At 43.3% G+C, this 72,089-nt stretch overlaps 4 protein-coding genes and 2 pseudogenes across 4 annotated transcripts; all 6 read left to right on the forward strand.

The window, feature by feature from the left end:
• Nucleotides 1–384, forward strand: part of LOC120383560 — a 4,058-nt pseudogene extending 3,674 nt beyond the window's left edge.
• A 10,580-nt stretch (nt 385–10,964) lies between these two features.
• Nucleotides 10,965–11,891, forward strand: LOC120383746 (olfactory receptor 6F1-like). Its single transcript, XM_039501966.1, has one exon. The coding sequence runs from the start codon at nt 10,965–10,967 to the stop codon at nt 11,889–11,891; it is 927 nt and encodes a 308-aa protein (XP_039357900.1).
• Nucleotides 11,892–13,159: 1,268 nt separating this feature from the next.
• Nucleotides 13,160–13,922, forward strand: LOC120383562 (annotated as a pseudogene).
• A 28,213-nt stretch (nt 13,923–42,135) lies between these two features.
• Nucleotides 42,136–43,092, forward strand: LOC120383563 (olfactory receptor 14A16-like). The gene has a single exon (XM_039501717.1). It carries the CDS (start codon nt 42,136–42,138, stop codon nt 43,090–43,092), a length of 957 nt encoding a protein of 318 aa, XP_039357651.1.
• A 10,180-nt stretch (nt 43,093–53,272) lies between these two features.
• LOC120383564 (olfactory receptor 14A16-like) lies at nt 53,273–54,810 on the forward strand (the record flags this gene model as incomplete). The annotated part of the gene is made up of 2 exons (XM_039501718.1): nt 53,273–53,977; nt 54,778–54,810. Coding segments are annotated over 2 exons (738 nt in total), but the record flags the coding sequence as incomplete, so codon positions are not given.
• Nucleotides 54,811–69,325: 14,515 nt separating this feature from the next.
• Nucleotides 69,326–70,261, forward strand: LOC120383565 (olfactory receptor 14A16-like). The gene has a single exon (XM_039501720.1). The coding sequence runs from the start codon at nt 69,326–69,328 to the stop codon at nt 70,259–70,261; it is 936 nt and encodes a 311-aa protein (XP_039357654.1).
• Nucleotides 70,262–72,089: the final 1,828 nt, after the last annotated feature.

Consider the following 72,089-nt stretch of genomic DNA (forward strand, 5'->3'; position numbering starts at 1 on the left):
GATTGTTGTATAGAACTGTCCTGCACAGACACGTGCCTTTTTGAGATGGTGTACATTTCTATGTGCTTTATTGTCATCCTGGGCTCCTGTGCAGTCACCCTGGTCTCCTACATTTACATCATCTCCACCATCCTGAGAATCCCATCTGCCCAAGGACAGAAAAAGTCCTTTTCCACTTGCTCTGCCCATCTCACCGTTGTGGTTATATTGTATGGCTGCTCCATCTTCCTGTACGTCAAGACTTCTAAACAGAACTCACTGGACATGAACAAAATTGTCACTGTCTTCATTACTATTGTGACACCATTGCTTAACCCTTTCATTTATACTCTAAGGAACAAAGACGTCAAGGAAACATTGATAAAGGCTTTTTGTAGGACATGACGTTATTGTCCAATGGCCTGGATATCATTGATTTAGGTAGGCAGCGAGGGGAAATCAAGTGAACCATTAAAACATATGAATATTAAATAAATCAATTCTGATATCTAAATAAAATCAAATAATAATAATAATGCAGAATTTGGCCCAGAATTTGGAAACTATATTACCGGGACTGAGTCTCATTCAAAATAAGGCAACTTTGAATTCTTTTGGCAGTCTAAATGGGCCTTACAATGGGTGTGACTCTAATTTACAAGGTCTGAAAGACCCCTTTACACTGCTGAAATGATGGAAAGTGGGTCTTATTTTCAGTGAGGATCAGGCCCTCGTTGTTTGTGTATATAAACTAGCTTGATATGATATATTTCTCCATTTTACCCAGATACTTGCTTCTGACATTTAGCACTCTAGTACTTTTGATGTAGCTCCACAAGCATTGACATCACTTTTTTTACAATTCTGAAAAAGTTGATAAGACTCTCTGAAAACTTGGAGAAGTCTTGGACGTGACTGGAAAGCTGTGATAATACTTTGTCACATCTGTCAACACAATGATGCAAATTACACAACATCTTATTATCTTTCACATGATTTGACATCTTTCTAGCTCTATTACAAAATTTTGACAAGGCTGTATGGTCCAGAAGCCAAAGGAATTTAGATACTAAAATCAGGCTTGGCTTTTCCAGGGAGTCTAAAGGAATTAGGCACCAAAACCTGATTCAATGTTGATAGGATTTCTGGGCCTATCTCTTAGACACCTTTAACAATTGCAACCTAAACAACAAAAATAAAATATAATCATGGGTCTAGATGTGGGTCTTGTGACATTTGACAATTTGCGTTATAACAGCTTATAAAGCTTAACTTTTTTAATCTGAATGTCTATTGCCAATAAATAATTGCCTGGCCACTCCTCCTCTCACCCCCACCCCCTATAATTTCCCACAACTGCGAAAATTTAAATGGATCTAAATAAAAAGAAAAACTTAAAAGTAAACAGTGATATTACCCATCGAATTTTGCCAATCCAATGTATATAATTTTATCCACATGGGGTAACATTTAAGTCAGTAGTGCTACTCATGTGAGTAAGATCATTACAGTCTGCCCTAGTGAACTCCAGAGATTTTCTGCTTTCTCCTATAATGTTTTTATACTGTGGATTTCATGTTGTCTTAATTAGTCTGTAAACTGTTTGGCGTAAGGACCATTGCTTAATTAATCACCTAGCACAATGGGGTCCTGGTCCATGAATGCATGACTGGGGCTCCCCGGCAAAGTTGGGTTTGTCACTGGGAAATAGTTGCTTGAATTTTCAAAGGGGCATCCAATTCCCATTGAAAATCACCATCCAGTTAGTCAGCCCCTTTGGAAATCCTTTTTGAGAAGTTGAATAAACCTTTTCCCATCTGAAGGATGATCCTTCACTGGTGTGACTCGTTACTGACACACCAGGTTCAAAAATTATTGGGTCCTGCCTTAATTTCATCCCATGCCAAACTGGTGAACAGGTGTGAATAGGGAACAAGGGGTCAGGCGGTAGGCCAAGAGTGGGTGTGCCCATGGTGGGACTCCTGCCATCCAACCCTCAGTCCACAAATTGAGTAGCTTGTAGCAGTGATGGAGTAAACTGCAGGTTTAAATCAACTCTCTGGAGAACATCCCCTGCTGGAATGGGTCCTCAGTCCTTTGTTCAGAGCTTCAGTTTGTAGCAAAGTCCCTCCAGAGGTAAGAAGCAGGATTGAAGACAAGATGGAGATGAGGCATTAGCCTTATATCGGCTTTTCCAGGTGTAAGAACCATTTTGTTCTTACTGTGGAAAATTACTGCAAAATGGAGTCTGGAGTCACATGGGCAAGTCCCTGCATACTTTGCTGAGTTACAAGGCATATCTGCCTCCTCTCAATGGCTCAATTGTGTAGCTGTTGGTCCTTAATGGGCCATCAAGCAGGCTAGGCAGAGCTAACACCAACTTGTCTGGGGTGTCTCCCAGAAGCACAGCACAAAGTTGAAATACAGACAGTATAGAGCTAATACTCATAACTTCAACTACAAAATGATACATACATATAGACTGCATAATCATAACCAGCAACCCATAACCTTGTCTTAGACACCTTATATGACCCCCTTTACATAAGATTTGGTGCCACTACAGGACCTTGGTTGCAACCATGTTCTATATGGTCCCAGATTATATCAATAACATCACAAAAACATCTTTAAGAAGGAAATGCAATGTCTACTAGATTTCAGCCCAGGGCAAGAAAATGAAAAACTGGCATCTACAGTCCCTGATTTCCCAGGTCAGACTGGGCCAGATCCCCAGTAGGTGTAAACTAGCATTGCTCAATTGAAATCAGTGCTGATTTACACAAGGTGAGGATCCGATCCATATGGTTTGACCACGGTTGTGATTCTCTCAGCTCCTCTGAAAATCAGACACATACTGTGTACACATGGGGCAAGATTCTGATCAGTGGAGCTATACCTGTGGATGATCTGGCTCAGATGCTCTGTTTTGTGTTAGATCCACTGATATTTAGAGAGAATTTTCCACTGAATAACAGCAGGGAAAGAAGACTATAAAATGGCTCCAATAATGCCAGCATGAGTCTGAGGGAGAGAGGGTGGGGGTGATAGATTTTTACCTGGAGTCACACAAACCGAAAACATAGAAGTGAATCAGAAATGCAGGCCCAGAGCCTCAAAGGTATTTAGGTACCTCATTCCCACTGATTTCAATGTGAGTTAAATGCCTAAATACCTTGAGGATCTGGGCCACAGTTCTTAAATAGTTATTTTGGGTAAGCTACATCCGGTTTCACTCTGACTGGGAACATGTCACCTTGGGACAAAATGCAGAGACAAAATTTCTCGATATTTTAAATGACTGCTTCTTGGAGCAGCTGGTACGGGAACCCCCCGAGGGGAGAGGAACATCAAGATTTATTCCTGAGTGGAGCAGAGGAGCTGGACCACGAGGTAACTATAACAGGACTGCTTGGGAATAGTGACCATAGTATAATAACATTTAACATCCCTGTGGTCGGAAGAACATCTCAATGGCCCAACTCTGTGGCATTTAATTTCAAAAAGGGGAATCACGCAAAAATGAGGGGGTTAGTTAAACAGAAATTAAAAGGTACAGTGACTAAAATGAAATCCCTGCAAGCTGCATGGACGCTTTTTAAAGACACCATAATAGAGGCCCAACTTCAATGTATACCCCAAATTAAGAAACACAGTAAAAGAACTAAAAAAGAGCCACCGTGGCTTAATAACCATGTAAAAGAAGCAGTGAGAGATAAAAAGACTTCCTTGAAAAAGTGGAAGTGAAATCATAGTGAGGTAAATAGAAAAAAGCATATACACTGCCACATTAAGTGTAAAAATATAGTAAGAAAAGCCAAAGAGGAATTTGAAGAATGGCTAGCCAAAAACTCAAAAGGTAATAACAAAATTTTTAAGTACATCAGAAGCAGGAAGCCTGCTGAACAACCAGTGGGGCCCCTGGATGATGGAGTTACAAAAGAAGTGCTTAAAGACGATAGTCATTGCAGAGAAACTAAATGGATTCTTTGCTTCAAGTCTTCACGGCTGAGGATGGTAGGGAGATTCTCAAACCTGAGCCAGCTTTTGTAGGTGACAAATCTGAGGAAGTGTCACAGATTGAAGTGTCACTAGAGGAGGTTTTGGAATTAATTGATAAACTTAACATTAACAAGTCACCGGGACCAGATGGCATTCACCCAAGAGTTCTGAAAGAACTCAAATGTGAAGTTGCTGAACTATTAACTAGGGTCCTTTAAATCGGCTTCTGTACCCAATGACTGGAAGATAGCTAATGTAATGCCAATATTTAAAAAGGTCTCTAGAGGTGATCCCGGCAATTACAGACAAGTAAGTCTAATGTCAGTGCCGGGCCAATTAGTCAAAACAATAGTAAAGAATAAAATTGTCAGACACCTAGAAGAACATAAATTGTTGGGCAAAAGTCAACATGGTTTTTGTAAAGGGAAATCATGTCTTACTAATCTATTAGAGTTCTTTGAAGGGGTCAACAAACATGCGGACAAAGGGGATCCAGTGGACATAGTGTACTTAGATTTCCAGAAAGCCTTTGACAAGGTCCCTCACCAAAGGCTCTTACATAAATTAAGTTGCCATGGGATAAGAGGGAAGGTTCTTTCATGGATTGAGAACTGGTTAAAAGACAGGGAATAAAGAGTAGGAATAAATGGCAAATTCTCCAAATGCAGAGGGGTAACTAGTGGTGTTCCCCAAGGGTCAGTTCTAGGACCAATCCTATTCAACTTATTCATAAATGATCTGGAGAAAGGGGTAAAAACTGAGGTGGCAAAGTTTGCAGACGATACTAAACTGCTCAAGATAGTTAATACTAAATCAGACTGTGAAGATCTTCGAAAAGATCTCACAAAACTAAGTGATTGGGCAACAAAATGGGAAATGAAATTTAATATGGATAAATGTAAAGTAATGCACATTGGAAAAAATAACCCCAATTATACATACAATATGATGAGGGGTAATTTAGCTACAATGAATCAGGAAAAAGATCTTGGCGTCATCGTGGATAGTTCTCTAAAGATGTCCACGCAGTGTACAGAGGCGGTCAAAAAAGCAAACAGGATGTTACGAATCATTAAAAAGGGAATAGAGAATAAGGCTGAGAATATATTATTGCCCTTATATAAATCGATGGTATGTCCACATCTTGAATACTGCATACAGATGTGGTCTCCTCATATCAAAAAAAGATATACAGGCATTAGAAAAGATTCAGAGAAGGGCAACTAAAATGATCAGGGTTCTGGAACGGGTCCCATATGAGGAGAGATTAAAAAGGCTAGGACTTTTCAGTTTGGAAAAGAGGAGACTAAGGGGTGATATTATAGAGGTATATAAAATCATGAGTGATGTGGAGAAACTAGAGACGGAAAAGTTATTTACTTATTCCCATAATACAAGAACTAGAGGTCACCAAATGAAATTAATGGGCAGCAGGTTTAAAACAAATAAAAGGAAGTTCTTCTTCAAGCAGCGCACAGTCAACTTGTGGAACGCCTTGCCTTAGGAGGTTGCGAAGGCTAGGACTGTAACAGTGTTTAAAAGAGAACTGGATTAATTCATGGAGGTTAAGTCCACTAATGGATATTAGTCAGGATGGAAAGGAATGGTGTCCCTAGATTGTTTGTCAGAGGGTGGAGATGGATGGCAGGATAGAGATCACTTGATCATTACCTGTTAGGTTCACTCCCTCTGGGGCACTTGGCATTGGCCACTGTTGACAGACAGTATACTGGGCTAGATGGACCTTTGGTCTGACCCAGTACAGCCGTTCTTATGTTCTTATGGTCTGCTGTGTCAGATATCTGTGCAGAGCCAGGGCAGCACACAGAGGGAACACACGCACTCAGTCGACTGTTATCAACATTGAACAAAGCAGAGCACCACACTGGTAGCAGCCCCGCCCCATTACCACGTGGCTCTGAGCGGGGAGGAGCTCAGGGGCCCCGCCAGAGCCATGCTGCATCTGTCCAAGGGAGCTCCTGGACGCGCTAAGGCTCCGGGAGAGGAGCGGAGACGGGGTCGGGTCAGGCTGGGGCCGGGAAGGGAGCTTCAGCCATTGTCGTGGGAGCCCCTGCGGAGCTGGGGCCTGGGACAAATTGCCCCACTTGCCCCTCCTGGGTGGCCCTGGTATGATCTGTCATTTTCCCTAGTACATTAGGTCTCATTCTCATCCCATTGTCACTGGCCAAAATCACAAGGTACTGTGCTGAAATCAATAGGCATGATTCTATTTTCCATGTAGATGAGGGGTGGCTCTTCTGAAGGGAATGCAGTTATGTTGGTTTAAATTGGGAAGAATTCCACTGGAGTTTCAACAGCCTAATTAGGAGTAATCTACTTACTTATTTGGTTCTATGTGAGAGGAGAACCCAACCCACTATAAAGAAATCAAATGCAATTTAATTTTGATTATTTTTTTTTAGGTTGTGACTTTAAATGAGTCAAAGGGAGATAAGTGCCCAACTCCCATTGGCTTAGTCTCATTTGAAACTCCCAGCCTCAGTTTATATAGCACTGCAATCACTAAACTAGATGGGCTTCCTAGAAGAGCTGCCCAAATGCTAAATCAGGTGGGTAGATTGATTTATTGGGCAAGCAGTGGGAGTCCTCTGTATTGACAATGGTGTGAATCATAGCCAAATCTTGCTCCACTGTACATCCGAGGTAAAAAATTCTCATTCAAAAATATAATATAGAGTCCTCAGCTGGTTTATACATCATAGCACCACTGAGAATGCTGGACCAATTTCTCTTTAGGCACAAATTGGCACCAATCCAAGAAGCTGTCCACCTATTTACCCCAGTTGAGGATCTAGTCTATCATGGTAGAATCTGGTAAAATAACAATAACTTTTTAGTTTCCCTAAATAGTCAAGATCTGAAGATGGAGGATCCTTTATTCATTGGAGATGACTTCTTTTTCCAAGACCTAAGCATGAGGCAGCAAAGAATGCCCATCAGTGTAGGTGGGATAATATTAAAATTGCTGGTCTGCCATATCTTGGGACTGGATGACAGACAATGGATCATTTGATAACTGCCCTGTTCTGTTCATTCCCTCTTTAGTATCCTGCATTGTCCACTGGATACTGAGCTAGATGGACCATTGGTCTGACCAAGTATGGCTGTTCTTATGTTGTTCCAGTCTTAGTGTAAAACAAGAGTTATTCCTTGAAGTTCAATCTATTAAGTTACCAAAGAGCTTAAGAGGTGGCTTGAACATGGCCTATAAAGATCCGATTTTTATAGGGATTTAGGTTCCTAAAGATGCAGATAGACATGTAGTGTAGCTTTAAAAATCACCTCAGTGCCATTGACTTAAATGGGAGATAAGCACCCAATTTGTCTAGACACTTTTGAGAATCCCACTAGGTGCCTAACTGCATTTTTAGATGCCCAAATACCTTTAACAATCTGGCCCTAAGTACCTGCAAAAGGAGAAGATTCCTGACAGTTGAGGTGTCCTTAATCTAGCAGATGAAAGCAGAATGAGATCCAATTCAGCCTGGAAATAAGAAGCAACATTTTCACCATGGGGGTAACTAACCATTAGAACAATTTGTCAAGGGTGTGGTGAGTTCTCCATCACCTGAAGTCTTTAAATAAAGACTGAATGTTTCCTTCAAAAGAGATGCTGTAGCTCAGACACAAATTATGGGTTTGCTGAGGGAATCATTGGGTGAAATTCCCTGGTTGGGGTTATACAGGAGGTCAGAAGAGATGATCATAATGGTGCCTTCTGGTTTAAAATCTATGAATCACTGAAGTCAGTGAGCCTGATTCTCCCCTCACTCACCCCAGTGTAAACCAGGAGTAACTCCACTGGAGTGAGTGGAGCTGATTCCTCTCTCAAACACCTGGTGTAAATCTTCCCCTTTCTGTGCTTCAGTTTCCCATCTGTAAAAGGGGGATAATGATCCTGGCCTCCTTGGTAATGTGCTTTGAGATCTACTGATTTAAAGCGCACAGTCAACCTGGGGAACTCCTTGCCTGAGGAGGTTATGAAGGCTAGCACTATAACAGGGTTTAAAAGGGAACTAGATAAATTCATGGAGGTTAAGTCCATTAATGGCTATTAGCCAGGATGGGTAAGGAATGGTGGCCCTAGCCTCTGTTTGTCAGAGGGTGGAGATGGATGGCAGGAGACAGATTACTTGATCATTATCTGTTCAGTTCACTCCCTCTGGGGCACCAGGCATTGGCCACTGTCAGCAGACAGGATACTGGGCAGGATGGAGCTTTGGCCTGACCCAGTATGGCCATTCTTATGTTCTTAAAGTACCGCATAAGAGCTAAGTATTGTTATTCTTTGGCTAGCAGAAGAATATGTCTCATTGTGCTCTGTTGTTCAGCCAACTCTTTTTGAGACAAGATCCAAGAATAATGGATGGAGATTTGACACAAGGCATGAGCATGTGAAAGTTTTTCAGAATTCAGTGCAGAGCAACTCTATGAAGGTAGGTGTACGACTTTACAAAACCCACATGGGGTTGTAGGAATTTGAGGACTGGTCCTTGAGTTATTTATTTAATGACCCCACAAGCAATGCAATCAAAGTTCCTGAGAAAGTTTGTGGATTTCTCTGAAGATCATGTCCCAGGGCTGCCCCTGAACAGATGAAATAAGCCTCCCTGAGGCAAACACCTTTATTTTGCCCGATCAGAGCAATTAAGAAGACAGTAGCATACAAGATATAGATCATTTATTTTCAATTATAAGTATATAAGGAGATATGTAAACAGTCTCTTAAGGATAGTTGATGGTTGACTCCATTAGGGCAGGCTGAGAGCTAGAACCTTTTGACAAGTTTCCAAGAGTGTGTGTTAGAGAAACAGCATTATTGTCTGCTTTTTTAAAAGAAAAATAATAACTGTATTGGTTTTCTCTCCATGTTCAGAGATCAGTTTCTTCTACATCTGATGTGATATCATTTTTTTTTCCAATTCAGGATACATTCACAGATCCAACACAGTGAGTATGTTTTGAAAATTATTTGAATATCTTACCAGTATACGTAGGATTTTCACACGTTGAATTGAAATCAGAAAGTATTCTTCTATTTTTATTCCTAACATTCAAATTAATACTGGTTTAGATTCCTTAAACAGAACAAATTTTGCATTCTGATTTTCTTTTCATTGTTTGTGCCAGGTTTTTTTAAGCTAGGATTTTCTTTGGAGTCTAAAGGAGTTAGATGAACAAATCCCACTGAAATGTAATGTATGTGGATGCCTAATTCCCTCAAGCGTCTTTGAGAATGCCAGCCTGTGCTTCTGCATTGTGCTCACACTACAGTATAAAAGCAGGTTAGACAATTTCTCTTGTGTTTCTAGTCAGTTTCGGATCAGTTTCACCTTCTTGCTGTCTTGCAGAATAATTGTAGCTTTGCAAATAATGCAGATTCTACACTTTCCAAAATAAATCAATCTTCCCCTCTATTTAGTCCTAATCAGATCTGATATTTTGAGAGAGAAAAAATAAGTTTTTGACAAGAAGATATAAAAGAGAGAATGAAAAAAACTCTGTAATCAGCACGTTTCAGAAAGAAGGACACAGATTCCATTCCATCTTGTGTACCATCAACATAATTATTTACTAACTTCACCTCAGTTACACTTGTGAAAACATACTAAAGACAGTGCAGTTTGCAGAGGGGCCCATTAAACTGAATAAAATGGGGTCACGCTTTGCATTGCTTTGCAATGCTTTCTAAATAGGGTTTGATGGCTTAGACTTTTATTGGGAAATGTCAATAAATCCTATTTCACCATACACACACAAACCTATGAAAAAATATTTTCATTGATAATAATTGAAATTGATAGGTAGGCAAAGTAAGGCAAATGCTGCTTGAGAACTTATTAGGGTTTGATTAAAAGCTATTTACTTTGTGTATTTTGACACATGATGTTGACTGTTTGTGTTTTAACAGTTATAAAGCTTTAAATGTTTGAATCTCAGAATGTATGGTCATTGAATATATATTGCCTGACAGTCCCCCATTGCCTGTCGTAATTTCCCACACTGTGGAAATTTAATTGAAAAAATTAAAATAAAAATGTTTAAAACCCATACTTTTGCACAACTGTGCAAAAATACAAAAACAAGGCTTAAAAATAAACATTGATATTATCTGTTGAAATTATTTAAAAAAATGAATTTTTCCTAGCCTTCTTATAAGCAGTTAAAAATTACAAGTATGTTAGAAACATGAGCAATATATGTTCCAGATGGTTATATGTGCATCAAGAGAAAGTTTTACAAATGATTATGTCAGGGTTATAAGCAACATATTTTGATGGGTGGAAACAATACAAATTGCTCAAGCATTTGTTAAAGCATCAATTATTTATTAATTGAACCTTATTATAAAGTATGACCAAAATGAGAGGTGAGTGGAGTCTGGAAGTCTGTGGTACCATCACGATTACCAATGGTGCAGAGGAGGTATAAGTCAAATAGGAGGGTATCACCATCATCATCAACAGCAACAACATTGGACTGTCCTTTTGTTGCTAGAGTCAGGGGCCCAAGTTGCCCACTAGAGGTCAGGCCCTTCCTTTAAAATGTCTCGAAGCAGACATCTAAAAACAGAGGCACCCCCAAATCAATAGTCTCTTTTGAAAATATAGGCCAGGACTCTTGGGTGCTGTTTCAGGCTCAGGGTGAGGAGTGTGTTCTAGTAGCTCAGAAAAAAGAATTGGGAATCTGGATGCACGAGTTCTGTTTCCAGCTCTGGTAGGTAAATGGGTGCCCATCTCTGTCTAATGTCCTGAGCCGACAACATGCTGTGGGTTCCCAGCTCTCACTGAGAGTTAAATGTTCACTACACCATACAAATTGTGTTCAGAAACCTGATATCTATGTGACTGCTCAGTTTGTTGTCTGTCAACAATGACTTGCATCTAACAAAATCATCTGTGTATTATTTGGTCTTCCCTTTATGGTTTCATGTGTTTTGGCAGGTACACCACCTGGCAACAATGGTAAAGGGAAATCAAACCAATGTGAAGGAATTTATTCTGCTTGGGTTCCCTGGCTCTCGTTATTTTCAGAACTCACTCTTCATGCTATTCTTGTTCATGTACCTCCTGACACTCACAGGAAACATCACCATCATATGCTTAGTGGGGACCCACCGTCGCCTCCGCACCCCTATGTACTACTTCCTCTGCAATCTCTCCTTCCTGGAGATCTGGTACACCACAGCTACCATCCCCAAGACTCTTACCAATCTCGTGTCCCAAAGCAAAACCATCTCCTTCCACAGCTGCCTCCTGCAGATGTACTTTGTTTTCTCCTTAGGCTGCACTGAATTTCTACTCCTAGCTGTCATGGCCTATGATCGCTATTTGGCCATATGCCACCCATTGCGCTATAGCTCCATCATGAACAACACCTTGTTCACTCAGTTGGCCATTGGCTCATGGGTAGGTGGCTTCCTGACATTTTCTGTGCCAGCATTTCTGATCACTAGGTTGTCCTTCTGTGGCCCTATGGTCATCAACCATTTCTTCTGTGACATTGATTCTTGGATAGAGCTCTCCTGCACAGACACGTGCCTTTTTGAGATGGTGTACGTTACTATCTGCTTTATTGTCGTCCTCGGCTCCTGTTCAGTCACCCTGGTCTCCTACATTTACATCATCACCACCATCCTGAGGATCCCATCTGCCCAAGGCCAGAAAAAGGCCTTTTCCACTTGCTCTGCCCATCTCACCGTTGTGGTTATATTGTACGGCTGCTCCATCTTCCTGTACGTCAAGACTTCTAAACAGAACTCACTGGACATGAACAAAACTGTCACTGTCTTCGTTACTATTGTGACACCATTGCTTAACCCTTTCATTTACACTCTAAGGAACAAAGACGTCAAGGAAATGTTGAGAAAGTCTTTTCGTAGGACATGACGTTATTGTCCAATGGCATGGATATCATTGATTTAGGTAGGCAGCGAGGGGAAATCAAGTAAACCATCAAAACTTATGAATATTAAATAAATCATTTATGGTAGCTAAATAAAATCAAATAATAATAATAATGCAGAATTTGGCCAATAATTTGGAAACTATATTACCGGGACTGAGTCTCATTTACAATAAGGCAACTTTGAATTCTTTTGGCAGTGTAAATGGGCCTTAAAATGGGTGTGACTGTAATTTACAAGGTCTTAAAGACCCCTTTATACTGCTGGAATGATGGAAAGGGGTCTTCTTTTCAATGAGGAGCAGGCCCTCATTCTTTGTGTATGGAAACTAGCCTGATATGATATATTTCTCCATTTTACCAACATACTTGCTTCTGACATTCAGCACTCTAGCACTTTTGATGGAGCTCCACAAGCATTGTGATCACTTTGCTTACAATCCAGAAAATGTTGATAAGACTCTCTGAAAACTTGGAGAAGACTTGGACATGACTGGAAAGCTGTGATAATACTTTGTCACATCTGTCAACATAATGATGCAAATTGGATAGCTTCTTATAATCTTTCACATGATTTTACATCTTTCTAGCTCTATTACAACATTTTGACAAGGATCTATGGTGCAGAAGCCAAAAGTATTTAGGTGCTAAAATCAGGCTGGGACTTTCCAGGGAGTCTAAAGGAATTAGGCACCAAGACCTCATTCAATTTTGATGGGATTTGTGGTCCTAACTCTCTTAAGCACCTTTAAAAATTGCAACCTAAACAACAATAAAATATAATCATGGGTCTAGGTGTGGGTATTTTGACATGTGATGTTGACAATTTGTGTTATAACAGCTTATAAAGCTTAACTTTTTGAATCTGAATGTCTATTGCCATTAAATAATTGCCTGGCCACTCCTCCTCCCACCCCCACCTCCTATTATTTCCCGCAACTGTGAAAATTTAAATGGATTAAAATAAAAAAAAATGCTTAATTGTAAATAGTGATATTAACCACTGAATTCTGCCTAGCCAATGTATATAACTTTACCCACTCAGGGTAAAATTTAAGTCAGTAGTGCTACTCATGTGAGTAAGATCATTACAGTCTGGCCTAGTGAACTCCAGAGATTTTCTGCTTTCTCCTATAATGTTTTTATACTGTGGATTTCATGTTGTCTTAATTAGTCTGTAAACTGTTTGGCGTAGGGACCATTGCTTAATTAATTACCTACCACAATGGGGTCCTGGTCCATGAATGCATGACTTCGCACCCCTATGTACTACTTCCTCTGCAATCTCTCCTTCCTGGAGATCTGGTACACCACAGCTACCATCCCCAAGACTCTTACTAATCTCGTGTCCCAAAGCAAAACCATCTCCTTCCACAGCTGCCTCCTGCAGATGTACTTTGTTTTCTCCTTAGGCTGCACTGAATTTCTACTCCTAGCTGTCATGGCCTATGATCGCTATTTGGCCATATGCCACCCATTGCGCTATAGCTCCATCATGAAACACCTTGTTCACTCAGTTGGCCATTGGCTCATGGGTAGGTGGCTTCCTGACTATTTCTGTGCCAGCGTTTCTGATCAGCAGGTTGTCCTTCTGTAGCCCTACGGTCATCAACCATTTCTTCTGTGACATAGATTGTTGTATAGAACTGTCCTGCACAGACACGTGCCTTTTTGAGATGGTGTACATTTCTATGTGCTTTATTGTCATCCTGGGCTCCTGTGCAGTCACCCTGGTCTCCTACATTTACATCATCTCCACCATCCTGAGAATCCCATCTGCCCAAGGACAGGAAAAGGCCTTTTCCACTTGCTCTGCCCATCTCACCGTTGTGGTTATATTGTACGGCTGCTCCATCTTCCTGTACGTCAAGACTTCTAAACAGAACTCACTGGACATGAACAAAATTGTCACTGTCTTCATTACTATTGTGACACCATTGCTTAACCCTTTCATTTATACTCTAAGGAACAAAGACGTCAAGGAAACATTGATAAAGGCTTTTTGTAGGACATGACGTTATTGTCCAATGGCCTGGATATCATTGATTTAGGTAGGCAGCGAGGGGAAATCAAGTGAACCATTAAAACATATGAATATTAAATAAATCAATTCTGATATCTAAATAAAATCAAATAATAATAATAATGCAGAATTTGGCCCAGAATTTGGAAACTATATTACCGGGACTGAGTCTCATTCACAATAAGGCAACTTTGAATTCTTTTGGCAGTGTAAATGGGCCTTAAAATGGGTGTGACTGTAATTTACAAGGTCTGAAAGACCCCTTTACACGGCTGAAATGATGGAAAGTGGGTCTTATTTTCAGTGAGGATCAGGCCCTCATTCTTTGTTTATATAAACTAGACTGATATGATATATTTCTCTATTTTACCCAGATACTTGCTTCTGACATTTAGCACTCTAGTACTTTTGATGTAGTTCCACAAGCATTGACGTCACTTTTCTTACAATCCAGAAAATGTTGATAAGACTCTGAAAACTTGAAGAAGACTTGGACGTGACTGGAAAGCTGTGATAATACTTTGTCACATCTGTCAACACAATGATACAAATTACACAGCTTCTTATTATCTTTCACATGATAGCTCTATTACAAAATTTTGACAAGGCTCTATGGTCCAGAAGCCAAAGGTATTTAGGTGCTAAAATCAGGCTCGGCCTTTCCAGGGAATCTAAAGGAATTAGGCACCAAAACCTGATTAAATTTTGATGGGATTTGTCGGCCTAACTTTTAGGCACCTTTAACAATTGCAACCTAAACAACAATAAAATATAATCATGGGTCTAGATGTGGGTCTTGTGACATTTGACAATTTGCGTTATAACAGCTTATAAAGCTTAACTTTTTGAATCTGAATGTCTATTGCCAATAAATAATTGCCTGGCCACTCCTCCTCTCACCCCCACCCCCTATAATTTCCCACAACTGCGAAAATTTAAATGGATCTAAATAAAAAGAAAAACTTAAAAGTAAACAGTGATATTACCCATCGAATTTTGCCAATCCAATGTATATAATTTTATCCACATGGGGTAAAATTTAAGTCAATGCTGCAACTCATGTGAGTAAGACTATTACAGTCTGCCCTAGTGAACTCTAGTGATTTTCTGCTTTGTCTTATAATGTTTTTATACTGTGGATTTCATGCTGTCTTAATTAGATTGTAAACTGTTTGGGGTAGGAACCACTGTTTGGTTAATCACCTAGCACAATGGGGTCCTGGTCCACAAATGCATGACTGGGGCTCCCCGGCAAAGTTGGGTTTGTCACTGGGAAATAGTTGCTGGGATTTTCAAAGGGGCATCCAATTCCCATTGAAAATCACCATCCAGTTAGTCAGCCCCTTTGGCAATCCCTTTTGAGAAGTTGAATAAACCTTTTCCCATCTGAAGGATGATCCTTCACTGGTGTGACTCGTTACTGACACACCAGGTTCAAAAATTATTGGGTCCTGCCCTAATTTCATCCCATGCCAAACTGGTGAACAGGTGTGAATAGGGAACAAGGGGTCAGGCGGTGGGCCAAGAGTGGGTGTGCCCATGGTGGGACTCCTGCCATCCAACCCTCAGTCCACAAATTGAGTACACTGGAAACAATCCCTATGTATTGGGATACTCCTGCTCCATTGAAGAAATAAATGAAGATTCACTCCTGAGGTCAAAGGCATTTAGGTGTCTAAAGATGTGCATGGACACTTAGACACCTAACTCCCATTGCAATCAATGAGACTTAGGTGTCTAAATGCCTTTGAGGAACTGAGCCTTAATGGGATTTTCAAAAGTGCCTATTCAAGTTAGCCACCTACCATCCAGTGGGAGTTAGACACCTCATCAGTTTAGGTGCTTTGGAAAATCCCACTAGGCTGCATCTTTATGTGCCTAAATACCTTTGGAAATCTGGCCTAAGTGTTAACAAAATCAAAGTGTGAGTGGGCACCTCGAGGTCTGGCTGCTGTTGCTCCTGCAGAGGATGTCTGGTGCATGAGTAGGGAATGACAGATACTTTGCGCTTTATTTTATTTTCCTGTGTTTCAAGATGGCAAAACACTTTCAAACTCAATTGACTCAGGGAAACAAAACTTCTGAAAAAGGAAAGGGTTTTTTTAGCACTTATCTTAAGAAAGTAAATGTAAAGCTGTGATGATGCTGTTCTGGCGGGACCCAACTGAGAGTGCCAATTCAGGACCAATTGCTAAAATGGGGCACTTACAGCCCAAGTCTGGGGTTTTTCCACCTCTAAGGCAAACCAAACCAGACAGACAAAGAAGACTTCGGTTTCACTCCACTGGCTAACCACAAGTCACACAAGCAATCTCCCTAGACACTCCAGTCTCCCAGTACCACCATCAATGCCACTCGTCCTGGGGATGAATGGTTATGAAAACCAACACCCCAATAAAAGAAAAAGGTTCTTTTGATCCCAAAGAATCGAGCCCCAGAACCAGGTCAATATACAAATCAGATCTTACCCACAAATCACGCTGTTGCCAATCCTTTAGAATCTAAAATCTAAAGGTTTATTCATAAAGGGAAAAAGGTAGAGATGAGAGCTAGAATTGGTTAAATGGAATCAATTACATACAGTAATGGCAAAGTTCTTAGTTCAGGCTTGTAGCAGTGATGGAGTAAACTGCAGGTTTAAATCAAGTCTCTGGAGAACATCCCCCGCTGGAATGGGTCCTCAGTCCTTTGTTCAGAGCTTCAGTTTGTAGCAAAGTCCCTCCAGAGGTAAGAAGCAGGATTGAAGACAAGATGGAGATGAGGCATTAGCCTTATATCGGCTTTTCCAGGTGTAAGAACCATTTTGTTCTTACTGTGGAAAATTACTGCAAAATGGAGTCTGGAGTCACATGGGCAAGTCCCTGCATACTTTGCTGAGTTACAAGGCATATCTGCCTCCTCTCAATGGCTCAATTGTGTAGCTGTTGGTCCTTAATGGGCCATCAAGCAGGCTAGGCAGAGCTAACACCAACTTGTCTGGGTTGTCTCCCAGAAGCACAGCACAAAGTTGAAATACAGACAGTATAGAGCTAATACTCATAACTTCAACTACAAAATGATACATACATATAGACTGCATAATCATAACCAGCAACCCATAACCTTGTCTTAGACACCTTATATGACCCCCTTTACATAAGATTTGGCGCCACTACAGGACCTTGGTTGCAACCATGTTCTATATGGTCCCAGATTATATCAATAACATCACAAAAACATCTTTAAGAAGGAAATGCAATGTCTACTAGATTTCAGCCCAGGGCAAGAAAATGAAAAACTGGCATCTACAGTCCCTGATTTCCCAGGTCAGACTGGGCCAGATCCCCAGTAGGTGCAACTAGCATTGCTCAATTGAAATCTGTGCTGATTTACACAAGGTGAGGATCCGATCCATATGGTTTGACCACGGTTGTGATTCTCTCAGCTCCTCTGAAAATCAGACACATACTGTGTACACATGGGGCAAGATTCTGATCAGTGGAGCTATACCTGTGGATGATCTGGCTCAGATGCTCTGTTTTGTGTTAGATCCACTGATATTTAGAGAGAATTTTCCACTGAATAACAGCAGGGAAAGAAGACTATAAAATGGCTCCAATAATGCCAGCATGAGTCTGAGGGAGAGAGGGTGGGGGTGATAGATTTTTACCTGGAGTCACACAAACCGAAAACATAGAAGTGAATCAGAAATGCAGGCCCAGAGCCTCAAAGGTATTTAGGTACCTCATTCCCACTGATTTCAATGTGAGTTAAATGCCTAAATACCTTGAGGATCTGGGCCACAGTTCTTAAATAGTTATTTTGGGTAAGCTACATCTGGTTTCACTCTGACTGGGAACATGTCACCTTGGGACAAAATGCAGAGACAAAATGTCTCGATATTTTAAATGACTGCTTCTTGGAGCAGCTGGTACGGGAACCCCCCGAGGGGAGAGGAACATCAAGATTTATTCCTGAGTGGAGCAGAGGAGCTGGACCATGAGGTAACTATAACAGGACTGCTTGGGAATAGTGACCATAGTATAATAACACTTAACATCCCTGTGGTCGGAAGAACATCTCAATGGCCCAACACTGTGGCATTTAATTTCAAAAAGGGGAATCACGCAAAAATGAGGGGGTTAGTTAAACAGAAATTAAAAGGTACAGTGACTAAAATGAAATCCCTGCAAGCTGCATGGACGCTTTTTAAAGACACCATAATAGAGGCCCAACTTCAATGTATACCCCAAATTAAGAAACACAGTAAAAGAACTAAAAAAGAGCCACCGTGGCTTAATAACCATGTAAAAGAAGCAGTGAGAGATAAAAAGACTTCCTTGAAAAAGTGGAAGTGAAATCATAGTGAGGTAAATAGAAAAAAGCATATACACTGCCACATTAAGTGTAAAAATATAGTAAGAAAAGCCAAAGAGGAGTTTGAAGAATGGCTAGCCAAAAACTCCAAAGGTAATAACAAATTTTTTTTAAGTACATCAGAAGCAGGAAGCCTGCTGAACAACCAGTGGGGCCCCTGGATGATGGAGTTACAAAAGAAGTGCTTAAAGACGATAGTCATTGCAGAGTAACTAAATGGATTCTTTGCTTCAAGTCTTCACGGCTGAGGATGGTAGGGAGATTCTCAAACCTGAGCCAGCTTTTGTAGGTGACAAATCTGAGGAACTGTCACAGATTGAAGTGTCACTAGAGGAGGTTTTGGAATTAATTGAAAAACTTAACATTAACAAGTCACTGGGACCAGATGGCATTCACCCAAGAGTTCTGAAAGAACTCAAATGTGAAGTTGCTGAACTATTAACTAGGGTCCTTTAAATCGGCTTCTGTACCCAGTGACTGGAAGATAGCTAATGTAATGATGTAATGCCAATATTTAAAAAGGTCTCTAGAGGTGATCCCGGCAATTACAGACCAGTAAGTCTAATGTCAGTGCCGGGCCAATTAGTCAAAACAATAGTAAAGAATAAAATTGTCAGACACCTAGAAGAACATAAATTGTTGGGCAAAAGTCAACATGGTTTCTGTAAAGGGAAATCATGTCTTAATAATCTATTAGAGTTCTTTGAAGGGGTCAACAAACATGCGGACAAAGGGGATCCAGTGGACATAGTGTACTTAGATTTCCAGAAAGCCTTTGACAAGGTCCCTCACCAAAGGCTCTTACATAAATTAAGTTGCCATGGGATAAGAGGGAAGGTTCTTTCATGGATTGAGAACTGGTTAAAAGACAGGGAACAAAGAGTAGGAATAAATGGTAAATTCTCCAAATGCAGAGGGATAACTAGTGGTGTTCCCCAAGGGTCAGTCCTAGGACCAATCCTATTCAACTTATTCATAAATGGTCTGGAGAAAGGGGTAAAAACTGAGGTGGCAAAGTTTGCAGACGATACTAAACTGCTCAAGATAGTTAATACTAAATCAGACTGTGAAGATCTTCGAAAAGATCTCACAAAACTAAGTGATTGGGCAACAAAATGGGAAATGAAATTTAATGTGGATAAATGTAAAGTAATGCACATTGGAAAAAATAACCCCAATTATACATACAATATGATGAGGGGTAATTTAGCTACAATGAATCAGGAAAAAGATCTTGGCGTCATCGTGGATAGTTCTCTAAAGATGTCCACGCAGTGTACAGAGGCGGTCAAAAAAGCAAACAGGATGTTAGGAATCATTAAAAAGGGAATAGAGAATAAGGCTGAGAATATATTATTGCCCTTATATAAATCGATGGTATGTCCACATCTTGAATACTACATACAGATGTGGTCTCCTCATATCAAAAAAAGATATACAGGCATTAGAAAAGATTCAGAGAAGGGCAACTAAAATGGTCAGGGTTTTGGAATGGGTCCCATATGAGGAGAGATTAAAAAGGCTAGGACTTTTCAGTTTGGAAAAGAGGAGACTAAGGGGTGATATTACAGAGGTATATAAAATCATGAGTGATGTGGAGAAACTAGAGATGGAAAAGTTATTTACTTATTCCCATAATACAAGAACTAGAGGTCACCAAATGAAATTAATGGGCAGCAGGTTTAAAACAAATAAAAGGAAGTTCTTCTTCAAGCAGCGCACAGTCAACTTGTGGAACTCCTTACCTGAGGAGGTTGTGAAGGCTAGGACTGTAACAGTGTTTAAAAGAGAGCTGGATTAATTCATGGAGGTTAAGTCCACTAATGGATATTATTCAGGATGGTAAGGAATGGTGTCCCTAGATTGTTTGTCAGAGGGTGGAGATGGATGGCAGGAGAGAGATCACTTGGTCATTACCTGTTAGGTTCACTCCCTCTGGGGCACCTGGCATTGGCCACTGTTGGCAGACAGGATACTGGGCTAGATGACCTTTGGTCTGACCCAGTACAGCCGTTCTTATGTTCTTATGGTCTGCTGTGTCAGATATCTGTGCAGAGCCAGGGCAGCACACAGAGGGAACACACGCACGCAGTCGACTGTTATCAACATTGAACAGAGCAGAGCACCACACTGGTAGCAGCCCCGCCCCATTACCACGTGGCTCTGAGCAGGGAGGAGCTCATGGGCCCCGCCAGAGCCATGCTGCATCTGTCCAAGGGAGCTCCTGGATGCGCTAAGGCTCCGGGAGAGGAGCGGAGACGGGGTCGGGTCAGGCTGGGGCCGGGAAGGGAGCCTCAGCCATTGTCGTGGGAGCCCCTGCGGAGCCGGGGCCTGGGACAAATTGCCCCACTTGCCCCTCCTGGGTGGCCTTGGTCTGATCTGTCATTTCCCCTAGTACATTAGGTCTCATTCTCATCCCATTGTCACTGGCCAAAATCACAAGGTACTGTGCTGAAACCAATAGGCATGATTCTATTTTCCATGTAGATGAGGGGTGGCTCTTCTGAAGGAAATGGAGTTATGTTGGTTTAAATTGGGAAGAATTCCACTGGAGTTTCAACAGCCTAATTAGGAGTAATCTACTTACTTATTTGGTTCTATGTGAGAGGAGAACCCAACCCACTATTAAGAAATTGAATGCAATTTAATTTTGATTTTTTTTTAGGCTGCGACTTTGAATGAGTAAAAGGGAGATAAGTGCTCAACTCCCATTGGCTTAGTCCCCTTTGAAACTCCCAGCCTCAGTTTATACAGCTCTGCAATCACTAAACTAGATGGGCTTCCTAGAAGAGGTGCTCAAATGCTAAATCAGTTGGGTAGATTGATTTATTAGGCAAACAGTGGGAGTCCTCTGTATTGACAATGGTGCAAATTATAGCCAAGTCTAGCTCCACTGTACACCTGAGATAAAAAATACTCATTCAAAAATATAATATAGAGTCCTCAGCTGGTTTACACATCATAGCACCACTGAGAATGCTGGGTCTATTTCTCTTTGGGGACAAATTGGCGCCAATCCAGGAAGTCAATGGGGCTGTCCACCTATTTACCCCAGTTGAGGATCTAGTCCATCATGGTAGAATCTGGTAAAATAACAATAACTATTTAGTTTACCTAAATAGTCAAATCTGAAGCTGGAGGATCGTTTATTCACTGGAGATGACTTCTTTTTCCAAGACCTAAGCATAAGGCAGTAAAGAATGCCCGTCAGTGTAGGTGGGATAATATTAAAATTGCTGGTCTGCCATATCTTGGGACTGGATGACAGACAATGGATCATTTGATAACTGCCCTGTTCTGTTCATTCCCTCTGAGGTATCCTGCATTGGTCACTGTCGGAAGACAGGATACTGGGCTACAAGGACCATTGGTCTGACCCAGTATGGCCGTACTTCTATTCTTACGGTGTTAATGTAAAACAAGAATTTTTCCTTGAAGTTGAATCTATTAAGCTATTAAGTTATTAAGTAACCTAAGAGCTTAAGAGGTGGCTTTAATATGATCTATAAAGGTCAGATTCTTGTAGGAATTTAGGTGCTTAAAGACTTCAGGTAATGGAGATAAGCACCTAATTTGTCTAGTCACCTTTGAGAATCCCAATAAGTGCCTAACTGCATTTTTAGATGCCTAAATACTTTTAACAATCTAGCCCTAAGTACCTGGAAAAGGAGAAGATTCCTGATAATCGAGGTGTCCTTAATCTAGCAGACAAAAGCAGAACGAGATCCAATTCAGCCTGGAAATAAGCAGCAAATTTTTCACCATGGGGGTAATTAACCATTAGAACCACTTGTCAAGGGTGTGGTGAGTTCTCCATTACTTGAAGTCTTTAAAAAAAGACTGGATGTTTCCTTTAAAAGATATGTTGTAGCTCGGACACAAATTATGGGGTTGCTGAGAGAATCATTGGGTGAAATTTCCTGGTTAAGATTATACAGGAGGTCAGAAGAGATGACCATAATGGTGCCTTCTGGCTTTAAAATCTATGAATCGCTGAAGTCAGTGAGCCTGATTCTCCCCTCACTCACCTCAGTGTAAACCAGGAGTAACTCCACTGGAGTGAGTGGTCTGATTCCCCTCTCAAACACCTGGTGTAAATTTTTCACTTTCTGTGCCTCAGTTTCCCATTTGTAAAAGGGGGAAAATGATCCTGGCCTCCTTCGTAAAGTGCTTTGAGATCTACTGATTTAAAGCACCGCATAAGAGTGAAGTATTATTGTTATTTTTTTCTGGCAAAAGAATATGTCTCATTGTGCTCTGTTGTTCAGCCAAATCTCTTTGGGACAAGATCCAAGAATAATGGATGGAGGTTTGACACAAGGAATGAGCATGTGAAAGTTGTTCAGAATCCAGTACAGAGGATCTCTATGAAGGCAGGTGTACGAGTTCACAAAATCTACATGGGGACATAGGAATTTGAGGACTGGCCCTTGAGTTATTTATTTAATGACTCCACAAGCAAAGCACTCAAAGTTCCCGAGAAAGTCTGTGGATTTCTCTGAAGATCATGTCTCAAGGCTGCCTCTGAGCAGATGAAATAAGCCTTCCTGAGTGAAACATTTGTATTTTGCCTGAACAGATCAATTAAGAAGACAGTAGCATATAAGATATAGATTGTTTATTTTCAATTATAGGTATATAAAGAGTTATGCAAACAATTTATTAAGGATAGTTGATGGTTGACTCCATTAGGGCAGGCTGAGAGCTAGAACCTTTTGACAAGTTTCAAAGAGTGTGTGTTAGAGAAACAGCATTATTAATTATTATTATTATTATTATTAAATAATAACTGTATTGGTTTTCTCTCCATGTTCAGAGATCAGTTTCTTCTACATCTGATGTGATATCATTTCCAAATGATATCAGTACAAGTGAGTGGATGATCTGGCTCTGATGCTCTGTTTTGTGTTAGATCCACTTATATTTAGGGAGAATTTTCCACTGAACTAACAGCAGGGAAAGGAGACTATAAAATGGCTCCAATAATGCCAGCATGAGTCTGAGGGAGAGAGGGTGGGGGTGGGAGATGTTTACCTGGAGTCACACAAAAAGAAAACATGGAAGTGAATCAGAAATGCAGGCCCAGAACCTCAAAGGTATTTAGGTACCTAATTCCTACTGATTTCAATGGGAGTTAAATGCTTAAGTATCTTGAGGATCTGGGCCACAGTTCTTAAATAGTTATTTTGGGTAAACTACATCCCTTTTCATTCTGACTGGGAACATGTCACCTCGGTATGAAATGCAGAGACAAAATTTATCGATACTTTAAATGACTGCTTCTTGGAGCAGCTGGTAAGGGAACCCACAAGGGGAGAGGCAACTCTAGATTTAGTCCTGAGTGGAGCGCAGGAGCTGGTCCAAGAGGTAACTATAATAAGACTGCTTGGGAATAGTGACCATAGTATAATAACATTTAACATCCCTGTGGTGGGAAGAACACCTCAACGGCCCAACGCTGTGGCATTTAATTTAAAAAAGGGGAACCATGCAAAAATGAGAGGGTTAGTTAAACAGAAATTAAAAGGTACAGTGACTAAAGTGAAATCCCTGCAAGCTGCATGGGCACTTTTTAAAGACACCATTATAGAGGCCCAACTTCAATGTATACCCCAAATTAAGAAACACAGTAAAAGAACTAAAAAAGAGCCACCGTGGCTTAATAATCATGTAAAAGAAGCATTGAGAGATAAAAAGACTTCCTTTAAAAAGTGGAAGTGTAATCCTAGTGAGGTAAATAGAAAGGAGCATAAACATTGCCAAATTAAGTGTAAAAATATAATAAGAAAAGCCAAAGAGGAATTTGAAGAATGGCTAGCCAAAAACTGAAAAAAGGTAATAACAAAAAGTACATCAGAAGCAGGAATCCTGCTAAACAACCAGTGTGGCCCCTGGATGATTGAGATACAAAAGGAGCACTTAAAGACGATAAAGCCATTGCAGAGAAACTAAATGGATTCTTTGCTTCAGTCTTCATGGATGAGGATGTTAGGGAGATTCTCAAACCTGAGCCTGTTTTTTAGGTTACAAATCTGACGAACCGTCACAGACTGACGTGTCACTAGAGGAGGTTTTGGAATTGATAAATTTAACATTAACAAGTCACCGGGACCAGATGGCATTCACCCAAGAGTTTTGAAAGAACTCAAATGTGAAGTTGCGGAACTATTAACTAGGGCCCTTTAAATCGACCTCTGTACCCTATGACTGGAAGATAGCTAATGTAATGCCAATATTTATAAAGGTCTCTAGAGGTGATCCCGGCAATTAGAGACCGGTAAGTCCAATGTCAGTACCAGGCAAATTAGTCGAAGCAATAGTAAAGAAGACTATAAGGGAAAAGAGACTATAAAATGGCTCCAATTATGCCAGCATGAGTCTGGGGGAGAGAGGGTGGGGGTGGGAGATATTTACCTGGAGTCACACAAATCGAAAACATAGAAGTGAATCAGAAATGCAGGCCCAGAACCTCAAAGGTATTTAGGTACCTAATTCCCACTGATTTCAATGGGAATTAAGTGCCTAAATACCTTGAAGATCTGGGCCACAGTTCTTAAATAGTTATTTTGTGTAAGCTACATCCTGTTAAAAACAGTGGAGCTTCACTCTGTTTACTCAAGTTATAGCAAGTGAAATCCAATAGTCTTGAAGCAAAGTTCAGAATCTGGCTCTAAATCCATTGATTTAAGAGAGATAACTCTAGATTTACGTTGAGGTAACTGAGGTCAGAATTCAGACTTAATTCCATTGTCTTCACTGGGGTGACTCTGTGTTTTCACTGGGATAACTGAGATCAGAAACTGGCCACAAACCCTGATTAGAATGAAGTACAGTGGGTCCCCTTGAAAATGTGACAGCTTTGACTTACATAAATACATAGATGTAATTGTGTCAGTCCCAAGATATCAGAGTGATAAGGTGGGTGAGGTAATATCTTTTATTGGACCAACTTCTATTGGTGAGAGAGACAAGCTTTGGAGCCGCACAGAGCTCTTCTTCAGGTCTAAGAAAGAAAGAAAGAAAGAAAGAAAGTGCTTCTCCAGCCTTTATGTGTTATATTTAGGCTTTTTGGGCCATAGATTCTCTTTAGTTTCATCTTAAGTACAGAGACTGGCATTTTGTTGGTCCTTAGCAGATGATTGATAGTAACAATCTTTTGTAATTTGGGGACTGAAGAGTTTAACATGTTTTCATATTTGGGCCTACAAATTTATTCTCATTGTGAGCGCCATTGTAAAAAGTATTGGAAAGTTCCACAGACGCGACAATAACTTATCGTAACAAATGTTGATGGAAAAAGGTACGACGGAAAGGCTGAATTTCTCCAAACAGAAAGGTGTCCTGATATAACTCCAGGACTGTGTGAAGATCATGCCTGGTAATTAAGACAGTGTGGGTTTGATAATTCAGTGAACCAAAATGGTTGCACCAAAACTAGGCCTAACTGGTGGACAAAAAAAAAAAAAAGGTGGATCGTCCTAATTCTGAGCAATGTCCTGACTAGATCTAGATGGAGAGAGGAAGCCAGATGACACTGCCACTAGCTCCAGTTAAATCCCAAATACAACCTGAGATATGAGATTCTCTCTCCTTGTGATGTGTCCTTTTTTTCTTCCCCCACCTTATTTCTTTTCTTTCCTATCCTTCTCCTTTTCCCTCCTGCCTAATGAGATTCTGGCTTAGCTGGCTAAGATTGTATCTTTTCCAACATGACTGTAGACTTGTGACCAAGAAGGGGAAACTAACAGCAATGCCCAAAATAGCCCGATCCTCGCACAAGCTGGTCAAGTGTCAGAGGGCATTTCTACACTGGTGTAAGGCAGGAGGCAGGCAGCAGAAAGCAGAGGAAGCCCGCAATCACTCTATGGGCATTAGAGAGGGAAAGGAGGCAATCCAGGGGGAGAAGAGAAGCCCTGGGATCCTGGCTCCGAAGGAAGGGTGTACCCAGAAGGGTGATGGAGCGGAAGCCTGAAAGAGGCAAAGTAGGAAAAGGCTCAGGGAAATGGCAGCAAGGTTTGGGACAGAGCAGCCCTGGCTGCTGATGAGAGGGTCCCTGAGCAGGAACCTGGACTAGAGGGTAGGCCCGGGTTCCCCTACCAGCCCCAGGGAAAGTGGCATTGCCTTGGATTGCAATTTTGAGGGATTTAAGAAATCAAAATCCCCCTATACTGACTCTTGTTGACTCTTGTCCTCAACAAGGACAAGTGTAGAGTCCTGCACTTAGGACGAAAGAATTCCATTCACTGTTACAGACTAGGGACCGAATGGCTAGGAAGCAGTTCTGCAGAAAAGGACCTAGGGGTTGAAGTGGACGAGAAGCTGGATATGAGTCAACAGTGTGCCCTTGTTACCAAGAAGGCTAGTGGCATTTTGGGCTGTATAAGTAGGGGCATTGCCAGCAGATCGAGAGACGTGATCATTCCCCTCTATTCGACATTGGTGAGGCCTCATCTGGAGTACTGTGTCCAGGTTTGGGCCCCACACTACAAGAAGGATGTGGAAAAATTGGAAAGAGTCCAGCGGAGGGCAACAAAAATGATTAGGGGACTGGAGCACATGACTTACGAGGAGAGGCTGAGGAAACTGGGATTATTTAGTCTGCAGAAGAGAAGAAAGAGGGGGGATTTAAATAGCTGCTTTCAACTACCTGAAAGGGGGTTCCAAAGAAGATGGATCTAGACTGTTCTCAGTGGTACCTGATGACAGAACAAGAAGTAATAGTCTCAAGTTGCAGTGGGGGAGGTTTAGGTTGGATATTAGGAAAAACTTTTTAACTAGGAGGGTGGTGAAGCTCTGGAATGGGTTACCTATGGAGGTGGTGGAATCTCCTTCCTTAGAGGTTTTTAAGGTCAGGCTTGACAAAGCCCTGGCTGGGATGATTTAGTTGGGGATTGGTCCTGCTTTGAGCAGGGGGTTAGACTAGATGACCTCCTGAGGTCCCTTCCAACCCTGATATTCTATGATTCTATGACCATTCAAGTTGGAAATTCATTCTAGATGTGGCTATGGCAGTATTATAGCCATAGGTTTCTCCAGCTGCTGATGTGCCTCTGATTTATACAATGTGAAAGAGCTTCAGCAGGAGACAAGGAGACAGGCCTGCTCCAAAAGTGAAGGCCAAGTGAAGGAGGTGGGGAAAGCAGGGGGGAGGTATAGCTCAGTGGTTTGAGCATTGGCCTGCTAAACCTAGGGTTGTGAGTTTAATACTTGAGGGGGCCACTTAGGGATCTGGAGCAAAAATTGGTCCTGCTAGTGAAGGCAGGGGGCTGGACTTGATGACCTTTCAAGGTCCCTTCCAGTTCTACAAGATTGGCATATTACCTTTATTACCAAAAGTATAAGTGGGTTCAAAAAGAACTAGATAGGTTCATGGAGGATACGACCATCAATGGCTATTAGCCAAGATGGTTAGGGATGTAACCCCATGCTCTGGGTGTCCCTAGCCTCTTACTGCCAGAAGCTGGGATTGGATGACAGAGGGTGGATCATTCAGAATGTCCCTGTTCTGTTCATTTCTTCTGAAGCATGTGGCAGTGGCTACAGTCAGAGACAGGATACTGGGCTAGATGGACCATTGGTCTGACCCAGTATGGCCATTCTTATGCTCAAAATACCTTAAAACCCAGAGATTAAATCACTTTCCTGAGAGATGGGAGACATAACTTGCCATCTCTGCTCCCCGTCAGGCAGAGAGGGAAACTAATCAACGGTCTCCCACATTCCAGGTAAATGCCCTCACTGCTAAGTTAAAGGTACTGGGGAGGCACTAAGGTTCCCTGAGCTGCTTTGTGAATTTACATTTTTGTTCACCTCCAGGTGAAACCATTTGTTGAATTTCTGTCCAATTCACAAATAGTATGGGGTTGACCAAAGTTGCAGTTTTCAGCTATTGTCTGAAAAATGTCTCCCAGCTCTATACAGGGTAGCTACTCCTTTGTCTCATCTCCTATTCTGTCCTGACATCTGACAGAGTCTATCTGCTCTTTTCACATCCCTTAACCTGTGTATCCACCTATCCGTGATGCCTAAGGATGGCTGGGTATTTCCCATGCTATCTCCTCTGCTGCCCACTAGTGGTGATTAGATAGTATGGTTAGGCTCTTCAAAGGAGTGTCAGGGAGATGAAATGATTTGCTATTTGGGTTTCTAGCTCCTTAGGCTACTTTGAAAATCTGAGCCTAAATACCTGCCTTTGTATTGACTGTCCCTGAGATTTGAATACCCAATTCACTCTGTCTCTTTTGAGACTGCAAGCCTCAGTGATCTCATTCTTATGCATTACAGAGTGTTGCTTAAGGGCTGACACAGCGCAATGTTACTAGGAGCTTTTTACAGTGAGTGAACTTCAGGGATCTTGTCCCCGGCGAACAGGGCATTTAATCAGCTCTCAAGAAATCAGCTCTTTGTCTTGGAGTCAGCCAAAGAAAGGCTCTTTGCTTCACTCTCACTGATAAACTTGCATACCCTGAAGGGTTTCGCTGCTCTGGGTAAAGAATATTGGATCTCCTTGGATGCCGTATGCAGAGGCAGAGAGAGAGAGAGAGAGAGAGAGAGAGAGATTAGACGGAGAGATCAGTAAGAAGGTAGAAAACAGAAAGAGATCATCACAGGTCAGAATGATCTCACCAGATTTATAATCCAGATTTAAAGGGAGGTGAGTTGATTCACATCTTATTCCTTCTTAATCTTTTTTTTTTACCCTTTCTATTTGAAAGGGTAAGATTCTGCTCTCCTTATCCAGGGTGAGTCTCTCTGCAGAGTCCCATTGACTCTGTGAGTCTATGAGACTTCTGCCTGGATGCAGCAGTGTGTTCACAGGACAGGGAGTCAGTTGCCGCACCACAGGGGCACTGGTTGCAACACATTGATTTGAATCACCCATCTCTCTCTCGGCAGCACTGACACAATTGGGATCAGTCGGTGCATGTAGCAGTATTATCTATTTTTGGGTGTGTGTGTGTGTATGTGTGTGTGTGTGTGTGTGTGTGTGTGTGTGTGTGTGCATAGGTGGCAGGTTTGTATAATTTTTGGTGGGGCCCAAAATGGTGGTGCCCCCCTACTCCCGCCCTGTAAGCCAATATAAAATGAAGCTACAACGCGTCAGCGCCACAAGATTACAAGGGTCAAATAAAAGTGGAAAGTCAGAAGCAGCACTTGCCTACTTCAATATACAGTATTATATTTTGTTCCACCTGTTGTGATGAAGTGGGAATGTTCTTAATATTTTCTCTGAATACTGTGTGGGTGCCTCAGTTTCCCCTGCAAGATGCCAACTGAAGGTGTGGGGGACAAAGAGATCAGATGGCCTCCTTGTCCGGAAGAGAGACAGATGCCAGAGGAGGGAGTGTCAGTTTGGAGCTGGCTGGGGAAATGGGGAGAGACTCAGAACTTGGTTCTGGGCTCCCCACCCCACAAGATAGACCTGACAGAGGGGTTCTGTTTTCTGTACCAACAAGCTCTGTTTAAACTGTGTTCCCGTCATCTAATAAACCTTCTGTTTTACAGTCTGGCTGAGAGTCACATCTGACTGCGGAGTTGGGGTGCAGGGACCTCTGGCTGCCCCAGGACCCTGCCTGGGCGGACTCACTGCGGAAAGTGCATGGTGTGGAAGGGCATGCTGAATGCTCTGAAGTCAGACCCAGGAAGGTGTAAGCTTCTTGCCCTGGAGACAGTCTGCTCAGAGAGGAGGCTCCCCCAGAGTCCTGACTGGCTTTGAAGGAGTGGTTCCAGAGCATCCCAGCATCCCCTTGCACCCCATGCACTTCCCAGAAGTCCGCACAGGCACTAACACTCCCTCCTCTGGCCTTTGTCAAGAAGGCTAACAGCATTTTGGGCTGTATAAGTAGGGGCATTGCCAGCAGATCGAGGGACATGATCATTCTCCTCATTGTCTAATCAAGACGAGATAGTTCGAACTCCCCATGCGCTCTGGTCGACTCCGGAACTCCACCACCTCGAACGGCGGTGGCGGAGTCGACCTTGGAGCCGCGGACTTCGATCCCGCGGCATCTGGACAGGTGAGTAGATCGAACTCGGGTACTTCGAGTTCAGCTACGCTATTCACGTAGCTGAACTTGCGTACCTTAGTTCGACACCCCCCCCGCCCGCTTAGTGTAGACCAGGCCTTAGGCTTAACAGGGTGTAGTAAGCTGCGTAGCAGGGAGTAGGTTTTAGCCCCTACAACACTTAAGAATATTGTCACCTTCTTCACTTCTGTAATGTCATTTGCAATAACAAAATGCTCAAAATGCTCAGTATATACATGCCACTGCTCTATATTCTCATCAAAAGGTTCCAGTGGCCTGGTCAGAGTAGCCATGATTTTTAGTTTCACTTTCACAGTCAGTGCAAACAAGCAGGTTTTTTGTTTGTTTGTTCTTTATCTTGACTTCTACTTCCTTCTGTTATTGGAGCAGCACCATAATCCCATCCTCGTCGCCACTTGTTATATCCTTGGGGGCAGCTGGTTTAGGAAGAAATCACTTGAGGCCAGATAGCAGACAGCTAACAAAACTACCATTTTATTTACAGACACAGAGCTCACCCAACCAGCTGAAACTGGCTGGGCTATCCCCTAATAATCTAACTCAGTTGCCATAGCAACAAAAACCATGACAACCAAATACACAACACTATACATTTCTTTGCATAACAGGCCAAATTTGAGTACCCACAGAAATAATAAAGAAGCACCACAAGAATTAATTGCCCCAGGGAAGCAAGTACAGCATGTCGCTCCAATCAAAACACAGCTAAGAAGGTTCAGAAATGTTAATGCGGAGGGTGAACCAGTAAGGGGACTTAAAACAGAAACAACTGAAATTTACCGTCCCTTCACCCCCAGGAAAAACAGGCACTACTGTCTGATTTACCCGAACTCAAGCGTAATAACAAGAATACTAAGTTCTGGGACAAGCTGGATAGCCTGATTGAAATTCATGGCATTCATAGGAAGGTAGCAGCAACCACACCCTCCAAGGAAATTGTATCAGTTCATGCAGTCAGAACCACTACCTGCTTCACTTGCAATAAGCCTGGACATCTGGTACGTGAATGTAAAAATAAAAATAAAATCAAAACATGCAGTAATTGTAAAAGGAGCTCGGGGAAGTAATCAACCCCAGAGCAAGCTGCATTGAATGGGCCGAAAGGTCCAAACAGGAAAGATCATCTCAAAATATAGCCATGATTGCCAGTAATAGGATAATAATACCAGAGTGGGGGTGGGGGAGGAAGACCAGTAAAAACCCCGTGTTCCCGTCACCCTGAAGTGTGAGCAACAGATAAAAAATATTGTGGGCTAGTAAACATGAAGCCTATATCTGTAGGCAGTTAAAGATATAGTCACTAATTTGAAATCTAGAGGGATAATTAAAAAAACCACCTCCACAACTAACTCCCCAATTTAGCCTGTCAGGAAGCCAGACAGGACCTAAAAATTAACTATAGACTACACCCACCTTAACTGGGTGACTCCAAAGGCACATCCTATTGTGGCAAGCCCTGCCACTATTCTTAATTGGCTCACACCAGGACACTCAGTATTTTCAGTCCTGGATGTAGCTAATGGATTTTGGAGTATTCCCCTTGCAAAAGAGAGTCAGGAGAAATTTGCATTTACAGTAGGAGACCAGCAGTACACTTGAACCTGAGTACCTCAGGGGTTCCATAATTCTCCCTCCATATTCCACAGGACTATGGTAGAAGTAATAGCACGAGTGCCTTTGGAAGGGGATACTGTGATACTGCAGTATGCAAATAATTTGCTAATTGCCAGTTCAAATGAAAAGGACCATCTAAAAACCATCTAAAAGACTGTTCATGTATCTTCGTAAGGCAGGATTTAAATTAAGCCCTGAGAAAGCTCAATTGCAACAGCAACAAGTTTTGTACCTAGAGTATAACATCTCCAAGGGAAAAAAAAGCACTCACAGTAGATAGAAAGCAGGCAATTAGAGGATTAGAAAAACCACGGACAGTTAAGGAAGTCCAGAAGTTCCTGGAACTCCTTAATTTCTGTAGAATCTATATAGCGGAGTACTCAGAATTGGTGGAACCAATTCAACCCTCACTAGACAGGGAAAGCCTGCAAATAAGTTAGTTATATGGGGCACAAAGCAAAAAATGGCATTTATAAAAATAAAACAGGCTTTAGCCTCTGCCCCCAGCCTGTGCTTACCGGATATGGGAAAGCCGTTCCACCCTTACTGCAGACACAGCGGGACCCAGTACTCAGCTGTTCTAACCCAGCTTCAGGGAGACAGAGAGCGTCTGGTACCATATACCTATATACTATAAAACCCCCTGTATCCCAGGGATTACCGGAATGCGTAGCAGCTCTAGATTGTGCTACATGGGCTGTGAAAGCGTGTGAATCATACACTTTCACAGGGAAATTAGTGCTCCATACACCCCATACACTTATTAATCCCCTCAACACCAGGTGACTAAGATCTGTAACAGATGCCCGCAGAAGTCAGTGGAAATCAACATTGTGCTTGCAAAACCCTAACTTCTCCATAGTAAAAAATAAGAAAATAAATGTAGCCAAATGTCTGAACACAGATGGAGAGGTACACGAATGTCTTATAAATAATAAAAAAAAAAGTATGAGGGTCCTTCTAATTACTAATACATGTGCAAAAATTGGGGGAAAATTGGGAACATTTTGGTGTCACCAAAATCAGTTAAAATTGTTTCAGTCAGCATCTGTCAATACTAACAAAGTTTCCACAGATGTCTCCACAGGTAAACAACAAAAGGTAAAAAAGAAAGGACTGAATGGTGACCAGGACAACCAGAACGACCATGGGGAGGTTTCTCCTGTGGCTCCTGCTGTCCCTGTAGTGCATGAGGAAGGACACACGTAGTGTGCCATGTGTGAAGGGAACTACAAAGTCTTGGGCTATCCCTCATTTGAACACAGTTACATGGCATATTGCCACAATGGCTTGAGAGGAAACACACAGACCTCGATACTGGAATTTGTGTGGGATTTTGTGAAAAAGAAACCAAACAGTCATGAAAAATTATGTGCCAATTATACTGACATGTACCAGTTAAGGTTGGGCCTCCTGAATCAGGATGGGGCTTACCACTTAAAGTATGGATGGAGGTAACCCCAAAGGCATGGCATACATTTGTTAAACGATGGCCCAAATTAGAATGTCCACGACTGGTAACAATTAACTGGGTTATCAGAGACAGAGTGGAACCACCTGACTGTGTGTCATGCCCTGAACAAATCCCTGTTCCAAAACCAGGATTGATAATGATAGGACCAGTACTACTGGTCCTCACTACAGGGTAGAGGTGCGTATTTCTTTAAAGGAAGTGAACAGACAATGTGCAAAGATCAGGCCTCAAATGAGTAGAAACATTACTAGCTTAACAAACCAAATTGGTGAGCGCTTAACTAGACAGAAGAGGAGATTACTAAATACCCTTGCAGGAAGGATTGGTGCAGGAAATTCTGTGTACCTGCCCATATAATGTTCTAACAAATCTGTCTAGGTTCAAAGTGGCCATTACTGAGAAATTGGTGCACACGGAGCTGGTCCAGATGAACGGTACCTACTGGTGTGTGACTGCCCTGAACCACTCCATTGAGCTAAATGGAAAGCCCTGCCTCTCGAGACATCCATCCATGTGCATGACGGTTCCCTGAAGGTCAACCCTGACTGTTGACGGGACGCAACTCCACTGTACTCCGCCAATGATGGGTGACCTAATATGGGATCCAGAATGGCACTACGGCAGTAAGTATCTAGAGGAGGGTCTACAGGGCCTGCAGGCAAAGATCAAGGAGTTGGTGGCCGAGGCCCAGAGGCATATGGGGGAAGGCCGTCTGAGGTACACTCAGATAGGGGAAACCATGGACAGGCCCGATGTGAAGTACTCGAAGGCAAGGAACCAGGCAGTGGAGGTTAAAGCGATGATTATGGGCAATGCCATCTCAGGTGACAAGGTCCCCTAGGGATGGATCTGGGTGCTATTTTGTCAAATTATGTGGGGAGTGTCTATCCTGACATTCTTGATGGTACTCGTGCTTTATAGGCGACTCAGCAGTAGGTGGGTACATTAAAATTGGTATATTTAACCTGGCGGGTTAGGGGTCAAGAGGAGGGACTGAAGGGTTAAAATCCATGTGCATTTTATATAACAACCTGGTATATGGATTGTGCCAGCTCTTTCTCAGACCCAAAGTCCAGAGTTTGGTCAAGAGACCAGAGGCCTAGCAAATAGTGATTAGCTAAGAGAAAACTGGGGTAAACAGATAATCTTGTTTATCTGAAATAGGCCTGGTCAGCAAATTGCCAGGTGTTGGAGATAAGAACTAAATAATTGTGTCTTATTCAGAGTTGCAAATTGAACAAAGGATCCCTGTTCCTATTGTGTCAGTCTCTTCTGTAGGGAATGTTCTTCCCACAGATCCAACCTTGAGTTTATGAAAAGTTGGCACATGTCAGTATAAGATATGGCAGCCTTTCACCTCCCTTCCCAGGGACCAATGCCTGCCTTAAGACATAAAGGGGACAATCTTTATTGCCATATACTTTCACTGTTTCTTTGCTTTAACCCCTAGGAATGTACCTGTTGGACAATCAAAGGAGTTGCTCCATTCCTATGGACCCCAAATCAGAATTCAACATATATATTTTATACTAATAACATTTCATCAAAGTATTAATTAAATGTTAACTTGCTATCTTAAGACCATGGGCGGAGACATTATGTAATCTTTTAACCATTGGTTAATGTGCTATCTTGTCTTGCTGCAAAACCTATCCCGGGGTGTGGAACTGCCTACCCTGTCACTTTCTCCTGCCCATGGAAAATCTATATATTCTATTGTAATCAATTGATTGACAGTGTCTCTGAACCTAATAGGCCAGGTGACAGTCCGCCAGCGCTGTGTTTAATAAACTCCTATGCTTGGCCTCTACATGGTGTGGATTTATGTCCTTCAACTTGTAGGGACATTATCACAATAGTGTGTAGAGTATGAACAAAGGAATATATTAAGAACATAGGAATGGCTCTACTGGGACAGCCAAAAGGTCCATCAAACCCAGTATCCTGTCCTCTCACAGCGCCCAATGGGAATGAACGGACAGGTGATCAAGTGATCCATGCCCTGTCACCCAATCTCAGCTTCGGGCAAGCAGAGGTGAGGGACACCATTCCTACCCACACTGGCTAATAGCCACTGATGGATCTATCTTCCATGAATCTATCTAGCTCCCTTTTGAACCCCCTAATAGTACTGCTCTTCACAACACCCTCTGGCAAGGTGTTCCAGAGGTTGACAGTTTGTTGCGTGAAAAAATACTTTCTTGTGTTTTTTTTTTAAACCGGCTACTTATTAATTTCATTTGGTGGCCCTTTGTTCTTGTATTATGAGAAGGAGTAAATAACACTTTCTTATTTACTTTCTCTACACCACTCATGATTTTATAGACCTCCATCATATCCCCAATTAGTCACCTCTTTTCCAAGCTGAAAAGTCCCAGTCTTATTAATCTCCCCTCATACAGAATCCCTAATAATTTTTGTTGCCCTTTTCTGAAACTTTTACTATTCCAATATATCTTTTTTGAGATGGGGTGACCACATTTGCACACAGTATTCAAGGTGTGGGTGTACCATGGATTTATATAGAGGCAACATGATATTTTCTGTCTTATTATCTCTCTCTTATTTAATGATTCCCAAGATTCTGTTCACTGTTATGACTGCTACTGCACGTTGAGTGGAAGATTTCAGAGAACTATCCACAATGGCTCCAACATTTCTTTCTTTTGCCCTAACAGCTAATTGACACCCCATCATTGTATATTATATGTTTTCCAAAGTGCATTACTTTGCATTTATTGACATTAAATTCAATCTTTCATTTTGTTGCCCAGTCATCCAGTTTTGTGAGATCCTTTTGTAGCTCTTCGCAGTCTGCTGGGACTTAACTATCTTGAGTAGTTTTGTATCATCTGCAAATTTTGCCACCTTACTGTTTACCCCATTTATGAATATATTCAAAAGGACTGGGCTCAGTACAGATCCTTGGGGGATACCACTATTTTCCTCCCTTCGTTCTGAAAACTGACCATTTTCTCCTTTCTTTTGGTTCTTATCATTTAACCAGTTACCAATCCACGAGAGGACCTTCCCTCTTATCCCATGACCGATTACATTGCTTTAAAGTCTTTGGTGAGGGATCTTGTCAAAGGCTTTCTGAAAATCTAAATACACTATATCCACTGGATCTTGTTTGTCCTCATACTTGTTGACCCCCTCAAAGAATTCTATTAGACTGATGAGGCATGATTTCTCTTTACAAAAACCATGTTGATTATTTCCCAAAAATTATGTTCATCTATGTGTCTGACAATTTTGTTATTTACAATAATTTTAACCAGTTTGCCTGGTAATGAAATGAGGTTTACTCACCTGTAGTTGCCACGGTCACCTCTGCAGCCTTTTTTCAAAATTGGTGTCACATTAGCTACCCTCCAGTCATTTGGTACAGAAGCTGATTTAAATGATAGGTTACAGATGACAGTTAGTAGTCCTGCAATTTCACATTTCAGTTACTCCAGAACTCTTGGGTGAATACCATCAGGTCCTAGAGACTTATTACTGTTTAGTTTATCAATTTGTTCTAAAACCTCCTCTAATAACACCTCAATTTGGGACAGTTCCTGAGATCTGTTAACCAAAAAGGCTCAGGTTTGGGAATCTCCCTCACATCCTCAACAGTGAAGATCGATGCAAAGAATTCATTTAGTTTCTCTGCAATGGCCTTATGATCTTTGAGTGCTCCTTTAGCATCTGGATCGTCCAGTGGCCCCACTAGTTGTTTGGCAGGTTTTCTGCAAGGTAGGTGAGGTAACATCTTTTATTGGAGCAACTTCTGCTGGTGGAAGCCACAAGCTTTCACACTTCTCAGAGCTCTTCCTCAGGTCTGGAGAAGAAAACCAGAGTGTCTAAGCTAAATACAAGATGGGACAGATTGTTACACTAAGGAGATCACACGTGTTGTAGGAGACCACTTAAAATGAAGTGGATAATTAACATGAAGTAGGTGATTAACACTCTGCAGAGTAGGCATCATGGACGCAGACTCCAAAGAAGCTACAGCCAATTTACACACGCTGGGCAACTAATACGAATTACAGGTGTTTAAAATGTCATGCAGCGTTGCATCTGCAGCCCAATGAGCCTTTTAGTTTAGTGCTGTCTGCAGTAAGAGGAAAAACAATGTAAATGTTGAGAAAGAAAGAAAGAAAGAAAGAAAGAAAGAAAGAAAGAAAGAAAGAAAGATTCTGGGCCATTCATCCCAAAAGAAGTTGAAGATCAGATACAGAAAATCTTAGCAACGCTGAATTCCTCCAAAGTTCTATCCCAAGTAGAAATGAATCTCTCCATCACCATTAAAAGTTTCACTAGTAATTAATCCCAAGGGGCAAAGAGCTAAGAAAGTGCAGACAGGTTAGGAACTTTGGAATCAGCTTTAGATCAATTTCACATGCAAAGAATATGGTTTTGAAACTATGTAGTGGGCCAGATCCCCAGCTAGTGTAAACGAGCATACCTCCATTCAATTCACAGGAACCAGATTCCCAGTTGGAGTAAATAGTCCCAACTACTCTGAAGTCAATGGAACTGTATCAATTTCCACTGGCTTTGTACCTGGCCCTTAGTTTTGAGTCTTTGCCTCTGGGTAGCTTCTAGTGATCAGCTTCAGGTAAGCAGGTCAGCCTGAGCAAAAGGTACCTCTGGTGGCAGCATCCCAGGAGATGCTGGTGCAATGCAAGAGACAAAAAAATATCTCTGTTGCCCCAGAGGTAATTATGTGGGGTTAATGAAGGCTATTCTAGGCCAACTGAGGCTCTGGTGCCACTGGGCTCTTAATTATTGCAAGTCACATGTCTGTGCTGTATATTTTATTTCTGCAAACACCTTGGGGTACCATTTCAGCTTTTTCTGCTTTTCTGCTTTTTTTTAACCAAGGGTTCTTCTTCCAGGGTTGCTGCGATCATGCGAGATGCAGGGTGGATGCTGTTTCACCTCTGTGGGGTTAGGATTAGATAGGGCAGGTTGTCAGGATGATTTATTCCTGTGAAGAGATCAAAGCTGGGCTCACAGACCTGGAGACCGGATTTAGCTATTTAGCCCCAGAGCAGGGACATCCTGGGCTGTGACCATGTCTAAAGCCTACACAAGCTGGGATCATCTCCACAGCTGGGAGGGGCTTTCAGTCCCTGATCCCATTTAGTCCATCACCTCTCACCCAAGCTTGGCCTAGGAGGGGAGCAGGAAGCTCCCACCTGTGGAGTAGATCCTGATCTGCTAGGAACTTCAGAGAGAGCCAGCAACTCAGGACATACAGCAAGGGGACAGCAAAGGGATGCTGGATAGATAGATAGATAGATAGATAGATAGATAATGTCCAAACTATTCTGATGCTTGAGAATCGACTGCATCACAAGCTGAAAAAAATTCCACAATCACCAGAACAGTAAGTTTACTATTTCAGTTGCATATTTGGGGCTAGTTTTATTTGAGCATAAATGTGAAATTACAATCTGATTTGTTTTAGGGATGGTCTACCGTGCTTAGTCAATCCGATATACACTACTTATGTTAAGTAAACAATGTATCTGAAGTAAATGTAGCATAGATCCACTAACCACGGTGTCCACACTATGCTATATCGAAGGGAGATGCTCTCTCGTCAACATAGCTTCCACATCTCGTTGAGGTGGATCACTGACATCGATGGAAAAGTGCTCTCTCATTGACATAGTGTATCTTCACCAGACCCGGTAAATCGATGCCGCTGCATCACTTAGGAGTTTTGATAAATCCTGCTGGGTGCCTGTCTCCATCTTTAGGTGCCTAAATCCCTTTGTAATCCTGGCCCACAGAAATAACAGAAGCTGGGCTTTAGTCAGGGTACCCTGCGGGAGATCCTAGGGCCTGTGCTATGCAGATATCAGACTGGAGAATCATACTGGGCTCTTTTGGCTTGAAAATCCATTAATTCATGATGTTTTGCCTCTGGGCCTCTGCTTCTGAGCTGTTTAGGCCTCGTGGAGTGAGTCCCTGCAAGCCCTCAGAGATGGCTAGACAGCCTTCTACAGCAGCAGCCCTCTAGTGGCACGGAAGCTCAAAGTCAGCTCATCTACAGACACCATCAGGTTTTCGCCTAGTTCTGTCAATTTGTTCTCAGAGTGATGGCTGAAAGGGCTCTTATGGAGCTGTGTCCTTGGCGTCTAGATACTACAGCGGTAGGGAAATGGAGATAGAGAAATTATGATCAAAGAATCCTGGCGCTGGAAGATCAAACACATCTCAAGTTGGGGAAAAAATCCACAGTGGGCAGCACAGTTAATACACTATTTCAATTAAATACAGTAGTGGTTTAATATACAGAACAAATGTACGACCCTAAACATAAATTATTATTTGAACCCTTTAAGGCTTTAGCTATCAATTAAGTCAGAGAGCTAGAGCCAATCAGAAAAAAAACCAGTGTAAATCTTTGCCTTTGCCTTTGCATCAGATACCCAAAATCACAAAAAGATTCGGGATTTGGCAACCAACCATGTATGTTTTTAGCAAAATACTAGTGTTAAGTGAAAATGTTACGTTGCCAACAAAAGAAAATTGAGGTTTTCAGTTTAAAAAAAGTATTGTTTCAAGTATAACAGAAACTTTCCTTGGACGTTTTTGTTTAGATTTAAATCCCATTCTGTAAACAAAAATAGCCAGAAAATCTCCGACCGCCCCTAATTGGAAATTGAGATTTAAACAAAGTTGGGAAGCATTATTCTTATATTTAATAATACAGCCATTTCAAACGTGTTTCTTCTATTGCAACTGTGTTTATTTCTGTTTCAAAGGAATAGTTATGGAAAGGTAAAAAAAATAACATAGCAGCAAAGCCTGCAGATTGTGTTTTGTACACTCTAGCACCTGTAAACTGTAAACTCAGAGTCAGCTTTGCACCAGCCACCTGAAGCCTGTCTATCTCAACCCTGCCCAAGGACACAGAGGAAATGAAGGGGAGAGCATCAAGACCTCCTGCTCTAGCCCCATATCCTCTGTCCCACACTGCTGCCACCTTAACACCAAAGCTGTAAACAGGTGCACAGAACATACACTAGTAAAACACAGCCCCTCCCTAACCAAGATCATAGTCCTAGTAGACAAGGCAGTGAAAGTGGGGGAGAGGAAACAGAGGCACGGAAAGGGGAAGTGACTTGCCCAAGGTCACCCAGAAGGTCAGTGGCAAAGACGAGAACATAACCCAGGTCTCCTGATTGCCACTGACTTGCACAGCACAGATATGAAGGTAGAGAGGGAAACGATAAACCACAGCAGTAACAGAGGGATGCTCCTGTCCCATAATTACACAGAGACACAAGTGCAGCAGGTATCAGGGGCCATGAATCAATCTGTAAGCAGGTAGCAGGACATCTCTGCACAGAACTCAGTGTGGAATCATCACAGATGAGCTGGTGCTCGGGCCATTGGGTATGTCTGCGTTGTGTTTCCCTGGGAAGAGGGGATCAGGCTGTGCTGGTTTTAGTTTTTTTTCCCGTTGTTAGCCTGTTGTTTGTGTTTAGAAGAAGGACGGCGCTCCAGGCCAGCATGCCACATGCCGCAGTGTGCCTGGGGGCACTCTGCCGGTTGTCGCAAGGGCGGCAGGCAGGTTGCCTTCGGCGGCATGCCTGCGGAGGGTCCGCTGGTCCCGCGGCTTCCTCGGACCTCCCGCAGGCGGGCTGCTGAATCCGCGGGACCGGGGACCTCCTGCAGGCAAGCCACCGAAGAGAGCCCACCTACCGTGCTTGGGGCGGCAAAATACCTAGAGCTGCCCCTGCTAAAAAGATATGACTAGAAGGGACCTGGGTCACTGAGTCCAATCCCCTGCTCTCACTGGCAACCCAGTCATATAATCCCCATTCTAAACTGACACAGCTCAGTGTTAACACCAGTTAGGTTGTTTGTCCCCAATGGCTCCTATTGGGAGGCTGCTCTGTATCGTCCCTCCTCCGATGGGGACAAATTTTCTTCTCATTTCCAAGCTAAATTTACTCATGGACAATTTATCCCCATTACTTCTTGTGTCAACATTCTCCTTTAGCATCAATAGCTCTGCTCCCTTCCTCGTGTTTACCTCCTCGATGTGTTTATAGAGAGTGATCATAATCCCTCTCAGCCGGCATTTTGCTCAGTTAATTAGCCAAACACTTTTAGTCTACATCTACTCAGCAAACTAGGGCTGTGATTCACCAGCTTGCATGGACGTGCTCGTGTGCTAGCTTTGTGAGCATAAATAGCAGTGTACCTGCGGTAGCCATGCAGAATACAAACCCACCTGAACTCTGGGGCTATGTACTGTATTCAGCACAGTTTCCCCTTCTGCCATGGCTATACTATTTTCAGACTTGTGCTAGCCACACTCAAGGTATTGCAAGTAGTGTATGTGATCTGGGAATCACTTCCCTAGTTCATAGTTTAGATGTAGCCTTATTCTTCTTTCCTAAACTAGCTCTCCATTGTCGCAATAGGATGACCATCATTCCTAAGATTGTTGGGTTTGGGTTGTAACTTGTTCCATATTTACATTGCATTTTATCAAGCTTCATCTTGGACCAGATCCTCAGATGGAGGAAACGGACGCCATCCATTGACTGTAAGGAAGCTGTGGCAATTTAAACTGGTGTGACAATGCTCCTCAGTAGTGGTGTGATTGTCAGAGATGAGGAGGAGGGAGGACATTAGCCTGACCACTGCCCTTGCCCTTCTTTCCACAGACAGGCCATGATGTACTGAGAAAGAAAATGTCCAACCTAACCACCGTGACCGAGTTCCTTCTCCTGGGGTTCTCTGAGGACCGGGAGCTGCAGATTTTACACTCTGTGGTGTTTCTAGGGATTTATCTGGCAGCCCTGGTGGGAAATCTCCTTGTTATCATCCTTGTAGTGGTCGACCACCACCTTCACACCCCCATGTACTTCTTCCTGATGAATTTGTCCATACTAGACCTCGGTTCCATCTCCGTCACAATCCCCAAGTCGATGGCCAACTCCCTGTTGAACACCAGGTCGATTTCTTATTCTGGGTGCGTTGCCCAAGTCTTTCTCTTCATTTTCTTTGCTGTTGTTGACTTTGCTTTTCTCACCATCATGGCATATGACCGGTACGTTGCCATCTGCCAACCACTGCACTATGAGACTATAATGAACAGGGGAGCTTGTGTCCAAATGGCAGCCAGTGCCTGGATCAGTGGAATTCCCATTTCTACTATGCAGACCGGGAACATATTTGCATTACCTTTTTGTGGTGGTAACAAAGTGGATCAGTTCTTCTGTGAAATCCCCCAACTGCTCAAGATCACTTGCAATGACGCATACCTCAGTGAAGTTGTTATTACTTCTTTTCTCTTGTTCTTAGGCTTAAGTTGCTTTGCTTTTATAATTGTGTCATATGTTCAGATCTTCAAAACAGTGCTGAGAATCCCCTCTGAGCAGGGCCGGAATAAAGCCTTCTCCACTTGCCTCCCTCACCTCACTGTGGTCTCCTTGTTAGTTTGCACTGCCACCTTTGCCTACGTGAAACCCACCTCCAGCTCAACATCAGGTCTGGATGTCATAGTGGCTGTTCTTTATTCCGTGATGCCTCCAGTTATGAATCCAGCCATCTACAGCATGAGGAACAAGGAGATAAAAGGTGCCCTGAGGAAACTAACTGAGGGGAAGTTATCCAAAAAGAATAAAATTTCCAGATTTCTCCCATGACCATGTTTTCATTCGGTGCTTCTTTAAAGATATAATCAACTGATGACATTATTGTTTCCATGGGAATGTGATGTTCAGGCTTTTTATGCAAAAATGTTGTGTTCACAGTAGTAATAATGCAGACTAAGTTCACTGAAGTCAGTGGAGTTACTCTACTGTGAATTAGATAAGAATCTATCTATCTATCTATCTATCTATCTATCTATCTATCTATTTATCTATCTATCTATCTAAATTATGAGGGCATTTAATTCATTTCTGCATTTCCTTGTTAGAAGTGTGAGTTAGCTGAACTCGACCTTCTGGACAAGCATGAGCTGTCACTGGGAAATATTAACTCTGTGTTAATAATGTTTTTTGACATTTTATTTCCTAGTTTTTCAACAGAAAGGAAGCTTGTTGGTCCGAGTTAGTGGTCATTGTGGCAGCTGTAGGTGGCCATGGATATGGATGATGAGTGAAGTAAAAGGCTCTTTTAAGAATCATCACATTGTTCTAGAAAAGAGCTGTATACTGTGCACTACTTGGTCATTCTGGGTTCCCCTCAGCTTCACACCCTGAGCGGCGGCGCTTCCCCAGACCCTGGCACACATTGGGAGGGGTGATTAGGGAGAGGCTCAGTTCCCCCTCCTGTCAAAAGGTAAGGAGAAAGCCCCCAAGATCACAAAAGAGGGAAAGGGAGGGGTATCCGACACCATAGATGCATTGCGAGCCCCCTGATACTGGCACACACAAGGGAGGTGAATGTGGGGCACCCTGCCCCTCGTTCTAGTTCTGGATCCACATAGGTGCAGAGAGCACTGATGGAAACACAGCTCGGTGCTGTGCTCGCTTTATTGTTCACGCTGCAAAACTGGACCTAACAGGAAAGTGAGGCTTTGCACTGGGGAGGGGAGAGAACATAGAGCCCTCTGAACATTGAAAGAGAGAGGATATCACACCCCTCTGTTCTCCCAGTCCCCCATCACTCACCCTCATGTCCCCTCTTCCCAGTGTCCTACCCCTCATCTCCTGACCCCCAACCCATCTCCTACCCACCCACCCTATTCGTCCCTTTCCCAATAACCTCCCTCCCCTCGCTGCCCCCCAAACCCTACTCCCGCAATTCCCATCAGCTCTTCCACCCTCATCATCCACCTCTCCCAGCAGGTAAGTGTATTTCAAAAATTGTTTCATTACCATCTAAATATTCTGCGGTGCGCCAGGTGACATTTCCCTACAGTTAGAAACCCTCAGACAGAGCCAGGTGCCTCCTTATTCTTAGGTTCAGATTTCGGCTCAGGGTTTGATCTGAACTCAAAGTGCCCAGATGGCATGCGGGTTTGTCAGACACTACTGGACATTCCCCCTTCAAGGACTCACAGCCTGTGAGCCAGAGGTAGCTTTGAACCTGTTGATCCTCTCTCCATGCACGTGCCCACTGTAATCCATTCAGGGGCTGCTAACAGGGAGTTTCGCAAGGGAGTTTGGAAGGGGAGTGGGAAGGGAGTGGGAGCCCCTCGCCAGCCCTAACCCCATCCCCGTGGGCCCCCCCTAAAACCCATAAACCGAACCACAGTCCAAAACTACTTTCCATAAACCACCCTTTCACTAACTAGGAGACAATGCAGGCAGAAGCCCAGCAGCAGAGTGGGGGCTATCCAGTTTATTGCACTGACTGTTGCATGTATGATTACCTGCCCTGTGGGCGGGTGGCGTATGTGTGCAGCCGGTGCAAGGAGCTCCTGGCCCTCAGAGACCATGTACGGGCTTTGGAGGCCAGGGTGGCGGAACTGGAGGAGCTGAGAGAGGCAGAGAGGTATGTCGATGAGGCTTTCCGGGACACTGTAGAATTGTCCCACCTCCGCTTAGACAGCTCCTGTGCTGTTGAGGAGGAAGAAGGGCCCAGGGAAGTAGAGCAGTCGATGGGAGCAGAGGGAAACCTTCCCGTAGTTGGGACCCTCCTTCCAGATGGTGCTGGGGTTGCCTCTCGCACTGAGGTTGCCTCTCCGGGGGAGGGAACTCCAGTTTCTAGGAAAAGGCAGGTGTTAGTAATGGGAGATTCGATTATTAGAAATGTAGATAGCTGGGTCTGTGATGACCGGGAGAACCGTATGGTGACTTGCCTGCCTGGTGCGAAGGTTGCGGATCTCTCGAGGCATCTAGATAGACTTATGTGTAGTGCTGGGGAGGAGCCAGTGGTCGTGGTACATGTAGGTACCAATGACATAGGGAAGGGTAGGAGAGATGTCCTGGAAGCCAAATTTAGGCTGCTAGGGAAGAGACTGAAATCCAGGACCTCTATGGTAGCATTTTCAGAAATGCTCCCAGTTCCACGCGCAGGGCCAGGTAGGCAAGCAGAGCTTCAGAGTCTCAATGCGTGGATGAGACGATGGTGTAGAGAGGAGGGGTTCACGTTCATTAGGAACTGGGGAAACTTCTGGGATGGGAGGAGCCTATACAGGAGAGATGGGCTCCACCTAAACCAAAGTGGAACCAGACTGCTGGCACTAAACATTAAAAAGGTTGTAGAGCAGTTTTTAAACTAGGAGATGGGGGAAAGCCGACTGCTGCAGAGGAGCGTGTGGATCGGACACAGACTCCTCTTAGGGGAGAGTCTGATGATAGAGAATCTCCAGGTTATAGTCGGGAGCAGAGGAATGAGAAGTATAATGTAAGGGCCGGATCAGATGATAAACAGTCACATAAAAAAGAATCTGGCACATCAGAAAAAGGCAGGCTAATAAACAGGGACAAGTTTTTAAAGTGCTTGTACACAAATGCCAGAAGTCTAAATAATAAGATGGGTGAACTAGAGTGCCTTGTGATAAAGGAGGATATAGATATAATAGGCATCACAGAAACCTGGTGGACTGAGAGCAATCAATGGGACACAATCATTCCGGGGTACAAAATATATCGGAAGGACAGGACAGGCCGTGCAGGGGGAGGAGTGGCACTATATGTTAAAGAAAGTGTAGATTCAAATGAAGAAAAATCTTAAGCGAATCCACAGGTTCCATAGAGTCTCTATGGATAGAAATTACATGCTCTAGTAAAAATATAACAGTAGGGATCTATTATCGACCTCCTGACCAGGACAGTAATAGTGATGATGAAATGCTAAGGGAAATTAGAGAGGCTATCAAAATTAAGAACCCAATAATAGTGGGGGATTTCAATTATCCCCATATTGACTGGGAACATTTCACTTCAGGACGAAATGCAGAGATAAAATTTCTCGATACTTTAAATGACTGCTTCATGGAGCAGCTGGTACGGGAACCCACAAGGGGAGAGGCGACTCTTGATTTAATCCTGAGTGGAGCGCAGGAGCTGGTCCAAGAGCTAACTACAGCAGGACCGCTTGGAAATAGTGACCATAATACAATAGCATTCAACATCCCTGTGGTGGGAAGAACATCTCAACTGCCCAACACTGTGGCCTTTAATTTCAAAAGGGGGAACTATACAAAAATGAGGGGGTTAGTTAGACAAAAGTTACAAGGTACAATGACTAAAGTGAAATCCCTGCAAGTTGCGTGGGCCCTTTTTAAAGACACCATAATAGAGGCCCAACTTCAATGTATACCCCAAATTAAGAAAAACAGTACAAGAACTAAAAAAGAGCCACCGTGGCTTAACAACCATGTAAAAGAAGCAGTGAGAGATAAAAAGACTTCCTTGAAAAAGTGGAAGTCAAATCCTAGTGAGGCAAATAGAAAGGAGCACAAACACTGCCAACTTAAGTGCAAGAGTGTAATAAGAAAAGCCAAAGAGGAGTTTGAAGAACGGCTAGCCAAAAACTCCAAAGGTAATAACAAAATGTTTTTTAAGTACATCAGAAGCAGGAAGCCTGCTAAACAACCAGTGGGGCCCCTTGACGATGAAAATACAAAAGGAGTGCTTAAAGATGATAAAGTCATTGCGGAGAAACTAAATGGATTCTTTGCTTCAGTCTTCACGGCTGAGGATGTTAGGGAGATTCCCAAACCTGAGCTGGCTTTTGTAGGTGACAAATCTGAGGAACTGTCACAGATTGAAGTGTCACTAGAGGAGGTTTTGGAATTAATTGATAAACTCAACATTAACAAGTCACCGGGACCAGATGGCATTCACCCAAGAGTTCTGAAAGAACTCAAATGTGAAGTTGTGGAACTATTAACTAAGGTTTGTAACCTGTCCTTTAAATCGGCTTCGGTACCCAATGACTGGAAGTTAGCTAATGTAACGCCAATATTTAAAAAGGGCTCTAGGGGTGATCATGGAAATTACAGACCAGTAAGTCTAACGTCGGTACCGGCCAAATTAGTTGAAACAATAGTAAAGAATAAAATTGTCAGACACATAGAAAAACATAAACTGTTGAGCAATAGTCAACATGGTTTCTGTAAAGGGAAATCGTGTCTTACTAATCTATTAGAGTTCTTTGAAGGGGTCAACAAACTTGTGGACAAGGGGGATCCGGTGGACATAGTGTACTTAGATTTCCAGAAAGCCTTTGACAAGGTCCCTCACCAAAGGCTCTTACGTAAATTAAGCTGTCATGGGATAAAAGGAAAGGTCCTTTCATGGATTGAGAACTGGTTAAAGGACAGGGAACAAAGGGTAGGAATTAATGGTAAATTCTCAGAATGGAGAGGGGTAACTAGTGGTGTTCCCCAAGGGTCAGTCCTGGGACCAATCCTATTCAATTTATTCATAAATGATCTGGAGAAAGGGGTAAACAGTGAGGTGGCAAAGTTTGCAGATGATACTAAACTACTCAAGATAGTTAAGACCAATTCAGATTGTGAAGAACTTCAAAAAGATCTCACAAAACTAAGTGATCGGGCAACAAAATGGCAAATGAAATTTAATGTGGATAAATGTAAAGTAATGCACATTGGAAAAAATAACCCCAACTATACATACAACATGATGGGGGCTAATTTAGCTACAACGAGTCAGGAAAAAGATCTTGGAGTTATCGTGGATAGTTCTCTGAAGATGTCCACACAGTGTGCAGAGGCGGTCAAAAAAGCAAACAGGATGTTAGGAATCATTAAAAAGGGGATAGAGAATAAGACTGAGAATATATTATTGCCCTTATATAAATCCATGGTACGCCCACATCTCGAATACTGTGTACAGATGTGGTCTCCTCACCTCAAAAAAGATATTCTAGCACTAGAAAAGGTTCAGAAAAGAGCAACTAAAATGATTAGGGGTTTAGAGAGGGTCCCATATGAGGAAAGATTAAAGAGGCTAGGACTCTTCAGTTTGGAAGAGAGAAGACTAAGGGGGGACATGATAGAGGTATATAAAATCATGAGTGATGTTGAGAAAGTGAATAAGGAAAAGTTATTTACTTATTCCCATAATACAAGAACTAGGGGTCACCAAATGAAATTAATAGGCAGCAGGTTTAAAACAAATAAAAGGAAGTTCTTCTTCACGCAGCGCACAGTCAACTTGTGGAACTCCTTACCTGAGGAGGTTGTGAAGGCTAGGACTATAACAATGTTTAAAAGAGGACTGGATAAATTCATGGTGGCTAAGTCCATAAATGGCTATTAGCCAGGATGGGTAAGAATGGTGTCCCTAGCCTCTGTTCCTCAGAGGATGGAGATGGATGGCAGGAGAGAGATCACTTGATCATTGCCTGTTAGGTTCACTCCCTCAGGGGCACCTGGCTTTGGCCACTGTCGGTAGACAGATACTGGGCTAGATGGACCTTTGGTCTGACCCGGTACGGCCTTTCTTATGTTCTTATGTTCAGTGCGTCTCCAAGCCCTTCGAAGGCTGATGGGCCTAACTGAAAGCTAAACCCTTTGGCTAATAACCCTGTCACTTTTTTTCCTCCAAAGAGCTGGTGAGTGGCCCTTGAGCACTGGAAACACTCCCTGCTGTGCGGATCTGAGCCCTGGTTTGATCTCTGTCTGTGCACAATAAATCAGCACCAAAACACACCAACGTTAAGAAAAGTTAGAAGTGACTCCTTTGGAGTCAATAGGGCTGATTCCCTCTCATTCACACTGATGTAAATCAGAAGTAACTCATTTGTACTGAATGGGGCTCATTTCCCCCTCACTCACCCCAGGGTGTTACAATGGAGTATGTCTGGTCTAAGGAAGAGGAGATTCAGGTCCTTTGACTCCAGTCCCTGCTGAGGTGTGGCCCTTCTTTGTGGTCCTGGGCCCTTCAACCCCAGAATCCCCTGGGGCATGGCCCTTCTCTATGAGGTGCTCTGCCCTTCAGCCCCCCCCGCACTAATCACAGCGTCTCCTACCTCATTTCACTATCCCTCTGCCCCTCCCGTAAACTCCCCATCTGGTGAATCTCAAGGAGCACCCACTGATATCAGAGTGCCTGCTGTACCGCATCAAGGACAGCATGACTAGATACCAGGAAGAGGACATGCTGGGGTACGATGGGTGGGGGTGTCCAGTACCCTTGGTCTGACTGGGGCCAGCAACAGATGCTGCATTACCCACAGCCTGGAACAATACGGGTAGAATGGGGAGATCTGCCCCCAGTGCAGCAGCTGCCGCATTGTCTGCCTGAGTCTGAAGAGGGTCTGAGACAATGGCTCTGGGAGAAGAGAACTGCCCCAGGCATCTCCATGGCATTTGAATTCCCAGCACCAGTGCTCTGGAGCACTCCAACAACTCCACCAATGCAGGGGGCTCTCTGAGCAGGAGAGGGGAAGAGCACAGCAGTCCTGACCGCCTCACCCGAGCAGACACATCCTGGCTGGGGAGGTAAGGATTGTGGGGACCATGACTGCCCTCTGCCTGTCTGTGGGCACCTAGCTGATCTCGAGGGGTTGGGGGACAGTCACCTGCTCCTCTTCTGGGACAGAGCAGAGTCCCATGCCATTGTCCCAGCCTTTCTGTGAAGCCCTCTCCACCTCCATACATGGCCCTGGAGTGTCTGAATCCAGCCCTGGGAGTCAGCAGAGCTTTATGGGAGTAAATGTGCCTCTTTCCACAGGCTCCTGGGAACAGCCCAGCTCAGAGCTGTGACTCTTCGAGGGACCACCACCAGCTGCTGAAAATAGAGGGACAGGGACCCCCCCCCCAGTGGACAATTCTGCACTGATCTCCATTTCAGGGAGGTTCCCTGTGACTTAATGGCTGGTTGGAGACCTGCACCATGGCAGTTTAATTCATTCTCTGATCTAATATAACCACGAAGGCTCTTGTGATCCATGCCAATGTCTCACCCCGCTGACCTTTTTGTCTCAGCAATACCTTGTGGAAGTGAGTTCCCCAGGTTAGCTGTGTGCTGGTTGGCAGTGGGCAGAGGCCACCCTGGAAATACTGTTCAGAAAAGGGGCTTGGCCAGGAAGAGGAAAGAGGAGAGTGGGGAAGGAAGGAAGTGGTGGCCAGGGCTTGCCAATGGGGAGAAGGAGGAGAGAATGGGCAGGTGTTTGGAGTCAGGGGTGAGTGGCTGTTCCCTGGAGCTGGGACCATGTCAGGGTAGTGGGGCTAAGCAAAGGAGTGAACTGGTGGGCAGAGGGGTTAAGCAGGGATCTCTGAGGAATCTGAGTCAGGAACTCTGGGTGAGAATTGACTCGGCCATGGGAGGGGGAATCTCAAAGAACAGGGGCTGACAGGGTCTGTGGGGTGGGGGTTTTGAGAGGGGTGGGAGAAGATTAAGGGCTGTGGGTGTTTGCTTGGGGGTCTGGGTTAGGTGAGGGAGAGGGAGAGAAACACTCAGAGTCTAGGGTAAGATGGGTTCAGTGGGTGAATCATGGATCATCTCTAAATAAACGTTTCTTTGTAAAATTTTCATCCAGTCTCAATTATTATCCCCCAGATTTTGGTAAAGTGAGGCACAGAGAGTTGAGGTAACATAGCTGCATAACTGGGCTTCCATCACAGGAGTTCTTCACATCTCGACCTTCTTTCTCTAGACACCAGGCTGACCTAGTTATCATTACAGGCTGGGATTCTCAAGGGTGTCTAAGGGATTTACGAGCCCAAGATGTACACGCCTTACTGCCATAGGCTCCTTTGCAAATCCCAGGCACCATTTTCAGCAATTCAGGGGAAGCCCAGGCCTTGGAAGTTAACGAGAGACACAGGGCCAGGATTACAAAGGGGTCTAGGGACCTAAAGGAGGAGATAGCTGCCTATTGGGATTGACAATAGCATCTAAGCAGGTTAAGCTCCTCACTCCCACTGAATAACCATGGGACTTAGTCCCCTAGCTCATTTAGGAGCATTGATAAATCCCCGTAGGTGCCTGTCTTCATCTTTGTGATCCTGGCCCACAGGTAACACAGAAGCTGGGCTGGAATCAGGGAACGCTGGGGGAGATCATAGGCCTGTGCTATGTTAGGGGCAGACTAGAGGATCAGAATGGCTCTTTTGGCTTTATCACCTAGGCACCTATGCACTTGCCTGTGGGCCTGTGCTGCTGAGCTGTGCAGGGCTCCAGGGAGTGAGTCCCGCTAGCCCTTAGAAAATAGACATGAATAAATCACCTTCCCGCAGCATCTGTCCTTTAATGCCGATGATGCTCAGCGCCAGCTACACACAGCTCATCTGCAGAGCCAAGAGGTTTGAGTCAAGTTCTGGCTGAGCAGTCTCAAAATGAAGGGGGAAAGGATTCTCAGATGCCTGTGCCTTTAGCTTCTAGATTCTGGTAGATATTGACCAAAGAATCCTGGTGCTGGATGGCTGAATGGATAATACGTTGGGAAAAAAATCTACACAGATCAGCACAGTAAGTTTTCTGTGTCAATTAAATATGTTGGGGGATCAACATACAGGGGAAAATTAAGATGATAAATATGAATTACAATATGAACTTGTTAAGACTTTTACTCTCAATTTAATCAAATACCTACTGCTGATTGGAATTTTTCCATCCTTCAGGAAAATTTTGACTTTTAACTGAAAACCTCAAATCCATTTTTGTTTCAATTTTTGGCAAATGAAAACTTTTTGCTGAAAACTGGATTATTTTTATTACAAAACCAAAAATGTTTGGGTTTTGAGTTTTCAATTTCTTTAAAAACCCGATTGAAAAATGTTTGGAGAAAAGCAGACAGATTCTGAGATTTGTTGTTGTTTAGCTGAAAATCCACTTTCCATTAGAAAGAACACAGATGAAAATTTCCTACCTGCCTTGAACTTCAAATAAATTGGGGAACATTAATATTGCCTGATAAAACCTTAATTTCAAACCATTTATTCTACTGCATCTATGTGATTTCTCTTCCAAAGGGATAGTTGTCCTAGTAGACAGAGCAGAGAAAAGGAGGGAGGGAGGGGAAACAGAGGCAGAAAGGGGGGAAATGACTGGCCTAAGGTCACACAGCAGGTCACTGGCAGAGACAAGAGTAGAGCCCGTGTCCTGACAACTCCTGCACTGCACAGCGCAGAGTAAATGATACAACATAGTGGTGACAGAGGGCTGCTGCTAGTCCATTGTTACACGCAGGCCGAAGTGCAGCTAGGAGTTGGTGCTATAAATCAGTTTGGAAGCAGAAAGCAGGCCGTCTAGGCATAGAGCTTCGGGTAGAAAAATCACAGATGAGCTGCTACTTATGATGCTGGGTGAGTCTACATGAGAATCAGGCTGTGTTGGCATTTTAATCTATCCATTTCATGGCCAACCTGTGAGCTTGGTGATGGTTGCAGCAGAGGGATCTTCTCTGGAAGAATTGTTGGGTTTGGATTGTACTCTGTTCCATCCTTCATAAAGCATGTTCATAGGCCACAACTTGGGCCAAATCCTCAAAAGAGGTAAAGTAACGAAGCTCCATTGACTTTAAATGAACCGACCCAATTTACACTAATGTGATAACGTGACTGATTGATTGTCAGAGGTGAGGAGCACTAACAATACTTCATCATTGCAAGTGACGAGTGCTGTGCACCTTTGACATTCATATAATGAGATATTACATGAAAGGGAATCAGGGCCATTCCCACTGTCACTCTAACTCTGATCATTGTCCTTCTCATTCCCCCTACAGCCATCACACGATGTACTGAGGAAGAAAATGTCCAACCAAACCGCCATGACCGAATTCCTTCTCCTGGGATTCTCTGATGTTCGGGAGCTGCAGATTTTATACTTTGTGGTGTTTCTAGTGCTTTACCTCGCATCCCTACTGGGGAACCTTCTCATCATCACAGCCATAGCCCTCAAACACCAACTTCACCCCCCCATGTACTTCTTCCTGATGAAGCTGTCCATCCTAGACCTCGGATCCATCTCTGTCACCATCCCCAAATCCATGGCCAACTCCCTCATGAACACAAGATTGATTTCTTACTGTGGATGTGTTGCCCAAGTCTTTCTTGTCTTCTTCTTCACTTCAGCAGATTTTGCCATACTGACCATCATGGCGTATGACCGATATGTCGCCATCTGCCAACCACTGTGCTATGAGACAGTGATGAACAGGAGAGCTTGTATCCAAATGGCAGCCAGTGCCTGGATCAGTGTTATTCTCTACTCTGCAGTGCACACTGGAAACACATTTGCAATATCTTTCTGTGGAGGCAACATGGTGGATCAGTTCTTCTGTGAAGTCCCCCAGCTTCTCAAGCTTGCTTGCTCTAACTCAGACCTCAGTGAAGTTGGGTTTCTCATCTTTAGTGTGTGCTTAGCCTCAAGCTGCTTTCTTTTCATAATTGTGTCATATGTTCAGATCTTCACCACAGTGTTGAGAATCCCCTCTGAGCAGGGCCAGCATAAAGCCTTCTCCACCTGCCTCCCTCACCTCATTGTGGTCTCCTTGTTTATTTGCACTGGGACCTTTGCCTACTTGAAACCCAACTCCAGCTCAACCTCAGGTCTGGATCTCATGGTGGCTGTTCTCTATTCTGTGTTGCCACCAATGACGAATCTGATCATCTACAGCATGAGAAAGAAAGAGCTCAAAGGTGCACTGAGTAAACTGGTAGGTTGGAGGTCTCTAAGAATAAAATGTCCATATTTCTCCGTCAGTAACAATTTCATTCTGTGTTTCTTTGTATAATCAGCTGATGACATTATTGCCTCCCTGAGAAAATACTGTTCAATCTGTTTATGGAGAATTGGGTATTTACACTAGGAAAAATCCAGACAAACATGACTCAAGAAAAAAGTTGTTATTACAGTTTTACACCAATGTAAATAAGATTGGAATCTATCTTCATATACTGCTATCCACCACCATACTATTTGAGCACCTTACCCATAAAATCAATAGTCATAGCAAAGTCCCTAGTGAGGTCTCAGGCTCTTCTTATTTTGGGGGGATAATCTCTGATTGAGGTATCAATCCAATTGTTCTTTGTGTTTTTTGTTTACTTGTTTGTCAGATTTTTTTTTGCTTAACTTGTTGGCTGGTTTGGTTTGTTTCTTTGGAGGTGGGAAAGCCTGGGGAGGTGGTGAGTGTTTGGTTACACAGGATTTTCGATATTTGCTCTCTCTTGGAAGTGCCATAATGTCATCTCTCTGATGGGGTTTTCTTAGCGAGATGAAGATTTGCTCCCCACAGTGACAACCTCATTAATCATAATGATCGATTTTTATTTGATTGTGAATTATGTTAACTAGCTAGCTAGATAATGAATAATCTATGGAGATTATTGTGAAAATTATTGTGCTTCTTTTCCTGTTAATGGCTGTCTATGTCCAGAACATGATTTTCTTATAAATACTCCTTATTAAACAAAGCGTTTTATGGCTATATCTTACTCTCTCATTTACAAACAGTTCATCCTAAAATACTTGGTGTTTGAACTTTGAGCTGTTTTGACAGGATACATTTTTAACATGCTCTCTTTCATTTCTCTGAACAAATGGAAGTATCACACTCGGGATCCTTAAAAACCAAGGAAGCAATCCTCAGCTAGTTTAAATTGTCATAGCTCCATTGAAGTCAATAGATCTCGGAGACTTTTCACCACTTGAGGATCTGCTCCAAACACTCATGATTATGAATTTCAAACTCACTCCCCTTGAATACTCTGTACACAGGCCCTGATTCCACAGCCACTTCAGCACATTCTTTACTTTAATTGTAGGTTTAAAGGGAAACTCATGCTTAATTTTCTGTTGGAATGATGTTGACCAACGTGGTGTGCAGTTAGAAGACCAGTTTCTCCCCTAGCTTCCATGCAAGTGCCATTGCGTGCACTGACCAAACCCCCATCCCATTTCCCTAAATGTCACTGTTTCCATAAATGTTCCTGTCTGCATGGCTGGAATGTTCAGCTGAATCACATTCCCCGAAAAAGCAAAATTATTATTCATACAAAAAGATTTGGCTGTATTCATTCTGTTTTGCCAGTGATATAGAGTAGGAGCTCACTTCATCGTCCGGCAGAGATAAATCACAGGGTAGCTCACAAGTAGAGCTGGATGGAAAATTTCTGATTGAAACAGAGTTTTGTCCAAAAATGCTGATTCATAGAGCCCAAAATGATTCGCAGAAACGTCTGAGGTTTGATGAACTTTCAGGGAAGCAAGGGCAGATTGGCAATGGATTGCCTAACTGCCAAGCTGAGCTGCTAAGGAGCAGGAAGTTTGAAGACCTTGGTATGGGATCCCAGAGGCCGTGGCTCTAGGGCAATCTCAGCATGCAGACGACCCTGGCCCAGGAACACCAGGGCTTCCAGACTTCCAGGCCAGCTGGCTTCCCAAAATGGCCACTGAGTCACATAATATGGACAACCAGCTGGCTTGGAGCCTGGAATCAGCTGTTCAGCGAAACTCACATTCTGCTCCTATTAGCAGCCATGAAACTGACAAGAAAGTCCATTTCACTCAGCAGATGCTGGGGTCCTGTGGAGAAAATTTTGTTTCTGAAGCACCACGTCTTGGTGTTTCTAAAACACCTCCGCCCCCCAGTTTTCAGTTAGAGGGAAAATTTGAAATAGCAACATTTCCCACAAAGCGGAAATTCCATGTTTTGGCCAGCTCTGCTTTCAAGCTTTGTTTGTTCTTATGGCCTCATTAGAAAACATCAAGGTAAAGTGTCCCTTCTCTCATCTTAAGGTAGACACCAGGGCAACAGTAATCTGCTGAGACACGTGAATAAACCAGTGGTGCTTCATTGGCAGTGGAATTGTCTTCTGAAGCTGCAAACCAAGTCTGTTAACCTTCAGGATGGGCTGCTGGCTTACCTGTTCTCCCAAGCTTTCCTTGAGGGCTTGGCTGGGTTGATGAGAAAATTATATGGAAGTTTCATTGGTTGAGGAGGGAGAATGTTAAAGTGAATGAATGGGGAATGATCTCCTGGTCAGTGAAAAGGGAAGAAGTTTAGTTTGGTTAAGGAAATTGTATGGATTGTGAATAGGGAATAAGGAGGAGGGAAGGTCTGTGATTGTTGTCAAGTGCAGAAGACTCTGTGTGGTGAAGGGTAAAAAGGTCTATGGCTGGTTCTTCTGGAGAATGTTTTGGTGGGTGAATGGAGGATAATCTTATCATTAGTAGAGAGTAGATGAGTCTACGGGTGGGGAAGGACAGATTTGTCTGATTAGTGGAGAGCATAGGAGTCTATGGGTGGTTGAAGGAGGCGAAAGTTCTAGTTGACTTCTGGGGGAAATTTTGCCATTGGTTACTGGAGAAAAATTACAGTCGGTTAATGGGAGAGTTTAATACTGAAGGAAGGAGAATGTTACCCATGATTTGGTGAACCAAGTCAGTGTATTTTGCATATATTCTTACAATACAGAGCAGAGGTCTAGCGTTTGGGCTTTCTTACCAGTCCAAATGAACAAATAATACAAATATTGCTGTCACTTGATTTTACGGCATTTCACATCTGAGAACTTGCAAGAAGTCTCCAGAATTGGAGCTGTGGGTCTCGCGAGGAACAGCACAAATTCAGCTATTATGTAAACTGTCAGGGCAATGTTATCTACATTAATGTTGTGCCCTCTGACACCATTCTGCCACTCTTGCCGCCTTCTTTCAAAAATTAGGATTCTGGGACCTGGTGTGTCAGTGACTTTAGACACCACACTGATGAATGGAGTAGAGAGAGAGATCATAATTGACAAGGGCTTGCATAGAGAAAGGATCCAGTGTCCCGTCCATGTCATCAGTGTTAGGGTTATTCTAATGTGAGGCTCTGTAGATGGGTCAGACTCACCCCTGTGGCTCCTCCTGCTGGTGACTCCGGGAATTAGCTCTGTTTCAGTTCGGAGCGCCCTCTGCAGGCTGGTGATCCGCCTGTCTTCAGGCCCCCCGTGTCCCTCCCTGGACCCGGTGCCCTCTTACATGGGGTGCTGCCACCTAGCATTAACCCCCACCCTCTATCCCCACCTTGCCTCAGTATATGGCTACTGCCAGTCATTGTCTAGCCCCACATCCTGGGGCAGACTGCAGTATCAGCCTACTCATCACTGGCAAGGTTGGGTTTGGACCTGCTGCCTTGGCCTACCCCTGAGCTGCCCTCTGCAACACCCAGTACCTGTTAGCCCTCTGCTAGGTCGCAGCCTGGGGCTTTCCAGGCAGGAGCTCCCTAGCTCTTCAGCCTTTCCCCAGCCCTGCTTCACTCAGGTATTCAGTCTCTAGCTCCCTGCAGCCACGCCCTTCTCTCTCTGAAGGCAGAGAGAGACTGCCTGGCTTCTGGCTTCCCTGGCCTTCTTATAAGGCCCTGTGGCTCATTTTGGGGCGTGGCCCCAGCTGCAGCCACTGCCCCACTCAGCCCAGCCTAAAGGCTGTTTTCTTGAGCCTCGGCCCCTTCCCAGGGCTGTTTTTAACCCCTTCAGGGCCAGAGCAGGGGTCCACCCTGCTACAGGCTCCCACAATCACTCCATTTGAAGCTGTTCCACTCTGGTTAAATAATTGTTAGGTTTTTTTTCTCTGATTTCTTTATGGTAGCCCGTATGAAATAAACAGGGGATCTTTGCCCAATTCCCAGAAGATGTCTCCCCATAATACTTATATCAACATTACTGGCAATAATTTGCCACAATCATTCTTGTGTTCCATTACTAAGGAAGCATGCAGGGATATGGAGAAGAGAATCTCCTTTTATGTACAGAAAGGGTCCTTCCAGGGCAGGGTAGAGGGGGAAGATTCCACAGCGGCCACTTTGGCTTCTGTGTGCTCTGTTTTGTTCTATGAATGGAGGAGTGTTAACGGGACATTTCATCTTGAATAGTCTCTTGGAATATGTGTGAACTACTTATGCTAAACTATGTTTTCTACCTCATATTTAGCTGTAACATTGTGGCCTTGTCTACACTACACAGTTTTGTTGACAAAAGGCAGCTTCTGTTGACAAAACAGTGGCTGTGTACACACTGCAATGCTCCACCCGCCATTTTAACTCTCCTGCTACACTGACTTAATAAAAACACCTTGGCAAGAGACGTAGAGCTTTTTGCAACATAGATAGTGTGACACAACGTCAGTGTAGACACTGCATTCCTCACATCACTGGAATGGGCCTCCAGGAGGTACCCTACAATGCCCACCGTTACTGCTCTGGTCACCGTTTTTGAACTCAGCTGCCCTGCATCCAGCTACGCAGGATACACCCCTCCTCTTTCAAAGCCACAGGAAGATTTAAATTGTTCTTCCTGTTTGGTTGGTGTGGAGAGCTCATATAGCTGAGCATGCTGGCTTCCTGTAGCAAACAGGCACCTGCCTGGACTACATGGGAGTGGGTGGATCTCCTACATCTGTGGGTAGAGGAGGCTGTGGGTTTCCCTAACTGTGGTGGGGTGAGAGACGAAGCGCATATCCCTATCTTGGTACCGGAGCACCAAGGCAGTGAGTACATAAACCGCAAGGGGTATTTTTCAATGGTGCTGCAAGCACTGGTGGATCACAAGGGACGTTTCACCGATATCAACGTGGGATGGCTGGGAAGGGTTCATGACGCTCACATCTTTAGGAACTCCGGTCTGTTTGAACAGTTGCAGGAAGGAAGTTACTTCCCAGACCAGAAACTTACCGTTGGGGATGTTGAAATGCCTATAGTTATCCTTGGGGACCCAGCCTACCCCTTAATGCCATGGCTCATGAATCCATACACAGGCAACCAGGACAGTAGTAAGGAGTAGTTCAACTATAGGCTGAGCAAGTGCAGAATGGTGGTAGAATGTGCATTTGGATGTTTAAAAGTGCGCTGGGGCAGTTTACTGACTTAGTTAGACCTCAGTGAAACCAATATTCCCATTTTTATTGCTGCTTGCTGTGTGCACCACAATATCTGTGAGAGTAAGGGGGAGATGTTTATGGTGGGGTGGGAGGTTGAGGCAAATCACTTGGCCACTGATTTTGCACAGCCAGACACCAGGGCAATTAGAAGAGCACAGCTGGGCATGAAGTGTATCAGAGAAGCTTTGAAAACCAGGCTACACTGTGACAGTTATATTTGTTTTTCCTTGATGAAAACCCACCCCCCTTGGTTGACTCTACTTCCCTGTAACCCAACCGACCTCCCCCCTTTGATTACTGCTTTCAGAGGCAATAAAGGCATTACTGTTTCAAAATCATGCATTCTTTATTAATTCATCACACAAATAGGGGGAAAAGTTGCAAAGTAGCCTTGAGGGGTGATGAGGGGAGGAGGGAAGGACAAGGCCACACTGCACTTCAAAACTTACTGAATGCCAGCCTTCTGTTGCTTGGGCATTCCTCTGGGGTGGAGAGGTTGGGTCCCCAGAGCCCCCCACCACGTTCTTGGCATCTGGGTGAGGAGGCTATGGAACATGTGGAGGGGGGAGAGCAGTTACACAGGGGCTGCAGCATTGGTCTGTGCTCCGGCTGCCTTTCCTGCAGCTCCACCACATGCCAGTAGCCTCAGCATTGGATCTTGCCTCCTTTCATCGCGCTGCTGCCACCTCTCATCTTGTTCCCACCACCTCCTATCTCACTCGTCCCTCCTGTCCTTGCGTTCATTATCTGCTTTCCTGCCTCCACGCATTCTGCTGAGCTCTTTCAGTGCAGAAGAACTGCAAGAGCTTAGAGAACATTTAGTGGGGACCATGTACTACATTGGGTAAAACTCAACAGCTTGAGACCATTTTGTCGCACATCACATCAGTAGTTTGAGCTCAAGCTATGAGCAAAATAAACAAACCTAGAAACTTGTAACTGGGCTTATATCTAAGCAACCCTTAGCTCAAATGACCCCAAATTTAGGTCACTAACTGTACCCTGCACTGGGTAAGCATATATATGACTAAGCATATCATTTTTTTAAGGAGAGGTGGAACTTTAAACAGAAGTCATGGCACAACCTTCACTATCGGGGTGTTGCTGTGTAGTTATAATATTCATCTGTTCATTTACTGGCTGGGTACCCATCTCATAGGTTTCTATTAACCACGTTACTGGAATATTCTATGAGCATTGAGATGGGATTGTGATGTCCAGCAATGAGAATCTCAGATACAGGAACAAGCAAAAAGCTAGACATCAGGGCATAGATATTCAGCTCATGTCACTTGGCCTGGTTCCATAGCACTATGCCAATTTATAGCTGCTGAGGAACTAATTGACTTCAGTGGGACTGGGATTGATTTACACAAGAGCTGTTTGGGGATCTGGACCCTTTGACACCAAGGCAGCTAGAGGTGATTTACAAAAACTGGAGCTCTGACCCATTCACTCCAGCGATGCTACCCTGATTTGAACTTGCTGAGGATCTGAACCATTGATTCCAATAGATCTAGGGCTGATTTATACCCGCTGGGGATTTGGCCCCTCATCTTTCATTCTCTGACACGAATGTCTAGTGTACATTTCACATTTTTAAACAGTGCATCTGCAGCCAAAGGAGCCTTTTATTTTAGTGCTGTCTGCAGAAAGGATAAATGTTACTACTGAGAGAGAAAGAAAGAAAGAAAGAAAGAAAGAAAGAAAGAAAGAAAGAAAGAAAGAAAGAAAGAAAGAAAGAAACCTGGGCCATTCATCCCAGTAGAAGTTGAAGATCAGATAAAGAAAATCTCCACAACACAGAATTCCTCCAAAGTTCTGTCCCCAGGGGCAGTGATGAGCTGCTAAAATCTTAACAACCGGTTTCCTATAAAAAGTTCTGATTTAAGGGATGTGCCACAGCATGTATTTTTGTACCAATAGGGCTACCATACGTCCGTATTTTCCTGGGAGGAATTTTTAAGAACTGAAAAGCGATTTAAGAACTGAAAAGCCTGACATGTCCAGGAAAATACAGATGTATGTTAACCCTACCTAAATTTTTTTTTTAAAAAGATGGGCCTGAACTAGAAATGAGCTCCTTTTCACATATGTGGGTCCCCGCCACTCCCTTGGGGTGTGCTAAGGTGACCAGATATCCCAATTTTATAGGGACAGTCTCAATTTTTGGGTCTTTTTCATATATAGGCTCCTATTACCCCTCACCCCCGTCCTGATTTTTCACACTTGCTGTCTGGTCACCCTAGGGTGTACATGTGTGGGTCCCAGCTGCTCCCTGCCCCCCCCCCCCATTGAAGCAGGTGTGCAGGGTTACTGCCCTGAGAACTGCAGGGCACCAGTGGCCATGGGGCTGTCTGCAGAGAAGGGCGTGGGGCAGGGCTAGCTGGAGGCAGGGAGTGTGACACGGGCTGGCTGCAAAAGGGGCTGGCTGTGGGCAGGTGATGCAGACTGGGGCTGGCTGTGGGTGACTGTGTGCAGGGGGTGGCTGCAGGAGGCTGTGGGCAGGGGGTGGCAGGGCAGGTGGTGTGGCAGGGGCTGGCTGCTGAGGGCAGAGGCTGGCTGCAGGAGGATGCGGGCAGGGGCTGGCTGCAGGCAAGGACTGGCTGCGGGTGGCTGCAGGCAGGGGGTGGCTGTGGCAGGGGTTAGCTGCAGGTGGTTGCAGGCAGGGGTTGGCTGCGGGCAGGGAAGGTGGGGGGGCAGGTACTCACACGGGGAGAGCGGCTGGGAGCAGCCCGAGCAGCAGGACACAGCCGGGGACTCATCCGGCAGCAGCAGGAGCCCCACGGCCAGAGGTCCAAGGAGCAGCAGCAACAGGCACAGGAGGCAGCCCACATGGCTCCTGCAGCACAGCGCAGCACCCCCCAGAGGAATTACAGGCTTCCTGGCCAGAGCCCATCAAAGCTTCTGTCATAGGTTTGTTCCCCACTTTGAACTTTAGCGTCCAAAAGATGGGGACCTGCATGGATCCTTCTAAGCTTAAATCCTAGCTTAGATCTGGTAACACTGCCACCAGCCAAAAATATACTGTTTTGGCACACTCTCTGTTCCCCCAAACCTTTCCCGGGGGGAACCCAGATCCAAATTCCTGGGATCTTAACACAAAGGGAAATAAACCATTCCCACTCTCAGACTTTCCCTCCCTTGGTCGTCAGGGAAGACTACCTTGATTCAAACTCCTTGAATCTAAAGCAAAGAGGGATTCATCTTTCCCCTCCTCTTCCCCCCCCCCACCTATCCCTGGTGAGTCAGACTAATCCCCTGAGGTCTTAAACAAAGGAAAAATCAATCAGGTTCTTAAAAGAAAAGCTTTTAATTAAAGAAAAAGATAAAAACTATCTCTGTAAAATCAGGATGGAAGTTTACAGGGTACAGCTGATGAAACTAGAGAGCTAGCATCAGTACAAATGCAGCAAACAGAGGTAAAAACCCTATCAGCAAAATATACATTTGCAAATACAGAAATTAATCAAAAGACTAATCCGCCTTTCTAATACTCACTATACTGAATAGAAGAGACTATTTCAGGAAGCTTGGAGAGCCAGGATATACGTCTGGCCCTTCTTAGATCCAAAGAGAGAACACCCCCCAAAACAAAGAACCCAAACAAAGGCATCCCTCCACCGAGGTCTGAAAGTATCTTGTCTCCTGATTGGTCCTCTGGTCAGGTGTTAGCCAGGTTCACTGAGCTTGTTAACCCTTTACAGGTAAAAAAGACCTTAACCCTTAACTATCTGTTTATGACAGCTTCCCTTGCAGGGAAGCCAGTTAACAAGCGGTTCTAAAACCGCTTCTAAATTTTACAACTGGTTCCTGCAAACCGGTGGAACCGGCTCAAGCTCACCCCTGCCCAGGGGGAATGAATCACTCTGTCACCCTTACAAATTACATTTGTAACTAATCTCAATGGACAAAGCGCTAGGAAAGAGCAGACTGCTTACAAACTTTTGGCTCTTCTTTGGTTCAGTTTCACAGGCAAAGAATATGGATTGGAAACTGCCTCATGAGCCAGATTCCCAGATGGTGTAAATGGATGTAGTTCCATGGCAGCCAGAAATCCAGATCCCAACTGGTGTAAACAGCCCTTGCTATTCTGAAGTCAATAGAACTTTACACTATCAATTTACACCAGCTCAGGACCTGGTCCTTAGTTTTTAGCGTTTGCCTCTGGGTACCTCCTAGTTACCAACTTCATGCAGCAAGGACAGCCTGAGCTCTGGGTTCCTCTGGTGACTGCATCCCAAGAGTGGCTGGTGCAATGCAGAAGACCATCTCTGTTCACTCAGAGGTGATTATGTGGAGTTAATGAAGGAACAGGCCATTCCAGGCCAGCTGAGACTCTTGTGCCACTAGGCTCTCAGCTATAGTAGGTCACATCTCTGTGCTACTAATTTATATTTTATTTTGCCATCCTTTGGGGACCCCCTTTGTGACTCACCCCGTCTTGTTTTTAGCCAAGGGTCCTTCCAGGGATGCTGCCATCGTGTGAGATCCAGGGCAGGTGCTGTTCCCCCTCTGGGGGCTTAGGATCAGCTAATGCAGGTTGTCAGGGTGGTTTGCTCCAGAGGTGAGATCAGATCTGGGCTCACATCTCTGGAGACCAGATTCAGCTATTTAGCCCCAGAGCAGGGACATCCTGGGCTGTGACTGTGTCTGAAGCCTGCACAAGATGGGATCATCTCTAGAGCTGGGAGGGACTTTCAGTCCCTGATCCCAAGTAGTCCATCGCCTCTCACCCAAGCCTGCCCTAGGAGGAAACCAGGAAGCACCCATCTGTGCTAGGAACTGCAGAGAGACGCTGCAACTCAGAACATCCAGTGAAGGGGCACAACAACAGCTGTTGGATAATACAGTGATGGAGGCATGGGAGAGAGAGAGAACCAAACCATCCTGGCAGTGGGTGGATAGATAGATAGATAGATAGATAGATAGATAGATAGATAGATAGATAGATAGATAATGACCAACGATTCCTAACACTGCAAGATCAAATGCACTGCAAATTGGGATAAAGAAGAAGGGCAAGAGCATATCTGGATACAGACTGGCTAACATAGTGAGGAGCGCTTTAAACTAGGTTCAACGGGGCCAAGTGAATAAAGCCCACAGGTAAGTCAAAAACATGGAGACCTGGGAGAAGGGTTGGAATCTGGGGTGAGCATGGGCTGCTATAGCAGAAATAAGAGAGAGACAAGACAGAGCTGCGGGAGTGGGAAGGGGATCAAGTCAGTATCTTAGATGTTTGTATACTAATGTGGGAAGTATGGGGAATAATCAGCAAGAACTCGAAATGCTAGTAAATAAACACAACTGTGACATAGTTGGCATAATGGAGACTTGCTGCGATAATACACATGACTGGAATTTTGGTATAGAAGGTTACAGTTTAGTCAGGAAGGACAGGGAGGGAAAAAATGGAGGAGGTGTTGCCTTATATATTAAAAATGTATACACTTGGACTGAGATTGAGATAGAAATAGGAGACAGACTTGTTGAAAGTCTCTGGGTAAGGATAAAAGGGGTAAAAAAAAGGGTGATGTCATGGTAGGGGTTTACTGCAGACCACCTAACCAGGTGAAGAAAGGGGTAAAGAGTGAGGTGGCAAAGTTTGCAGATGATACTAAACTGCTCAAGATAGTTAAGACCAAAGCAGACTGTGACAATCTTCAAAAAGATTTCACAAAACTAAGTGATTGGGCAACAAAATGGCAAATGCAATTTAATGTGGATAAATGTAAAGTAATGCACATTGGAAAAAATAACCCCAACTATACATACAATATGATGGGGGCTAATTTAGCTACAACATGTAAGGAAAAAGATCTTGGAGTCACCTGAAGATGTCCACGCAGTGTGCAGAGGCGGTGAAAAAAGCAAACAGGATGTTAGGAATCATTAAAAAGGGGATAGAGAATATGACTGAGAATATATTATAGTCCTTATATAAATTGATGGTAACCCCATATCTCGAATACTGCGTACAGATGTGGTTCCTCATCTCAAAAAAGATATACTGGCACTAGAAAAGGTTCAGAAAAGGGCAATGAAAATGATTAGGGGTTTGGAACGGGTTCCATATGAGGAGAGATTAAAGAGGCTAGGACTCTTCAGCTTGGAAAAGAGGAGACTAAGGGGGACTATGATAGAGGTATATAAAATCATGAGTGATGTGGAGAAAGTGAATAAGGAAAAGTTATTTACTTATTCCCATAATACAAGAACTAAGGGTCACCAAATGAAATTAATAGGCAGCAGGTTTAAAACAAATACAAGGAAGTTCTTCTTCACGCAGCACACAGTCAACTTGTGGAACTCTTTGCCTGAGGAGGATGTGAAGGCTGTTCCAGATTTTATTTGACAAATAGGGAGGAATTTGTTGAGAACTTGAAAGTGGAAGGTGGCTTGGATGAAAGTGATTACAAAATGATAAGAGTTCTTGATTCTAAGCAATGGTAGGAGGGAAAACAGCAGAATAAAGATAATGGATTTCAGGAAGGCAGACTTTTTAGCAAACTCAGAGTTGGTAGGCAAAATCCCGTGGGAAGCAAGCCTAAGGGGAAAAACGATTGAAGATGTTGGTAGTTTTTCAAAGAGACATTACCAAGGACACAAAAGCAAAGTATCCTACTGCATAAAAAAGATAGGAAGTATGGCAAGAGACTACCCTGGCTTAACCAGAAGATCTTTGGTGATCAAAAAATCAAAAAAGAGTCCTACAAAACGTGAAAACTAGGTCAAATTACAAAGGATGAATATGAAGAAATATCACAAGTGTGTAGGGACAAAATTAGAAAAGTCAAGGCATAAAAGGAGGTCAAACTTGCTGGGGACATAAAAGGTAACAAGAAAACATTCTACAAATACATTAGAAGTAAGAGGAAAACTAAGGACAGGGTAGGCGCATTACTAATGAGGAGGGGGGAAACAATAACAGAAAATGTGGAAATGGCAAAGGTGCTTAATGACTTCTTTGTTTTGGTTTTCACCAAGAAGGTGGGTGGCGATTGAACCTCTGACATAGTGAATGCCAGTGAAAATGAGGTAGGATCAGAGGCTAAGATAGGGAAAGAATTACTTAAACATGTTAGATGTCTTCAAGTGACCAGGGCCTGACGAAATACATTCTAGAATACTCAAGGAGCTGACTGAGGAGATATCTGAGCCATTAGCGATTATCTTTGAAAAGTCATGGAAGATGGGAGAGATTCCAGACAAATCCAGAAGAAGGGCAAATATAGTGCCAATCCATAAAAAGGGAAATAAGGACAACCCAGGAAATTACAGACAAGTCAGCTTAACTTCTGTACCCGGAAAGATAATGGAGCAAATAATTAAGAAATTAATTTGCAAACATCTAGAAGCTAATGAGGTGATAAGTAACAGTCAGCATGGATTTGTCAAGAACAAATCATGTCAACCCAACCTGACAGCTTCCTTTGACAGGGTAAAAAGCCTTATGGATAGGAAAGAAGTGATAGATGTGGTAAATCTTGACTTTAGTAAGGCTTTTGATACTGTCTGGCATGACCTTCTCATAAACAAACTAGGGAAAAACAACCTAGAAGGTGGATGCATAACTGAGTGGAAAACTGTTCCCGGAGAGTAGTTATCATTGGTTCACACTCATGCAGGAGGGACATAACAGCTATCGGTTCTTGGTCCAATTCTGTTCAATATCTTTATCAATGATTTAGATAATGGCATAGAGAGTACACTTATAAAGTTTGCAGACGATATCAAGCTGGCAGGGGTTGCAAGTGCTTTGGAGAATAGGATTATCATTCAAAATGATCTGGACAAATGGGAGAAATGGTCAGATGTAAATAGGATGAAATTCAATGAGGACAAATGCAAAGTACTCCACTTAGGAAGGAACAATCAGTTGCACACATACAAAATGGGAAAAGAACAGCCTAGGAAAGTTTACTGTGGAAAGGGATCTGGGGGTCATAGTGGATCACAAGCTAAATATTAGTCAACAGTGCAACACTGTTGCAAAAAAAAAGCAAACCTCATTCTGGGATGCATTAGTAGGAGTGTTGTAAGCAAGAAAAAAGAAGTAATTCTTCCACTCTACCCTGCACCGATTAGACCTCAACTGGAGTGTTGTGTCCAGTTCTGGGAACCACATTTCAGGGAAGTTGTGGACAAATTGGAGAAAGTCCAGAGAAAAGCAACAAAAATGATTAAATGTCGAGAAAACATGACATAGGAGGGAAGATTGAAAAAATTGGGTTTGTTTAGTCTGGAGAAGAGAAAACTGAGAGGGGACATGATAACAGTTTTTAAGTATATAAAAGGTTGTTACAAGGTTGGGGGAAAACCGTTCTTAACCTATGAGAATAGTACAAAAAGCAAGGGGTTTAAACTGCAACAAGGAAGGTTTAGGTTGGACTTTGGAAAAAACTTCCTAACCCTCAGACTGGTTAAGCTTTGGAATAAATTGCCTAGGGAGGTTGTGGAATCTCCATCATTGGAGATGTTTAAGAACAGGTTAGACAAACACCTGTGAGTGATAGTCTAGATAATACTTAGTCCTGCCAGGAGTGCAGGGGACTGGACTAGATGACCTCTTGAGGTACCTTCCAGTCCTATGATTCTAAAGTCTATGAAAGTAAGTTTTCTATTTCAATTAAATATGTTAGAGTATTAATGCACAGGGAAAATTTAATATCAGAAATATGAATTGCCATTAGAACTCTTTAAGACTTTATCAAATTATGCAGACATTTAGAGATGATCAGATTATTTAAAAAAAATTCATCAACAAAAATTGACTTTTCATTGAGGTTGTGAGATCCAAACAATTTCATGCTAAAATTGTTGGAAACTGTAAAATCTTAGTCATCACAAAAAACTGTTTTCATTTTTACAGCTAGCAGAGACTTTCCATGAAAATGTATTCAACTGAAAACTCAATTTTCCTTTGAAATAAAGCAGAAATTGTCTAAATACTCCTAAGTGGAAATTTAGCTTTAAGGCAGGGTGTGGAACATGAATATTATCCAATGACACCACAGTTTCCAACCCATTCCCTCTATTGCAACTGTGTTTATGTCTTTCAAAGGGGTAGCTGCAGGATGGTGAAACTAAGTAAGTAGCGAAGTTGGTATCCCACAGAATACGTTTTAAACATACTAACCTCTCTAAACTGAAGCCCAGAGAGCTGAAGCCCCCAGACAAAGCTTGTCTATCTTGATCCTACCCAAGGACATACAGGAGGTTGATGGAACTAGAACCCAGCTCTCCTCTTCTACCATCACTGTCTCTGTCCCACACTGCTGCCCGCTAAAAAAAAATACTGTCCACACATTCATAGAGCATACAACTAGGAAGAAACATTCCATCCCCAAAAGAGTTTACATTCAAAGTAGACAAGACAGACAAATGGAGGGAGGGGAAAGAGAGGCAGAAGTGACTGCCCCAAGGTCACAGTGAAGGTCAGTGGCAGAGCCAAGAGTAGAAACCAAGTCGCCTGCCACTGACCTGCACAGTACAGACATTAAGTCGTAGAGGGAAACAATACAACCTAGCAGTAACTGAACTAGCCCATCATCGCCCAGAGATGGAAATGCAGCTACGATTTGGTGCCATAAATTAATGTGTAAACAGGCATCTGGCTGTCTGTGTGGTGTCGGGATGAAATAATCACAGATGAGCTGCCATATGGGACTCCAGATAAGTCTTTGCTGCATTTCCCAGGAAAGTGGGAATCAGGCTGTGTGGGCCTTTTATATTCATGGCCAAGTTATGAGCCTGGTCTCTGTAGCAAAAGGGGCAAAACATTGGCTAACATTGTTGGATTTGGGTTGTACTTTGTCCCATCCTCCATGCTGTATTTGATCAAACCACATATTGGGCCAGATCCTCAGATGGTGTAAACTGACCAAGCTACATTGACTTTAATGGAGTGATGCCAATTTACACTCCTGTGATAACACACCAGAGTAGTGCTCTGTTTGTGAGCTGTGAGGAACACTAGCTACTCCAGTCAATAGAAGTGACGAATGCTGTGCACCTTTGACATTCACATCATGAGAGATTATGGAGAGGGGAATCAGGGTCACTCTGTCTCTCACTATAATCCTGACCATTGCTCTTCTCTTTCCCTCCACAGGCAGGACACGATGAACTAAGAAAGAAAATGTCCAACCAAACCAACATAACTGAGTTCCTTCTCCTGGGATTCTCTGACATTCGGGAGCTGCAGATTTTGCACTTTGTGGTGTTTCTATTGATTTACCTGTCAGCCATGATGGGGAATCTTCTCATCATCATGGTTGTAGCCCTAGACCACCACCTTCACAGCCCCATGTACTTCTTCCTGATGAATTTGTCCATCCTAGACCTCGGCACCATCTCTGTCACTATCCCCAAATCCATGGCAAATTCCCTCATGAACACCAGGTCCATTTCCTATTTTGGATGCGTGGCCCAAGTCTTTTTCCTCGTCTTCTTTGCTGTATCTGACTTTGCCTTACTCACCATCATGGCGTACGATCGATATGTCGCCATCTGCAAACCACTGCACTATGAGACTATAATGAACAGGAGAGCTTGTGTCCAAATGGTAGCCAGTGCCTGGATCAGTGTAATTGTCTATTCTTCATTGCACACCGGGAACACATTTGCAATCTCCTACTGTGGTGGCAATGAGGTGAATCAGTTCTTCTGTGAAATTCCCCAGCTACTCAAGCTCGCCTGCTCTGACATGTACCTTGGTGAAGTTGAGTTACTCATCTTTAGTGCATGTTTAGCCTTAAGCTGTTTTGTTTTTATAATCCTGTCATACACTCAGATCTTCCAAACAGTGCTGAGAATCCCCACTGAGCAGGGTCGGCATAAAGCCCTATCCACCTGCCTCCCTCACCTCATTGTGGTCTCCTTGTTTGTTTCCACTGTCATCTTTGCCTACCTGAAACCCACCTCCAGTTCTCCATCAAATCTGGATCTCCTGGTGGCTGTTCTTTATTCTGTGCTGCCACCAGTGATGAATCCGATCATCTACAGCATGAGGAACAAGGAAATCAAAGCTTCCCTGAGAAAACTCATTGGGTGGAGGTTATTCAGCAAGAATTAAATGTCTATATTTCTCTTATGAATATGGATTTTATCTGTGTTTCTTTACAAACACAATCCATTGAAGATACTTTGTTATTGTTATTGTCGTCAAAAGGCCAATTCACCTTGAATGGTCCCTTGAAATATGTGTTAACTATTTACACCAAACAATCTGATCCAATTTGTATTTAGCTGTAACACTCCATTTGCATTTCCTAGACATGAAGATGATCTCTGTGTAAGCTCAAAAGCTTGTCTGTCTCTTACCAACAGAAGTTGAGGAATAAAAGATCTTACCTCATTCACCTTGTCTCCCTAATATCCTGGGACCAACATGGTGACAACACCACTGCATAAATCAGTGTTGTGCTATTCTTGATATTGTTGAAAGGCTTATTTAAGAGGAAGCTTTTGCAATGTTTCCTAAAGACAATCAGACTCTGGATAATGAGGCCAAATTTTGATCCCATTGAAGTAACTGGAATTTAGCCACTCACTTCAAAGGAATCATGATTTGATCAGTGGCCAATACACACAAGGATCCAAGTGAGGATAAAGGGAGCCTGGAGAAAATGAATTCAACAGAGATATAAGGGTGAGATTCCCATCTCAGCTAAACCAGAGCGGATGCAGAGTAGCTCCATTGACACCACCAGTTTAATACTGACAAGGTCTTGGACCAAAGACACGGATTAAGTTCAGTAGTAACATAAACTCTGGTGCAAGTTATTTGTCAGGGGTCATTTTGTTATAATATTGGTGTGAATGGGAAAATGCCATCACATGCACCGATCTGGTATTCCATATGCCATCCAGTGTAAATCTAGTCACATCCAAACTGAGAGAAAGAAATTGGGCTGTTATTAGTATTAGAATGCTATCTTTGTGCATGGTTGTGTACACTTCATATATGACAGACAAAGGAAGAGTCTGAAATTAGATAGAAAGAGAGAAAGGACCATTCTTTGTCCGAACACACAACCTAATTGTGTCATAATGATAGATTTCTATTTGATTGTGAATTGTTAGATAGATAGATAGATAGATAGATAGATAGATAGATAATGACTAGTTTATGCAAATTATTGAGACTCATTTCCTATCCAAGACTATGCCCAGATCATGATTTTCTTATAAAAATTAATTATGAAACATTATTTACCAAAGAATTTCTCTCACAATACCTTACTCCACAGCTCATCTACAAACAGTTCATCCTAAGTACTTGGTGTTTGGACTTTAAGCTGTTTCAACTGGATACATTTTTAACGTGCTCTTCTTCCCTTCCCTGAGTGGACCAGTTCATAGAATCACAGAATATCAGGGTTGGAAGGGACCTCAGGAGGTCATCTAGTCCAACCCCCTGCTCAAAACAAGACCAATCCCCAACTAAATCATCCCAGTCAGGGCTTTCTCAAGCCTGACCTTACAAACCTATAAGGAAGGAGATTCCACCACCTCCTTAGGGAACACATTCCAGTGCTTCACCACCCTTCTAGTGAAAAAGTTTTTCCTAATATCCAACCCAAACCTCCCCCTCTGCAACTTGAGACCATTACTTCTTGTTCTCACATCTGGTATCACTGAGAACAGTCTATATCCATTATCTATGGAACCCCCTTTCAGGTAGTTGAAAGCAGCTATCAAATACCCCCTCCTTCTTCTCTTCTGCAGACTAAACAATCCCAGTTCCCTCAGCCTCTCCTCATAAGTCATGTGCTCCAGCCCCCTAATCATTTTTGTTGCCCTCCGCTGGACACTTTCCAATTTTTCCACATCCTTCTTGTAGTGTGGAAGAAGGTCTATTTTATAGAAGTCAATTTTTAGAATAGATTTTATAAAGTTGA

The sequence above is a fragment of the Mauremys reevesii genome, linkage group 15 (genome assembly GCF_016161935.1).
Source record: "Mauremys reevesii isolate NIE-2019 linkage group 15, ASM1616193v1, whole genome shotgun sequence".
NCBI classification, from domain to species: domain Eukaryota; kingdom Metazoa; phylum Chordata; order Testudines; family Geoemydidae; genus Mauremys; species Mauremys reevesii.

Coding starts and splice junctions, on each gene's coding strand:
- LOC120383746 (XM_039501966.1), top strand. CDS start 10,965: ATGGTAAAGGGAAATCAAACCAATGTGAAGGAATTTATTCTGCTTGGG.
- LOC120383563 (XM_039501717.1), top strand. CDS start 42,136: ATGTCCAACCTAACCACCGTGACCGAGTTCCTTCTCCTGGGGTTCTCT.
- LOC120383565 (XM_039501720.1), top strand. CDS start 69,326: ATGTCCAACCAAACCAACATAACTGAGTTCCTTCTCCTGGGATTCTCT.